The following is a 72,089-nucleotide window of genomic DNA, read 5'->3' as shown; positions in this document are numbered from 1 at the left end:
GGAACGATGGGTGTTCCAGATTAAAGAGGCGTGACAACCAAATGCAATACACTGTCTAAGAATGGATGCTGGCCTGGGAAAATAAAATAGCTATAAAAGATGTTACAGGCTTCCCAGCTGGTGCTAGTGGTAAAGAACCCGCCTGCCAATGCAGGGGACTTAACAGATGCAGATTCAATCCCTGGGTGGGAAAGATCCCCTGAAGGAGGGCATGACAATCCACTCCAGTATTCTTACCTGAAAAATCCCCATGGACAGAGAAGCCTGGTAGGCTACATTCCATAGGGTTGGACACGGCTGAAGTGATTGAGCATGCAAGTGACTGAGCATGCACACATGAAGGGACAATTAATGGAATTTGCCTATTGGATCATATATTATATAATAGTATTGTATCAGTGTTGACTTCTTGTTCTGCTCATTTTGTTGTGGTTATATAAGAGAAAATCATTTTTTCAGAAAATATTCTGAAATATTTAGGGGTCTCTTAACATATGATATCTCTAATTTACTCCCAAAGTTTCTGGAAAAAAATCATACCTACATACTATAGAAAAAGAGAGGGGGAGGGGTGGGGGAAGAGAGAGAGAAGGATAAAACAAATGGGCCAAATTATAAACAACTAGTAATGCTGTGTATAGGGTTTACAGGTGTTCCATGTATCATTCATTCAAACTTCTAAATTTGAAAATACATATCAAAATTTTAACTTACAAAATGTGCTTTTAATCTCAAACCAAGACCCTCTCTGGATGTCAATCAGGGGGCTGGTGAAACACTTCCAGTAATTACCATAGATTTTTTCTTTAAAGCATTTGAATTATTTTACAAGTCAAAATGAGAAACTCAAAAGACAGTTGCGGAAATGCATAGCACTAATTTCTTTTGGAAATATAATCTACCCTTTTTCTCTAAGTGCTCATAAGATACGCCTGAGTACTGGTCATTTTGTCAGAAGTGATGGTTTGCAATGAGTCCTTTTGCAAAACAGAACATTTTATGATTCCAATTTTGTAAATGGAAATAAAATGTATGCAAAGAATAAAGACTGAAAGAAACAACCATGAACCTACTCAAAATAATTTGAAATGACTTGGCCTCATTTTCTTAATCTTGATGTTCATTTTTCAAGCATTCCATACAGGATGCCTGAATAACAGCAGGGTTTTTTTTAAGGAGAAGACAGTGGGTATTTTGCTTTTGTAAAAATACTTATAAATTAGAAATCGCACGTGGCTCTTGTCTCTTCAGTTTCTTCATTTATCAGTTTTCTAAATCATCTTTTTCCACTCTCTATTTCTCTGCATTAAACTGTCCACCAGTGGTTATTGAGCACCATCTAGGTGTTATGTAAAAATAAAAGAAGATGGGGACATGGGTCTCTGTGCAGAGACCAGTAGTTGCCTGTTCAACATTCATTTCTTTCTCAAAAACAGAGTACACCTTCATTATTCGGTGAATCACTGTACTCAGCTATAAAATATTTCCCAGGATTCCTTGCATATGTGGTGCCCAATGAGATATAAACAGAAGTTTCCTGTTTTCCCTTTTCCCTTCATCTTCTCCTCCACCTTGCCTGGAACACAGATAGGATGGGTGGACTTCCAGATGCCATTTTATAAACAAAAGGACAAGGCTCACACCCTTAGGATGGCAGAAAGTCAGTCATGTCTGACTCTTTGTGGCTATGGGGCTGCATCCCACCAGGCTCCTCTGTCCATGGAATTCTCCAGGCAAGAATACTGGAGTGGGTAGCCATTCCCTCCTCCAGGGGATCTTCCAGACCAAGGGATCGAACTCCAGTCTCCTGCATTGCAGGCTGATTCTTTACTGTCTGAGCCAAGGAAGCCCCAGGGAACAGCTAAAAGAAGCTAGGACCATGATGCTCCATTAGGGTCCACGTCATCAGTCCCAGCCGAATTCCCTTTAAGTAAGAGAAAAATCAACATATATCTTATTGAAGCCATCATTACTCTGAATCTCTGCAACTAGCAGTTGGATACAAGTTTTAAATTATATAACCCCGATTTTAAGAGGCAATTGATGAGAGAAAACTAGCACACATAAAACACTTAGAAAATACATGAAGCAGCATGGTATTAAGACACAACATAGGTGGTAAGAGTGAGAGCTTTAGAATCTGTCTGTCATCCCTGCAGTTCTAGCCTCAGCTGGGCATTTTAGGATGTGTGACTCTGGGCAAATTATCCAATCTCTCTGAATCTTGGTTTCCTCTTTTACAAAATGAGAATGACAATAACTACCTTGTGTAGTTGTGATGATAATGGGATAATGGGACTGGCACTTAATAGGTGCTCAATAAAAGATGATAGTAATTTATAAACTATACAAACTCACAGTAGAATGAAATATATATAGGTTGAAATTGTCAAGAAAACCTTAGAGAATAAGTTGGATTTTGGTGGCAGTGAAGGAACTGAAATGTTCATGATGGATAAAGGGAAAGTTACTCCACACAAGTCAAGGAAAGGCATGACAAAGACATAAGATTGCTGAATATAGCATACTTGAGAGTTACAAGGAAATCAGTATACCTGGTACTGTTGCATTAAGGAAAGTAGAGCAGCATTGATAGGGTAAGATCAGGATAGCACAGATGGGGTGGGATACCAGGTTGAAAGCCAAAGGAAAGATGTGACTTGCTATGAAAGGGCACAGGAGAATCCGTAAGTTTCCTACAAAAAGAATGATTCGAACAGACACAATAAAAGCTCATCACACTAAGGTGTTCAGTTCTCCTGAGTGATTTTCTTTTAGAACAAGTGACAAGGAAATGAGTCTGAGTGCCAAATGGAAGGTAAGTATCTAGCCCAAAAAGTGGCCATTAATTTAATGGAAAAACTGCCTAATAGCAAACATCAGTCTAGTTGTTAGAAAGGTGCTATGGGGTAGCTTGAGTCCACGCAAGCTTTCTTCCTGTGGTTTTTGTATAAAACGAAAACTTTTTATAAGACTTTTGGTATTTGGCAAAGGCATTTTTCACTAAAATACTTAATCAAGCCAATCAGACAAAATATGTTTCTCTGTACAAACCATAAGATACCAGCAGACATTCACCCATTTTGCTTCTAACGATGCCTTTTTCACTATCTCATTTTGAAAAGTCCACTTAGGAATGCCATTTGTTTCCAACAAATTTCAGGACTTTCTCAAAGTAAAAGTTAAGAGATTCATTAACCAGTCCTTCCACCCTTTGGCTTTCACAGAATCACCACATTATATAATATAAAGTTAAAATATTACTGGTTTTCCTATATGTTAAGATGTAAACTAAACCAGCTGACAGACTTCTTGTAGGCCAGTACTTCCCAGATGAAACCCACCCACTAGTTCCAATTCGAAATTCTTCTCTTCTTTCTCGTAAGTTGAAATAGAGTATGTAATAAGAACTAAAAACAAATGGGTATAAAGCTTGGCTGAGAAATCACATCTCTGAGATGTCATGGAAAAGGCATGAACTTGGAGTGAAATAACTTGACACTGAGTCCTGACTCAACAAGTAAGAAGATTGGAAAAGTTTCGCAATTTAGATTTCCTGAACTTCAGTTGGGTCTCCTGTAAAATAAGGATTATAACCCCTTCCTACTTCAAGAAGCCCTTCCTTGGGAGGACTGCATAAAATAATTATGTAAAAGTGATCTGTAAGGCTTAAAGAGTTGTATCAATAAAAATGTGATATTTTCAATAGATACTTAAGAGTGTCTATTCACTATGTTCCTATATTCAGGGAGCACCCCGATCATACCCTTTCAAACGGTGGATCCAAGCAGTCATATATGAAATAAATGTAACAATGATAGTTTAAAAACAAGAGCTACAGTTTAGAATGATGAAAAAGTTCTAGGGATGGATAGTGGTAATATGTATGTACATACAAACATGTGTATGTACTCAAGAATTCCCTGGTGGTCCAGTGGTTGGACTCCATGCTTTCACTGCCTGGATCCTAGTTTGACCTTTGGTTGGGGAATTAAGGTCCCACAAGCCAAGTGGCACTGCCAAAAAAAATGTGTATGTACTTTTGTCTCCTTGTAGGTTTATTCTAGGCATTTTATTCTTTTTGCTACAGTGGTGAATGAGATTGTTTCTTTAATTTCTCTTTCTTATTTTTCATTGTTAGTGTATAGGAATGCAAGGGATTTCTGTGTGTTGATTTTGTATTCTACAACTTCACTAAATTAATTGATTAGCTCTAGTAATTTTCTGATAGTATCTTTAAGGTTTTTCATGTATAGTATCATGTCAGCTATAAATAGAGCTCTATTACTTCTTTTCCAATCTGGATTCCTCTTACTTCTTAAAAAAAAATGTGTATGTACTTAATGCCACTGAATTTGGTACATTTAAAATGTAAGATTGTATGTTTAAAATGTAAAATTGTAAATTTTATGTGATGTATATTTTTCTACAAAACAAATTTTTAAAAAAAACAACTAAGAGCTAACACATATTGAGGACTTAGGACCTTTCTTAAATCCTTGACAAGAATTATTTTATTTCATTCTCATAATAACATCATGCAGTAAGTGGCAGAGCTAGCCATATTTTACAGAAAAGCAAAGAGAGACACAGAAAAGCTAAAAAACTAACACACATCTACATGGCTAGTAAGTGGTAGAGCTCTATTTGAATCTGGACAGACTCCAGAGCCCTGCCACCACTACCAAGCCTTTTTTCCTCCACCAATCAGAGGAGAGCTCGGGTCACAAAGTCTGAGGCCGGTGGCTTAGCACACTCTTGCTTGGGAATCTGACATAAGAGATACTGAAATTCTGATCAGATAGTGGTTGGCTCTGGACTCTTTTGATAAAAACCTGAGGTCTCTGGCTCCAAGGCATGTCAAAGGCTCACATGAACCAGCTATAAGGGAACAGGAAACCAGGAGTAGGCAAAAAGAATGACAATCTAAAGAAAACAAGAGCCCAGGGAGGGGAGATGGGGTGTGCTGGACACCCCTTTCCAGTTCCTGTGTGTGTCTTGTGCTTTGTATCTTTGTGATTGCTCTGTATGCTTATCAACACACCTCTTTTATTTAGGCTGCTCCAATGAGTTGTATAATTTGCAATCTAATGAGCTCTAATTATTCTAATAGAGTATTTCAAGAGGGAAGAGAAGCTGCATATGCAAAAAAATCTATAGCATAGCTCTTTATAATAATTAAACATTGCAAAAAACAAAGCCACCCAATAACTAGGAAATAATAAATTATACTATGTCCATTCAGTGAAATATTATATAATCATGAAAATGCATAAACAGAAAAACTGCATCTAAGCAGAATAATCACAATAGGGAAAATATGTGAGGATGAGATGGTTAGATAGCATCACCGACTCAATGGACATGAACCTGAGCAAACTCTGAGATAGTGAAGACAGGGAAGCCTGGCATTTTGCAGTCCATGGGGTTGCAAAGAGTCAGATACAACTTTGGCGACTGAATAACAAGAACAAAATATGTGAAAAGCTTTGAATGCAGGAAAGAATGGTATGTGTGTGTGAGTGTGTATGTGTGTTCTATATTATTCAAAAATTGCATTGAATTTTTTAGAAAAGCTTGAGGGCTCTTAAAAATCTACTTTCTTAAAATATTTAATAGAGGACTTCCCTGGTGATAGAGTGAATAAAATCCACCTGCCAATGCAGGGGACACAGGCTCGACCCCTGGTCTGGGAGATTCCACATGCCATAGAGCAACATGCCACAGAACTAGACCTGTGTGCTGCAACTATTGAGCCTGTGCTCTAGAGCCCTTGAGCTGCAGCTACTGAGGCCCGTGTGCGTAGGGCCTGTGCTTCACAACAGGAGAAGCCACCGCAATGAGAAGTCCAGGCACCACAACTAGAGGAGTTCCCCCTTGCCACAGCTAGAGAAAGCCTGTGGGCAGCAATGAAGATACAGCACAACCAAAAATAAAAAATAAATGATTTTAAAATTTGATGGCTTCACTGGTGGCTCAAACGGTAAAGACTCTGCCTGCAATGCAGGAGACCCAGGTTCTATCCCTGGGTCAGAAGTTCCCCTGGAGAAGGAAATGGCTACCCACTCCACTGTTCTTGCCTGGAGAATTCCATGGACAGAGGAGCTTGGTAGGCTACAGTCCACGGGGTCGCTAAGAGTAGGACACGACTGAGCAACTATCACACACCAGGTATCAGAAGTAGAAATAATTTTAGGCATTTAGCACAACTCTCCATTTCTTCAGAATCCGAGCGCCTTTAGTGGTGAGGAGTCGTCTGCTCTCCAGCTCCGTGGTTGCTCGCCTTCTGCCTGAACACATCTGGGGACAGAGGTGCCAAAGTCTCTCCTCTCTCTGGTTGGCTTATCACAGAGTTCCCTTTAGGTTATGTCTGCAGTCTCTTCCCCTTAGTGCTAGCTGTCTCCGTTGGGGTCAAACCTGCCGCTTCTTTTTCACCGTCTGGCCTGTCTGCTGCCACTGCAGTAGACAGTTCCTCTCAGAGTACAGTCAGCTCTCAACGCAGACTCTGCGCCCTCCCCTTTCACTGGCAAACACTCGGATTTCACCTTGGAGCGCTGCGGACCACACAAGTTTCTCTCCAGGTAGAAAACTGTTGTCCCAGGAGAAAAAGCACACACATGAACAAAAAACTGGAGAGAAAAGAGCCCTGGAGGAAAGTGGAGGCCAACTACAAACAGAAAAACCCAGCCAACAGGTCATGGGAAAATAGCCAAAGTGGAGACCTACTTCCAGTTCCCCAGTGACCTTCTTCCCTTGATTTCTAGAACATGTGATGATATACCCAAAGCTGTGTCATATCTCATCATATCAGAGGCCCATGGAGTTAAAATAAATGGGAAAAAAACCTTTCAAGCTAGTCCGAAAAAATAGGTCATTTGAACATATTGACTAACCCCCCCCGCCCCCGCCCGCCCATTTAAATCTCCTAGGTGGAGTGTCTCTGTGAAGACTGCTGGTAAGATTCTGCCTAATAGAGGTATAACCCTATCGCTTCTCGGCCTTTTGGCTATGATCAAGTGTAGAGGTATAACCCTTTGTTCCAGCCAACATAGAGTCAGTATGTTTTTGATAGAAAAAATTAACTTTTAAATACTTCAAAGACAAAGAGAAAGGGAAAACAGGAGCAGCTCTAGAAAATATAAGAGATTCAAAAACCTTGGGGGAGAGACGGATTGGGGTTAGAAGATGCAAACCATTATGTATAAGATGAGGGCTTCCCAGGTGGCTCAGTGGTAAAGAATCTGCCTGCCAATGCAGGAGATGCAGATTCAATCCCTGGGTCGGGAAGATCCTCTGGAGGAAGAAATGACAAGCCACTCCAGTATTCCTGCCTGGGAAAATTCCATGGACAGAGGAGTCTGGTGGGCTACAGTCTATGAGGTCACAAAGAGCCGGACACAACTGAGCAGACAGACATATATATAACTGAATTGCTTTCTGTACAGCAGAAATTAATACAACACTGTAAATCAACTATACTTCAATTTTTAAAAAGAGATTCAAAAGGCTTAAACAAATGAGACAGGCAAAAAAAAAAAAAAAAAGGACAACGTACCTAAACACTTGGTCTGATAAGACCCTCACTCATGAACACATTATACACAAGTGCACCCATCCATGCACACAAATCTCTGCTCTCTTTGGAATGTCCATGTAAATGTAAATCTGAGTTTATGTAAAAGTGAAGACCTCCCTGGGATCTAAATAAACCTCAGGAAGCAGACTATGTTTCCTATTTTAGCCAAAGTTACTCCTATATGTGCCTGAGCCCTCCAAAAACAGTGGTAATTAGAGGGTATTCAGAAGTTGGAAAGTAAGAAGAAAGTGATCTACACACAATAAGGAAATGCCTGTCACTCTCATATCTTTCTCTGAGACCAGGTGGCTGAGGATCCTCCCGGCCTTCAAGGATATGGTTTAAAGAAAGACTTAGTTCAAGAACTGCAATCCTCACTCACAAGAATCAGATAAAAGCTACTTGCAGGTTGTTATAGGACTCTGAATCATTACTTATTTGAATTCCAGGTGCTCTGATGAAAGGTCATTTTAAAAGCATGCCTACATCAACTTTTAAGAGGTTTCTGTCTGGGCATCCTCGGTCATCCTGGTATTTCAATCCTGGGTTTAACAGGCGATGGGGACTGAAAGCTTTACCAACCACTACAGTCAGGCACAGCCACGCACATGAAGCCATTCATCAAGGCCACCTTCTCTTCAGATATCCCACTTTCAGGATCACAGAATTTACCATACTAAATGTTAAGGCCAGCAACAGCCCATTTCCCTTCCCCAAAGAGGGGCATGCAAGAACTCACAGAAACAGTCTGGACACACAGGCCCTGCTCATCTGGGAAAATAATTATAGTCACTGTCTTTGGCTCCAGTTCCCACCCTTGGAACATGCATGATAATCTAACTCCTAAATCGAACTAGATTCTGCTCCAGTTTAGCTGGCCAAGTCTTCATCCCTTCCAAGCTGCCTCAGTGCAACTGGTGCAGCCCCCTGTATGGAGCGCTAAGTACAGCTGTGGCTCAGGAGGAATGAGAACACCACAGGAGGAAAGGAGGGAGGGAGGGCAGCAGCAGAAACTAGACAACATCAGAAACACATTTTAGAACGCTGGGCTCTGGGGGGAGAGGGGAAATAAATTAACAAAATGTCCCAGTAATTTCATGGCAGAGCTAGAAGAGAGCACTTACAGCTATCCCAGGACGCTCCCACAGAAAGCCTTCCCTGGATGCACAGGCGTTCACACACTGACAGAGCCTCAGGTGGCAGGTCTGGCTCGAACATGTGGTCACAACGTCACAGCATGAGAAGAACACAACAGAATGCCCAAGAGGCATCTAGGCGGCAGAGAGAAAAACAAAAGGCTGAACTCCCCTCCACAGATCCCCTTAAAAGACAAAGTGTATCTATTACAAAGTCACATTTTCCATTTTTTTACTTTATAAAGTCAGCAATGCTGGAGGGTAGGAATGAGTGCAAAAGTGTTGGAGCGTGAGGGTCAGGGATGTCCCCTCAGTGAGCAGAGGAGGGAAGGACTGGCTAGAGAACTCCCACCCATTTTAAACACACACATGTCCAGTTTGGGGCTGTGGTTGCTAGGTCACTTGCAGTCTTATTCTACATTGGAATAATGTCTTTCCGAAACCACACAGAGACTGCAGGAGCCCACAGAGCTCCTCCACAACCATGAACTATTTCCCTAGCAAAGCCAGGATGAGATTCTGCCAGCAACAGGATGCCAAACCCTTCCGTAACAAAATACTTCACTTGCCACCATTTTTATCTGCATCATCCTCACCAAACAGGACTAATTCCTTCTTTGAAAAAGTTACTGTGGCCTGTCAGATTCCAGGGAGTTACCATGCTGCTGTAAAATCTCCAGGACTGCTCTGAACAGGCAAAGGCATCAACCTGATTGATACTCTGTTCAGAGCCTTGAGAGTGGGTGGGATGGCCCAGGATCCTCCTGGTTTACCAGAAAGTGGAGCTGGGCCGCCAGGGATGTTCTCAGATCCAACAGCCTTCCTCTTGCTGAAGCTCTGACTTTTGCCCCGTTCTGATGTTTCCTCCTCATCATGTTTCCATGTGCTGTTTTCTTCTTTCTGATCGTGATCCCCACTGTCATCATCTTCCAAAGCCTTGAACTTGTTCACTTTCTTGTAGCTGTTGTTACCATGGCCTCACAGAGTGAGTCCATCACTTTGACATGGGAGTGATACTCAAGGTCACATCATGCGTGTGTGAACTGTGTAGCAGGGCCCTGTGCTTATTCAATGTTCTATTGTTGTCATCTTGAAATTCCTAGTAATTTTCTTAGTAAGGGAGTCCACTCTTGTAACCAGTCCTGAAAATATTTCAAAGAGCTTCATGTGAAACCTCTCCAGTCATCTGGCCATTCTCTCTTAATTTTGTTATTTTTGGCTGTGCTGGGTCTTCCCTGCTATGTGAGGGTTTTCTGTAGTTGCAGTGCGCGGGGGCTACTCTTCTTGCAGGGTGCGGGCTCCTCACTGCAGTGGCTTCTCCCATTGCAGAGCACAGGCTCGAGGCATGTGGGTTCAGTAGTTGTGGCACACGGGCTTAGGTGCCCCTGCAGTAGGTGCAGTCTTCCCAGACCAGGGACTGAACCCATGTTCCCTGCATTAGCATAGTGGATTTTTAACCACTGGACCACCAGAGAAGTCTGGGCGTTCTTTTAAGAGAACTCGATTTGGGGTCTTTCAGCCATCCTGGTTGTTCTTCTCAGGCTTTTGTCCCCAGAACACACCATAGACCCTGAAAGTGAAAGTCCCTCAGCTGTGTCTGACTCTTTGTGACCCCATGGACTGTAGACCACTGTGACCCTCCAGGGTCCTCTGTCCATGGAATTCTCCAGGCAAGAATACTGGAGTGGGTTGCCATTCTCTTCTCCAGGGGATGGTCCCAACCCAGGGATCGAACTAAGGTCTCCTGCATCGCAGGCAGATTCTTTACCATCTGAGCCACCAGGGAAGACCGACCACAGACTCTGCATATAACTCAGTCAGTGAGGAATATAGGGATACCTCAAAGACCGTTGTTATAAACAAGATCGTATGTCTATTTGCAGTAATAGCAGTTACTGTTTACTATGTGACTGGCATTATATTAAGGACATTACATGTATTATGTAACCCTCATACCAACTTTCTAGTTAAGAGACAGATTTATCCCTAGTTTGCAGACAAGAAAGCTGTGGCTTAGAGAGGTGACATAACTTGCCAAAGACCATACAGTTATAGGAGGCAGAGAACTCAAGCCCAGGTCTGACAGACCCTTCTGTAGCAACTCTACTAGGGCTTCTCCCGAGTTATTGGAGACACTCATTACTTGGGAGGCGAGAGGCAGCACACATGGAGCTAGTAACTAATTCTGATCATATTTTGATCTATGGTGATTCAGCTGGGAACGTCTCTTTGGATGCTGGCCAAGCTATTCCCACATGGCCATTTCCTTTTCCAAGTTCATGGTTTTCATTAGGTTCTTTCCACTAAGCTTAGCCTCTATATCAGTTTCCAACTGCTGCTGTAACAAATTATCACAAATTCAGTGGGCTTAAAACAATACAAATATATTGAATTGGCCAAAAAAGTTATTTCTGGTTATTTTAATTTTTTCATAAGATGGTAAGTTATCCTAGAGCTCTGGAGGTCAGAAGCCTTCAGGGCCTCTAGGGCTAAGATGAAGGTATTGGCAGAGATGCGTTCATTCTGGGGCCTCAAGGGGAGACTCCTTCCTCGCTTCTCCCATCTTCGGGGGGCTGCCTGAGTTCCTTGGCTTGTGGCCATGCTACTCCAGTCCCTGCTTCTGTTGTCCTGTCTTCTGCTCTGATTGTGACTGTTCTGCCTCCCTCTTATAAGAGTCCTGTGATTACACTGGTCACCTGGATAATCCACAATAATCTCCTGACTTTTAAGTCAGCAGGTGAGTAACCTTAACCCCATTTGCAACTTTTAATTCTCTTTTGCCATGTAACATAACATATTCACAGTTTCCAGAAATCCAGACATGGACATTTTTGAGGGTCCATCAGTATGTCTACCACAGACTCCCAACACACACATACACCGACCTAGTTCCTCCTGTGAACTGGATTGCAAGGTCTTCCTCTTCCTTTGAATCCTGCCCACCTTCCTAGGCATTCTGGTTCTTCTGTGTTCAGTCAATAAACATTTACCAAGCACCTATTATAGACAAGGCACTTTGCTGGGGGCAGGGGAAATTAAGAAAAAAGATATTTTTTCTGCCTGAAAGGTGCTCACATTTTAGAGAAGATGACTGAAAAATCATGAAACAAAATGTGGCAATTACAGGGATAAAAAAGAAGCATAGGTGTGAAGGGGCACTCAGGACTTGGGGTCTGGGGTGGGGAGGGATATGCAAAGATATATCTTATGACTCCTATTCTTATCAAGATTCACAAAATGAAAAAACAGTAGGTAGGATTCATCACGAAAAATGAGGATATGTAATCTGGTCTCAGGCATCATGTCAGTGCCCAGTGATTCCAGGCAGGGCTGGGTTGTCCAGAAGCCGTGAAGCACAGGAGCACACACATCTCCCTCTGTGTTCCTGAAGGCCTCGCTTCAGCCTGGGGTCAGTGGCGGCCAGCAGGAATTACTCACTACCAAGGTAAAGAGGACCTCTTCCCAGTGGAACAAGCTTCTTACAGTCTTCAAGTGGGATGGGCTTGTCCCAGGGTGGCTGATGCTCTCATTTCCCCAGGCTCTGCCTGATCTAAGCAAAGGTCTTATTTTGAAAGTTGAAATGGGGAAGGAAAAAAAGTTAAATATACAGAGATGTAGTTTAGCTCCCCTCTGCATCTCAAATGTGGAGTCAAAAAGAGCAAGAACGTGTAAGCTTTCAAGGATTTATGTTAGTTTAGATACCCAGGACCCTGGATGTGCCTGGACTGACCTTTGTTCTTACTTAATGGCCACTTTGTAACTGTTATCATAAGAAACTGGAAGTTATCATGGGAGTCTGTAATTCCTGCCCACAGACATTTCACAGGAACCAGCTGGCTTTGTTTCCAGCTCTATACTGAACTCTGCTGTCCCCTTTCAGAAACACAAACAAGTGTGGTGTGTGTTTTCATTTTCCTGTTTAACCTGCATAGTCATGGCAAACCAGAGCCTCTAATTTTTCCACAAAATAACATACACACAGGGAAATTTCCTTGCTAGTGGCACGTAGCCAAAATGCTATTTAGATGAAACTGAATTCATGTAAACTCAAGAGACTTTGTGAAATTGCTAGTATTTGTACCAGGCTTCACAGTTGGCCAGAGGTGTTCTTGGCCTTCTGTTCTTATAAATTTTGCTCCTTATAAACCCTGTGAAACCCTGTCCCCGATGGGGGCCCGTTAAGCCTAAGGACCTTTCAAATCCAGAGTCCCTTCTGAGCAGATGACTAAACAGGGTCTTTGTATGTCTTACTCTGTTGAATAAAATACATTTGCCCATCATCTACAAAGGACTAAACTAGGGATCAGCTGTACCCTCTGCTGAGTCCCACACCTGAGAATGTAGCCATGGACCTCACCCTAAATGCCTCCAATGACGAGGGCATCACCTACTTTGCTTGTTTCTGACGGGTGGCAGACAGAGACATTGACAGATTCCCCTAGGATGTCCACAAGAGGGCCTTGAGAAGACACTTTCAAGGGGTTTGGTGTGGGCCCATTTCAGGTTCTTTATATTGGAAATGGCCAACCAGCCATTTAGATCTTCTGAATCACATGAATGACAGGGGGTCACACAGAAAAGGTGGTCCTTCTGCACAAGACCTGCTCTTTATCCCCATCATGGAAGGACTGAGTCACCCTGGGCTAAAAAAGAGGCTGTCTTGCATTTTTATAATTAGCCTACATTAATGAGGGGAATATGGATGCACCTCCTCTTTGAAACTTTAAAAAGTCAAACTAAAATAAAGCTATAATTATTACACTCACTCTAACAGTGAGGACATGGAGCCTCAGAAAGATCAAGCCATCCACAAGGTCTCCTGGCTAGGAAGTGGCACACTACTGTAACTTTAGCTACAGATTTTAATTAAACACAGACACACAATCTAAGTGAATTTTCAAAAAATTAATTAAACTTAAGTTTGAAAAATTCTTAATGTATGGACTTCAGGTGATAAATAAAAACAAAAATCTGTATCATGATTTGGATGAATCACCAGGGGATTATACTGTGTAGAAAAAAGCCAATTCCAAAAAGTTACATATAATATTAATCTAATCATAGAGGGTATCCAAAATGACAACATTTTAGAAGGGAAGCTAGGTTAGAGATAGGACAGGGTGTGGGCTGGCGGTCAGCAGGCTTTGACTCTGAGCTGGGTGGTGTGGAGACCTGTCTCTGCCCACTGGTCAAGGGCAGAGTGAGCTTCAGGGCAGATGATCTTCACTGAGCCAATCCACAAAAAAGCTCTGGCTTTCAGGGCAATTTCTGTACACCCTAAAGACACCAAGTGAGGCTGTACGTTTTTCAAATGGTGAGTATGACATTAAGATTAATATACAGGTACCTGCTTGAGGAAAAAGAACATTTGTGGCAGCTTAGGGCTGCAGACTCAACTGGATTCCCAAGTGACAGCAAAGACTGATGATCACCTGCAAAGCATCACATCTGTTCCGTGGGAAGTCGCCCAAGACGGCTTGGGAAGTGAAGCCTGAGAAAAAGCAGTCCCTGCTTGGTCTAGTCAAGTCTGGTCTGAGCTGGTGACTGTTCACAGTTAATGGGTCAATGGCAAGGGCAGAGATGGACAAGACAGAGCGAGAGAGTAGTGAAAAGAGAAGGAGCAACAGAGTGCAAGGGCAAGGTTTGCAGCTTGATCAGACAGTGTTCGGCCTCTCCCCGAGAGACTGTGAAGCTCTGAGCCAGGCTCCGAGTCTCTCTGAATTTCTGATTCTTATTTGTAAAACAGAACAATGAGCCCCTACCCAGCCAGGGTAATGGGTTACCAGGTTAATGGGAAGAACAAGTGGAATAATGTAAGTAAAAAGTATTTTATGAACACTTAGATTCTCTGCAAAGGCAAAGATCAGTAATGCGATCTGGCAAGATTCTTACTAGGGGCCCCTAAATTTCTGGACCTATGATTTGGCAAGTAAATTAATTCAATCCGAAGGCTGCTGGGTCCATAGGCCTGAAGTGAGCATCACTAAGTGATCAGGTCTTGACAGCAGTGGCTGCACTAACTATGGATTTCTGTATGCGGTAACACCATTGGAAGAGGAAGCATGACAGGCCACATCTAAGCTGAACTCTAATAACTTCAGCTGGCTCCTCACTTTGCTGCTAGGGCTGATCCTTGGCCCAAAGACAGGATCAGCCTATGTCTTGGCTGATGACTTAGATTTCAACCTTTAATAATGAGTGAAAGCTCATCTGATTTGTAAGGTTTTTCCCCTCAATTCCCACTTAAGTAATCTGGTAAGTCAGTAAGTGTCGAAATGCTGAACAGGTGAGGGGAGATCATCAGAGAAGATGGGCAGTCTAGTGAGAGACCCTCTGGGAGGGAGGCAGTTAGGGTTCACCTGAAAATCTTCTCTGAGAAGTGGCAGAGTGTGGCAGATAGTATGTTGGCTCTGAGCTCAGGGAGCTGTATGAATAACCAAGCTTTATCCTGAGTCTCAGTTTCCTCCCCAGTCAAATGGTAACAACAAGCTCTTCCCTGGTGGTCCAAAGGTTAAGAATCGCTTTGCAATGCAAAGGTGCGGATTCAATCTCTTCTGAGGGACCTAAGATCCCACATGTCAGAGCAACTAAGCCCAAGCATGCCACAATTGCATGCTGCAACAAAGACACAATGCAGTTAAATTAAAAAATAAGTATTTTTTTTTAAAAAAAATAGTAATAACAACAGTGCTGTCCTCACAGAATTGTCCTAAGGACTATAGGCTAAAAGAAATAAACAGATCTGGAACAGCTGGCAGAGAGTAGTAACACAATAATTTAGATCCTTTCCTTCTTCAAAAGACAGGAAAAAGATACTGCAAGCCCTTTAAAATATCTTCCTGTGCATGTTTTTCAGAGAGAAAGAAACTAGGAACCTTGGCTACCTAAGCCTACTCTCTTTGTAGCTCCTGGAAATGCATCTTATCAAGTTTGGGATTTGTTTCGGACAAACAGATTCCTATTCATGCTCTGCTAATTAATGGAGCTAATGTGATCACAAGCTATGTGAGCCTAAGGATGTTAATCTCCCCTAATCTCTGTCAAGCGCAACACAGGGTTTCATAATACCTATGACTATGGTTGTTTTGAAAGTTAAATAGGAAGTATCTGTAAAGTGACTAGCACCATGTCTTCTTGTTGCTGTTCAGTCAGTAAGTTGTGTCCGGCTCTTCTGTGACCCCATGGACTATATAACTCACCAGGCTTCTCTGTCTGTGGGATTTTCCAGGTAAGAATATTAGAGTGGCCTGTCATTTCCTTCTCCGTGGGATATTCCTGACCCAGGGATGGAACCCGAGTCTCCTTGATGGCAGGCGGATTCTCCACCACTGAGCCCTGCTGCTGCTGCCGCTGCTGCTAAGTCAGTTCGGTCATGTCCGACTCTGTGTGACCCCATAGATGGCAGCCCAGCAGGCTCCCCCGTCCCTGGGATTTTCCAGGCAAGTGTACTGGAGTGGGTTACCATTGCCTTCTCTACTGAGCCACTAGGGAAGCCCAGAACAGTGTCTTATGCACAGTCAAATGCAATGAATAGTTGTTCTTATTATAACTGTCTTAGGTGTGGCAGAAGTATCAGAGAAATGGAGGAGAGTGTCCACAGACATCACAATTACTTTTCATAATCACCAATAAAATTCTTAGTCCCATCTGTGTGATACTTTCTTCCCACTTGAGTTCAACAATAGTTCATACTCAAAGACTTCAGGGGTTTTGAATGAGTCAACTGGGTGATACAGCTGCCAAAAAGCAACAGCCGTCATCCCAACACCACACCTAGAGCATGGGAGGACACGAACCAGTTGGATCTGAACAAAGCTAGATAGCATGCCAAAGGGAGCAAGCACAATTGGGAAATGACTGGAAGGATGCTCTGAAGAAGCTCTGAGGAACTGGGACAAGAGAAACCTAAGGAGTACAAATAAACTATGTTCTGAATGGCTGATATGTGAAACGATGATTTCATTTATTCTGTTATTCCCTGGAAAGCAGAATGTAGACCAATGGGGAGAAGTTACCTGGAGGTTCATTTCAGCTCAGTACAAAGAATTTGCTGACAATGCAGCCATCCAATGACAATACACCTGTCCATCAGTGGAACAGGTTGTCCTGTGAAGGAGGACAACCTCCTTCTGTCCTCCACTCTGTTATAAAACTAGGGGGCACAATAGTGTAGAAGAAAAAGATGTCTTATTTACCGTAATAGTAGCTACAGTTACTACTGCAGATGAAAGGCCTAATATATGTATTTAACAAATACACACAGCTTATCTACTCTAAAGAGGGTACTGGAAGGGCCAATCCAACCTCCTCTTCTGTGTGTTACAATTTTCATCCCATCAATGTAGCAGAGATAGGAAGCTACTACCACTAACATTTAAAAGCTGATTTTGAAGTAAAAAGGAATAACTGCTTCCAATTTAAGCACATCATTTAATATCACAAACCCCTGTTTGTGATGACAGTGATATTTACCTATAGGGACTGTTCATTCAACAAATATTTGAGCACTATATACTATATATATAGTATGTAATAGGCCTGGTTCTACTTGCTGGGGACTTCTATCATTGAGCTAAAGAGACACATCACCCTCATGGAGATTACATTCTAGTGGGGGAGAAGTAGCAATAAATACAGTTAAGAAAGTTGAAGTACGCTAGTGAACAGACTATGTAAAAGCACATATGAAAATAAACCAGGAATTCCCTGGTGGTCCAGTGGTCAGGACTCCATGCTTCCACTGGGGCCTGGGTTTGATCTCTGGTTGGGGTATTAAGATCCTGCAAACCTTGCAGCCCACAAAAATGTTATTTAAAAAAAAATGTTAATCAACTGTGCACCAATATAAAATAGAGATTTTAAAAAACATTTTTTATTTTAAAGTTTAAAAAACAGAAAAGAAAGCAGACAGGGATAGGGAGAAGGAGGTGGTTTCTGTGAAAGGATTAAGTAAGAGAATGAGGGTAAAAATTACTGCATGGACAGGTGATGTAGAAAGTCTTTAATCAATGTTAGCTTATTATACATGGCTTCTGAATTCTCCGGACTTATTACACATGCATCATTCCACTCCTGAGTTATTGAATAGGTAATGTGTATTCAAAATCAAAACCAAAAGGTCCCAATAGTGTTTACAGGTAGAAGAAAGGAATCAATGAAAATATTATGACTTTGGGGTTCTAGCACTGCCTCACTTGTACAAGGAAGCTGATAGGAATCTGCAGGAAATATAAGGATGCAGAAACTGAGGCTTGAACAAGTTGCCTCAGGTAAGTGACCACATTTTTCTAAGCCTTAGTTCCCCTACCCACCCCACCCCCACTCCATTTGACCAGGGCTGTTGGAACAGTTAGCATGTAAACACTAACTGAATACATATGTAAAACATAATACATATGTAAAATACTGGGCACACAGCAGGTACAGTTAGCTTACATTATTACCACTGTCCAAACTCATTTGAATTTTCAGAGATTTTCAATGTGTTCCCAATGAAAAAAACAAAGCATGTTCCTCAGGAGGGAACATTCCACAATCATGTGTTGCGAAGAGTTGGACGAAGGTCACTTGTTATGAGAATAAACCAGGAAAACATAAGGAAGCGTTCAACTGATGAAATGCTCAGTACAGGGCTCAGCCTCGCTAACTCCTTGGCTGCAGCCTTCAGGATTCCAGAAGATGCAAACAAAGACACACTGATTCACTCAAAACAGTTCTTCGTACAAATCTGAGGATATAGCCAAAAAGCAGTCCAGCAGGATTTATGAAGTGTGCTCCCTCCACAGAGCCTGCAAGTTGAGGAGATCCACAAGCTCCCTTTAATCAGCCCTGTTTTCCCAGAGACCTCTGCAGCACCGTCCTTCTGCTGTTACCACTCTGATGGAGAGTCTTGGGAAATAAGAATTTAATTTGTTCTGTGCTGAACTTTTTCTCATGGGGCAATTTTTACAAGGAACGAGCTCTCTCTGCTTTCCCAGAGGTGGAAAGCATCCCCATCAGTCCCACTTCCTCAAGTTCTGAAATAAATGAAAGCTTTGGGGTATTTATTGATATCAGGGCCTTTTCTGCTAGTCACCCCAAGACAAGGGCAGCTGTTTCTAGAATCGGAGTCCCTCATTAACTGTAGAAAGCACAGTAACCTCCCTCTCTGCTGTTAGGGGGCTTGTGTCCAGCAATCTGCCCCTTCCAGAGGTAACTATGACCACCCGTCACTTCAAAAGGACTACAGATGCCTCAAGGGACAAAGGTTGTTGGCTCTGCTGGGTCTAAGTCAGTGCTTCTCAGACTATCCATGGTGGAGAACCACATTTGACCTTATTTCTAATCCATCATGGATCAATACTTCCATAAAATACAAACTAAACAGACATTTCTCCAAAGAAGACATACAGATGGCTAACAAACACATGAAAAGATGCTCAACATCACTCATTATCAGAGAAATGCAAATCAAAACCACAACGAGGTACCATTACACGCCAGTCAGGATGGCTGCTATCCAAAAGTCTACAAGCAATAAATGCTGGAGAGGGTGTGGAGAAGAGGGAACCCTCTTACACTGTTGGTGGGAATGCAAACTAGTACAGCCGCTATGGAAAACAGTGTGGAGATTCCTTAAAAAACTGGAAATAGAACTGCCATATGACCCAGCAATACCACTGCTGGGCATACACACTGAGGAAACTAGATCTGAAAGAGACATGTACACCCCAATGTTCATTGCAGCACTGTTTATAATTACCAGGACATGGAAGCAACCTAGATGTCCATCAGCAGACGAATGGATAAGGAAGCTATGGTACATATACACCATGGAATATTACTCAGCCATTAGAAAGAATTCATTTGAATCAGTTCTAATGAGATGGATGAAACTGGAGCCCATTATACAGAGTGAAGTAGCCAGAAAGATAAAGCCCAATACAGTATACTAACACATATATATGTAATTTAGAAAGATGGTAACGATAACCCAATATGCAAAACAGAAAAAGAGACACAGATGTACAGAACAGACTTTGGGACTCTGTGGGAGAAGGCGAGGGTGGGATGTTCTAAGAGAATAGCATTGAAACAAGTATACTATCAGGGTGAAACAGACCACCAGCCCAGGTTGGATGCATGAGACAAGTGCTCAGGGCTGGTACACTAGGAAGACCTAGAGGGATGGGATGGGGAGGGAGGCGGGAGGGGGGATCGGGATGGGGAATACATGTAAATCCACGGCTGATTCATGTCAATGTGTGGCAAAAACCACTACAATATTGTAAAGTAATTAGCCTCCAACTAATAAAAATAAATGAAAAAAAAATTACAATGAAAATGAATTGCTAGAAAATTGTTTATTAAAGACATAAAATGCAAGCCAATGCTTTTATTACTAGAGTTATCAGACCTAAAGTTACTCTGTCAAATTGCTATAAAAATTTTAAATGTTAACTCACAATTTCTGTATCTGGTCTAGTCACTGTTCAACCATGAACATTTAACTTGAAGCAAAACACAATACCAACCAACCCCTTTTCCCTATGAAATAAGATGATGTATTTAGCACAGTGGTTGGCACACAGTAATTGCTCACTGAATATTAGCTATTACTGTTGCTATCCTCTCTAGGTTGGTGAGAAGAAGGGGAAACATCAATCAAGAGACTGAGCTACACATCTGAGTTCCTCGTCTTTTCCTACTGACTCTGGACATGTGTCTTAAACCACTCTGGGCTTTAGTTTCCAAAATTTGCAATACATAGTGAGATGATCTAGAATCTAACACCTTGACCAACAATTTATGAACTGAACTGAAACCCAGGTAGAAAAAAAAATTGGGGTCCCAGTACACACTCATAAAGGCTTCCCAGGTGGCTCAGTGGTAAAGAATCTGCCTGCCAATGCAGGAGACTCAGGCTCGATCCCTGGTCTGAGAAGATACCACAGAGAAGGAAACAGCAACTCACTCCAATATCCTTGCCTGGAAACTCCATAGATAGAGGAGCCTGGTGGGTTACTGTCCATGGGGTCGCAAAGAGTCAGACATGACTTAGTGACGGAACAACACCCCCCCACACTCACAAACATAAACTGAAGCAGGCAACTGCAAGGTTTCATGAAGTAATATTACTTTACCACAAGCTATGCACTGTTTTTTTCTATTTTGTTTTATATTTATTGATTTTAAAGAATTTTTAAAGATTATTTTAAAAGTCTTGAATTTGTTACAACATTGCTTGTTATGTGCTTTTTGGCCTCTGGAGACATGTGGAATCTTAGCTCTCTGACCAGTGATCAAACTTGTATCCACGGCACTGAAAGGCCAAGTATTAACCACTGAACAACTAGGGAAGTCTCTTGTTTTATTTTTTAAATGCTGATCAACACACATTTAATTGATTTCAAACCCACAGTGTGAAAAATGGTGGAACAAATGAGCTCCTGGGTCCCTATCCTCGACAGTACACTGATGGGGCTAACAACTAGGAAGTAGGTCTCTGTCAGTCTATGACTTGGTCTCTAGGTAGGATGGGTATGATTAAAGGCAGGTGCATCTGCAAGTTTTTATTTTTGTTTTTTAAGCCAGCTGGTTCTGCACTGAGATATTCTTAGTCAATCTATCATGCACAAAGAAGAATGGTCCAAGATGTGGACTCATACCACTGGGTAATTTCTTAACATACTGGTAACAGTGTTAACTTCCATTTACCCTCATGCACAGCGCCTTCAGGCAAATGTGCTAGGAGGTGGGTTACCAGGAAATGTCCTTACTGTATTCTGCTTTTTGGAGAAGAGAGTGGGTGCCAACAGGCTGTTGGAAGTGTTAGGACTGAACTAATATTTCTAACTCCTTCAACACGGTAGAAGGAGCAGTGAGGATGTTTATTAGGGAAAGAAATATCAACATGCAAACTTCTATCTAAAGGGGTACTTTATAGCCCTTTCATTCTTTTAATGAATAATTTTAACTTTTTGACTTTCAAATCAGTGAATAAAACATGAAACTTTAATGTCCAGTATCTTCCACTTTTGTGCTCTGAAAACCTCCCCCTTCCTCGTGAGTAGTAAGGGCCTCAAATTAACCTCTTACCAAGTTGAGCCACCAAGCATTTCATTTTGATGACGATTTTAATTCCAAATTCAGTACAAAGCTCTGAATTTTCTTCAGCTAAGGGGAGGCCTAAAGCTCCAGTGTGTGGGGTGGAGGAGTCAGGTGATCTCTCCCTCATCCCCCTACCTTCCCAGGCCCCTGCCTCACCTCTTCTTGAGCTTCCTTTCTTGGTTGGTTCCTTTCATGACTACTGACAGTGAACCTGAGAGCAGGTTCTGCTCAAATGACATCTTTCCAATAAGCTCTGCATCAAATGGGGCTCAGAAGTTTCAAAAATGGTTCCCAAACGGACCACCCCACCTTGGTGGCCAGAGGCTTATCCTTTGGGATACCATCCACAGCCTGGCTCACTCCTGGGATCCACTCATAGGATGTGGGGGCGGAGGGCACTAGCCAGAAGACTTGAGTCCCAAGCTGCCTTTCTTTTGGTCGCACTGGATTTTCATTGCAGTGTGAGGGCCTTCTCTAGTTGCACCATGCAGGCTTCTCCAGTTATGGTGCTCAGGGTCAGTTGCCCCACAGATGTGGGATCCTAGTTCCCTGACAAGGGACTGAAACCCACATCCCTTGCATTGAAAGGCAGATTCTTAACCAATGGATCACCAGAGAAGTCTTCCAAGGCACAACAGACTCACGTGCCTTGACCATGGAGTCCAAGAAATTCACATCCCTGTCCCACCCAGTTTGCGTCTCTCCTTTCCTCCTCCTCTCCCCACTCCTCTTAGCTTTGCAGAGTCTGGGTGTGGGGAGCTCTTTCTGGCACAGCCCGTGGCTCACCAACCTTCAGACAAAAGATGAGCTCCAAGGGCAACTCTGCTCTCTGAACGACATTCTCTCCCACTCTTGGTCCTCTTTTTACAGGGATGGGTGTGAGCGATCAGGGCCATCTGAAAGCTGCTTCTGTCGAATGGCACCTTTTGAAAAAGTTTTACAGAAAAACGCTTGTCACAGAGCTGCAGTTCTCTGTTCACAGAAAAGTGGGGATTTTAAACACCTTTTTAGCTGTGGACTATTCTCACTCACTCTCAGAAAACAGGAAGGACTCCACTTGGCAAATCATACGATGTTAGGTTTCTACTGAGTCACATGGCAGGTTCTGGGCCAGGCACTGTGAACACAGCAATAGATGCAGCTATAGTCCCTCCCCTCAAGGAACTCACAATCTAATGACATGTTACACACACACACACATACCCCACACGTGCATTTATGTAGTTCAGCTGTAACAAGTACATTGAAAGAAACACACAGTGCCATGGGACTGGACACAGATGGGACCGTCAGGAAAGGGTTCTCTGAGGAATTAACAGAGACCCATCACCTCATGGGAAATAGATGGGGAGACAGTGGAAACAGTGTCAGACTTTATTTTTTGGGGCTCCAAAATCACTGCAGATGGTGACTGCAGCCATGAAATTAAAAGACGCTTACTACTTGGAAGGAAAGTTATGATCAACCTAGACAGCATATTAAAAAGCAGAGACATTACTTTGCCAACAAAGATCCATCTGGTCAAGGCTATGGTTTTTCCAGTGGTCATGTATGGATGTGAGAGTTGGACTGTGAAGAAAGCTGAGCGCCGAAAAATTGATGCTTTTGAACTGTGGTGTTGGAGAAGACTCTTGAGGGCCCCTTGGACTGCAAGGAGAGCCAACCAGTCCATCCTGAAGGAGATAAGTCCTGGGTGTTCACTGGAAGGATTGATGCTGAAGCTGAAACTCCAATACTTTGGCCACCTCATGCGAAGAGTTGACTCACTGGAAAAGACCCTGATGCTGGGAGGGGTTGGGGGCAGGAGGAGAAGGGGACGACAGAGGATGAGGTGGCTGAATGGCATCACCAACTCAACGGGCATGGGTTTGGGTAAACTCCAGGAGTTCGTGATGGACAGGGAGGCCTGGCGTGCTGCAATTCATGGGGTCGCAAAGAGTCGGACATGACTGAGCAACTGAACTGAACTGAACTAAAGGACAAAGATAACCAGGTGAAGTGAATGGTAAGGGTGCTTCAGGCAGAAGGAAATGTACCAGAGGTGAAAAGAAGCTTGATTCTCTGGACAGAGGAAGGGCCAGTCAACTGGGTACAAGACACGGGACCAGAGAGGTGGGTGGAAATCAATTTATATATAAGGAATTCAAGCTGAGAATGTTCCAGGCACACACTCTCATACTTGGCATTCCCTTCTAATAGGAATCTTCAGTAACAGAGCATGCTAAGGCCAACAGTCTTGATTTCAACAGCATTGAGGAAGCCACTGAAGGAATTTAAAACATCATGTCATGATCAAGTTTTCATTTTGAAGAGGCAATTATAGGTACACAGCCAAGAAGGTAATAGAGGCAGACATAGTGGATGGGGGAAGGTGCTGTGACATATGCTGGCTTCCTTTTCAAAGGCTCATTTACTAATCTACACTCGAGCAAAGCAGGTAGGATTAATATCTATTAACTTAGATTCTCAGTTTTTTTGTTCTAGATTCATACCCCTACTCTACCACTTACTAGCTTTGTGTACTGAAGATCTTCTGTGAGCTTCCTCAGGTTCTTCAAATATGAAACGTGGAGAACTCTTTTACTTTGAAGATTTGAATTTGGATGAAACTGGAGCCTTGGTATATGCACATTCAACACATACTGACTCATCTCAAGCAAATAATCCTGACAACTTTAAAAAAAAGGAAGTCCTCTTCTAGCCTATTAGACCTAATTACTTACACAAAGTTCTAGATATATAAACCATGCAAGACTGCTTAACATGCATTTACTAAAATGTGGCAAATTTTATAGTATTAATTTTACAGGAACCAGTGAATGATAAAAAAATGGGGAAGATTTATGTCCAGACATAATTCTATACATTATGTAGTAGACATTTTAATTAGATGCCCATGATGCCCTCCCCATATAAAGGGTGTTTATATTCCCAATGACATAACTTCCCAGAAATCTAGTCTATCAATCTAACTTTGAGAACGTCTGCCTTCCCAAAGGCTCTAAACCTCTGTACTAAAAACACTGCAGTAGCTGGAAAGCTGTCAGCAATGCAACCCCGCATCTCAGTCTGTGCCGCTGACAGACCCTGAGGGCAGACCACAGGTGGTTACGGCATCCCTTTCCGTGGAACGCTGGGGCTGGGGGCTTCCCTGATAGCCCAGTTGGTGAAGAATCTGCCTGCAATGCAGGAGACCCTGGTTCAACTCCTGGGTCAGGAAGATCCACTGGAGAAGGGACAGGCTACCCACTCCAGTTTTCTTGGGCTTCCTTTGTGGCTCAACTGGTAAAAGAATCTGCCTGTAATGTGAGAGATGGGTTTGATCCCTGGGTTGGGAAGATCCTCTGGAGAAGTGAAAGGCTACCCACTCCAGTATTCTGACCTGGAGAATTCCACGGACTATACAGTCAATGGGGTTGCAAAGAGTCGGACACGACTGAGTGACTTTCACTTTCTTTTCTGTGGAACCCAGTTGCGGCCTCTAAAGTCTTCCCAGCAAAGTGTTCCAAGCGGTGACCACCACTGACCCTAAGATATTCCTGGTCCAAAGATACTCAAAGTGGGGGAAAAAAGCAAGCAATGGGAATCTAAGTAATATGTCTGGAATTTCATTTACAAACAGACTGGCAGAAAATGAAAATGAATTTCTCACCACATTGGAACTGTCCTCCATAGCTTCCCACTTTTCAGCATCACTATCCATCTCCTCATAATCTCATGAGAAATAAAAATACAGTAATAGTCCAAATGCATAAAACAAGGTGTCATCAGCTTACTTTACTCCATTTCAATTATGTGAATTGTTTAAACATATATTACATTAGGGGCATTCATTACAATACAAACCCCCTTCAACCAATTTAAGTATAAGGAACTCCAGTGGAGAATGTTCCAGGTACACACTCCCGTACTTGGCGTTTTCTCCCAACAGAAATCTTCACACCATGTTTTGAATATGGAAGAAGAAAACAAAGTGGTTTTTGATGTCTCTATTACTCTTGTTCATGCTGAATGAAAAACCTGTGTAGTAAAAGACTCTTAACAGGTAATGGTGAAAATCAACCCTTTGGTGAGGATTAACTGTAAATATGAATGCAGTGTTATAAGGAAGCAATTTTTAGGGGGGAAAAAACTCTGCATGAAGTATAACACAAGAATCTTGCTGCCTCAATAAACGATTTGGAAGAAGTCAGTTTAATAATAGTACAGACAAATGTGTGGCACCTTTATAGTTGGTTGGTTATTCAGAGAAGCTCAGAATGTAATATATGAGGCACAGCAAAATATCTGAAATTGGCATGGCAGAGGTAAGAGCTAACTTTCTGCTCCAACTTTGGATGATATAATCACGGGCTGGGATCTACATGGGATCTGGTGGAGGCCATTCTTACCATCAAAATCGGATTTCCAGAGCATGAATCCAAGTGAGAGCTTTGTGAGAATGTGGATACAGTCCACAAATGATGCCTTTTACTGAGGGCTAATAACACATACAATCACTTAGAGTAGGGTTTTACTGTCTACTTTTAGTCTGATTTTACTTCTCTTATTTTCAAATTTAAACACAAAATTACAGATAGGAAAAATCTTTCATGATGGAAAGCAAGCTATAGAATGCTCCTTTTAATCAGGGTAGGAAGGGCTGAGTGAGAAGTCCAGTTAGGATGTTTATTAAAACTCTATTTTAAAATATTAACTATATTCTTTTCAGACACTACTTCTACATTTTGAGAATAAGAAATAATAATGCCTAAATGTTGCTTTGGTCATCAAAAGTAATCACGTACACACACACACACACACACACACACACAAAATGCATACAATACAAACTATAAACACACATATAAAATTTCATCTTTACCATGACTCCAAAGCAGCAGACAACTGAGGCAACTGGAGTGTGGGAAGGTCCAGTGAGTGCCACTGCTGGGTGTATACCTTGAGGAAACCAGAGGTTTTTGTTTTTATTTTACAACATTGTATTGGTTTTGCCATACATTGACTTGAATCCGCCATGCGTGTACATGTGTTCCCCATCCTGACCCCCTCTCCCACCTCCCTCCCCATCCCATCCCTCTGGGTCATCCCAGGTGCACCAGCCCTGAGTATCCTGTCTCATGCATCAAACCTGGACTGGCAATTCGTGTCACATATGATAATTTACATGTTTCAATGCCATTCTCCCATATCATCCCGCCCTCACCCTCTCCCACAGAGTCCAAAAGACTGTTCAATACACCTGTGACTCTTTTGCTGTCTCGCATACAGAGTTATTGTTACCATCTTTCTAAATCCCATATATATGCATTAGTATACTGTATTGGTGTTTTTCTTTCTGGCTTACTTCACTCTGTATAATAGGCTCCAGTTTCATCCACCTCATTAGAACTGATTCAAATGCATTCTTTTTAATGGCTGAGTAATATTCCATTGTGTGTATGTGCCACAGCTTTCTTATCAATTCGTCTGCCGATGGACATCCAGGTTGCTTCCATGTCCTGGCAATTGTAAACAGTGCTGCGATGAACATTGGGGTGCACGTGTCTCTTTCAATTCTGGAGGAAACCAGACTTTAGAGAGACCCATGTACCCCAGTGTTCACTGCAGCACTACTTACAATAGCCAGGACATGGAAGCAACCTGGACGTCCGCTGGCAGATGAGTGGATACGTTGTGGTACATACACACAATGCAACATTACTCAAGTTATAAAAAGGAACGCATCTGAGTCAGTTCTACTGCGGTAGATGAACCTGAAGCCTATTATACAGAGTGAAGTAGGTCAGAAAGAGAAAGATAAATACTGTCTATTAATGTATATATATGGAATTTAGAAAGACGGTACTGATGACCCTACAGGCAGGGCAATAAAGGAGAGACAGATGTAGAGAACAGACTTTTGGACTTAGTGGGAGAAGGCAAGGGTGGGATGAGAGAATAGCACTGAAACATGTACATTAACATATGTAAAATACATGACTAGTCCAAGTTCGATGCATGAAGCAGGGTACCCAAAGCTGGTGGTCTGGGACAACCCAGAGGGATGGAGTGGGGAGGGAACTGGAAGGGATTAATGATGGCGGGGAGGTGACACATGTATACCTATGACCAATTCATGTTGATGTATGGCAAAAAGCATCACAATATTATAATTATCCTACTGTAATTAATTTTTTAAAAGTGATCTGGAAGTAGACAGAGACAATGGGTGTATGAATTTATGAATATACTAAAAACCACTTCACTATACACTTTAAAATGGTAGATTTTATGGCATATGAATTTTATTTCAATAAATATATTTTAAAAGTAAAAAAGAGAAAAAAGAAAAGGTCTGGTGAGTTGCCCAATTTCACCAGAAAAGACATAAAAGCCAGCAAGGGATGCACCCTCATCTGCCTGCTTGCTGAGGCCTTTTTCTCACTCTGCTTTTAGCACTCTGTTATTACACTTCCTTTTCTTTCTATTTTACAAAATTTTAAAGCTATGCTATGTCAGAAACTCTGGAAATATGTCTAACAGTCTACAGATTAGAGAACTTTAAATGCATAGACATGGGAATTACATTTTAATTGCTTATTTGAAACAGCAATTATCTTCACACTGAAGACTGTCTAAAGAAAGCAATCAACTCAGTCCTGTCATTGGCTGCAACAGTGGTATTACCTTTTTTTTTTTTGTGGTGGTAAAACAGATATAAAATTTACCATTTTAGCCATTTTTAAGTGTACAGTTCTGTAGTATTAAGTGCATTCACATTGTGCAACCACCAGCATTCATCTCAGGATTTCATTTTCCCCAATAACTCCGTTAAACATAAATTTCCCATTTGCCCCTTCCTCCAGCCCTAGGCAACCATCATTTCTCTGGCTTTATGAATCTGACTGCTCTTGGAATCTCACAAAAGAGTCATACCCTATTTGTCCTCTTGGGTCTGGCTCATTTCATGTAGCTACCATCAAGGTTCACCCATGTTTTAAGTGTCAGAACCTCCTTCCTTAATAACACTGAATAATATTCTGTTGTACATACATACATTTTACTTATCCACATGTTCGTCAACAAACACTTGGGTTGCTTCTACCTTTTGGCTATTGTGAATGATGCTACTGTGAACATAGGTGCAAAAACATGATTCCGTCCACTCGGGTGCATAACTGGAAGCAGAAATGCTGCATCACTTGGTATTTCTATGTGTAATTCCAGTATTCCCATTCTCACACACCTAAACTGAGGAATACAATGAAAACACCAACCAAACACACTTTGTATGTGTTTTAAATAAAGCAGCAGAAAACCAAAATCAGATTTCACTTGCATCACTTCTCACCTAACCTGTTGGGAACACCCTACATCTATGAACTGCCCCTAAATAGCAAGGACTTCTTGGGTAGGCCCTCTGTAGTTCACATCTCAGGCTAAGCTCAGGCTTTCCTGTTGACAGGAAATAGGACCCAGTAAGGTACAGTCTGTAGAAATGCAGGAATGATTCCAAACTACACCCAACACTCAGCTCTGTAGCACCCCACGGGTGTGGAGCCTGGGGTCAAGGTCCGCTAAGTATAAAATCTGAATTTTTCTAAAACCAGTAATGGGAAAACAGGAAGATCAAGGAAGGTGGTGAAATCCCCACTAAGGCCAATGATTGCACAACACATCACTCCCTGAAGCATTTTTTTCCACCTGCTATAACACTAAAAATTAGGAGTGCTTTGTTACTTGAGAATTCACCAATCCCAGAACTTTCCTTTCTTAGAAGTTCTTCCAGGGTTTCTGTCAGAAATTCCTTTTCTGTTTAAGGGAGCAGGACACTCCAAGGAATTTCAGAACTGGTAGTATTATAACACACCATCGGGCAGAACTGTCCCTCCCTGTAACTAATCAAAACCAGTCAGTGTGGTTTGAAGACACCCTGAGTGTATGCAGACATGTGGAGGTCGTGGGTCATACGGTGGTCAATGCTACATGGAAAGCAACTCAGGGTGAAGCAGGTGTGGCTCAAGGGGTTCCTCCAAGAACAGCCCCTTTGGGTGGGGAAGAGGAGGGTCAGAGGACTGTGTGGACCAGCAAAGGAGCACGGTGACCAGGAATGTCTGACCATAGGATGGGCAGGAAATGGAAGCTCTTTGGCCAGGAGGCAACACTTAACCTCTCTACTCACTCCCAGTCACCTTTCTTCTGGACTCTGTCCCACTGAAGGACTTGATAATAAAACAGGCTTAAGACATCAACTTGGCTATGTTGCATATTGGGTAGTTTCTGTACATTAAAGGGTCACATATATAGTTTTTCCTTCCCTGGCTCTTCTCGACCTGCGGTGGCAGGTCTTAACCTCAGCAGACTCTATTCTCTTTGCCCACTGCTTTGGTTTCTATACTAGTCAGTTATCCATGGAGAGGGAAGGTTAACAGGTACAGATGTGCGCCTAGGAAGATATTAAGAGGTTTCTGTTTAGCACACTGAGGCTAAACTGCACGAAATTACCTGAGCCTTGCAACAGACTATGAAGTTGTAACACATAATCAGGTCGTGTACTCTGATCCTTGTCTGCTGCTGTTGCACGTGTAAAGCCTCCTTGGGAGTCTTCAGGGAGGAGGGATGTGGGAAAATCTGGGTTCTCCAATAACCCCACCTCTAACCCCAGAAGTACTCAAGGATCCAGGCTGAAGATGTGTGCTGTTAAATTTCCTAGCCTTTTGTGCACACCTGATGCTGGGCTGATATGTAGACCTTCACAGCTCTGAAACTGACATATTTTAGATGACATTGCAGAGTACTCCTTAATTATTTGATGTAAGTAAAATTATTTACATTTTATTTTCATGTAAAGATGACAGCAGGGGCTTCCCAGGTGGCTCTGTGGTAAACAATCCGCCTGCCAATGCAAGAGTTTGGCAGGAGACAGGAGTTTGATCCCTGGGTCAGGAAGATTCCTCTGGAGTAGGAAATGGCAACTCCAGTACTTTTGCCTGGAAAATTCCATGGTCAGAGGAGCCTGGCGGGCTACAGTCCAAAGGGTCGCAGAAAGTCAGGCGTGACTGAGCACACATGCCCTCGCAAAGGTGAGAGCAGCAATAACACGGGCATTCAATAGCATTTTTTGAATTAGACTAGATCTTAAAAATTCGTTGAAGACAAAGATGGAATTTTATTCATGCTATAATGTGAATACCGTTCAACATGTAGGACTTTTTTCTCCCTGTTTAAGCTGAATTTCATTTTGAACATCCAATACTGACAGCATCAAGCTATTTTAATTAGGTAACTTTTTATGTTTATAAAAGTGGCACAGATGTCTCGGAATAGCACTCCAGAGATACTAATCCACACTCAGCACTTACCTAGCATCAGTCTCTCAAACGTGCCACAAATCTTATATTATGTCCAGTCAGTACAACACGACAGACTACCACCCAACTCCTCCTTGGCCTCGTCTCACAAAACAAGGCCAAGACAGACGGAATAACAGTCCCTGGGCTCTAGGGAAGGAGCCGTGCGGGAACAGGGTGGGCGGGTTCCTGGGTCCCGCCACTGTTTGACTCGCCACCTCTCGACTTCGGTCTTCCTTCCAGGCGCGACGCGGCTCTTCTGACGGGAGGCAAGATGGCTGCCATCCTTCAGTTATCACAGTACTGTACCTTTAGAACGGACAGCATCAGCACTGTGATAACTGAGCCAGGGCAGCCTGTCAGTCACCGCGCCGCCGGCGTCCTTTCCGGCAGACTCCCTCAGACGGCTCCCCAGGGACTGAAGCACTGAAAGATCCCCTTCTGGAAGGTGGCGAAGCAGAAGGAAAAACAGGGTCACAGCCCAGTAACTGGTGAGGCTGAAACAGTAAAAGGGCCGGCTGAATTATAGTAAGACGAATGATGAACAGGTGCTTTATACATATTAATGATGAACAACCACGAATACATCAAACAAGCTTTCTGGCTCTATTTGACAATGTTGCCTCTACTGAGCAGGTATTCACTGATTCCATCTTCCTGACCTCAATCATTCATGCAGTAAATATTTACTGAAGGTCTACTGTGTTCCAAGACATCTTCTGGATGTCCAGGAATTGAAGGTAAATAAGAAACAGTCCCTACGCTCAAAGTGCTCATAATCAAACATGGCAATAATACTTCACATCTACCTAACATGCAATAATTTTCTATGTGCATTCTGCTTTGGTTTTCACAAGAACCCTATGGGATTGTCAATGAATCACTCATTAACTGATCACAAAAGGATTCTGGAATAGGTTAGACATCATTAGACCATTTTATAGAAAGAGAATAAAAACCTAAGAGAGGTTAGGGACTTCCCTAGCAGTCAAGTAGTTAAGAATCAGTGCTTTCATTGCAGGGCGCACAGGTTCGATGCTCTGTCAGGAAACTTAAGACCTCACATGCTGTGCAGGAAAGCCGGAAAAAAAAATAAACCCCGAAAACTGAAGAGAGGTTAGGTGATTTACCTGATCACACCACTGGTTACACTGAACCTGAGTTCAAATCCATGTCAAACGATGAAACCTACTGCTCTTTTCTCTGCCCTAACCCAGCCAGTCAACCCCATCAAGTGGTTGTTCAGTTTATACAATTTATGCAAACAGAAAGATTCTGGAAACATCTGCTTTCAGGTTAAAATTTTTAATCTTCTCAGTGTCTCAGGTCATGAAGCAGGAGCTTGTGGGAGTTTTATGATTTAAGAAGAAATACACATTAGTCCAAAAAAAAAAAAAGACATTGTTCTTGCTTTGAGTGCTAAGAATGTACTCAAACTGATGACACTAATGATGACTACATATTTATATCACACCTACGGGGTGTTTCTCACTATAGTTAATGTCAATTCTACAGTTATGGTGAGAAAGATTGTTAACAACCTTTGGCATGCCTTCTGAAAAAACCAACATATACACATCACTTGCTTTGAAACTACCTGTTACCTTTAAGATGTACCCTGAAGTCATCTTCAGGGATGATGTACTTTTTTTAATGAAAAGTATAAAAAGATTCTGAAACTGGAATTCAAGCTTCAGAATAGTCAACTTATTAAAGCCATGATTCACTCATTTTTTTTTTTTTTCTATGTCAGTCATTAAGTTCTCAAGTTATTTCACTTTGACTGGAACTTGACAGATATTTGAAAAATAATTTTGTTTTCAATTAGGCATTTGCTCAGTTTCAAAGACTCCATTATATGCAAATTAGATATCAGCACTGTACTTCAAATAAGTCAAAGAGATGAATCAACTCTAGATCAGCAGAGGTCAGAAAATAGTAGAGTACAGTGAGCCAGCTCAACTGTTAACTTTATACACTATGAAACTGACTATATATTCAGAAAAGGAATATCCAATGAAATAATCCACCTGTATACAAATTAAAACACCTCTCTAAAGTGCAGAAATATCTAAAAGTTATAGAAGTCATTGCCTAGGTCTTAGCCAACTGACGCAATACAGAGTTGAAACAGGAGAGGGCAACGAAGATTAAAAAAAACCTGGATTCCCTTAACCTAAGGTTACTGGAAATAGCTGCACATTTTCACCCAAATTATAAACATCTGTTATGTGAACAAAGATATTGTGATTATTTGAGAATAAAATTTTAGATAGCTGATACATCAAAGAAGATAAAAAGATTACCAGCTAACATTTCCCAGCCACAGTTCTGGTTCTGTCAGCTTTGGAAAACAAGAATACGTCCTCTGAGATACTGGAGGGTAGGTAAAGATGGGAACAAATAACTCTGATATACTTAGTAGTTACTGGACCATTCTTTGCAAACACTGAGTGGTAGGGCAATTGAACGTCTAAATATGAAGTCAAGTATGAACTTAGAAGTCTATAATGTACTGCAAAGCTGAAATTCACTCTATTAGCCATGACCAAAAATCAGACAACTAAAGATTTCTGGTACAAAAAGTAAAGAGTATTTCCTTTATTTCCTTCTTTTTCCTCTCATTTCTTTTTTACCTAAATTGGGTGGAAGGGGCAGGGATACAGCAGGGAGCCAAGTGACCAAATAATAATAAAAAGCAAACTGCCATTATACTGTGAATCATTAATATTTTCTCAGAATAATTCTAAAGCGGTTTCAAGGAAGCAAAAGTATAGGTTTTCAAAATTATATTTTATAAATACTAATAAACACTTAAAATGTTTTATTTCTCTTGGAAGTTATTTCTTCTACATGTGCATTTAAAAAAACTAAATCTACCAAAATCATTTGTCAGTAGATACTTCTTTTAAAAAAACTGAATTAATTTTAAAACAAGTGACGGCAGGTGCTCATGTTATAGTACAAAAGTACACTGCACAGTAAGAGGGAGAAAGAGTAAAATGCTTTCCCCCAAAAATCAACCTGGTTTTAAAACTCAAGTTCTTCTATGATGAAAAGGATACAACTGAGAACAATTTCTTCATGATGCATGCACCATTATCATATAGAAAGTACTACTGACAAACTAGTATACTAAAAATGTGGTTTTAGACCTTGTGGAACACAAAAAATTTGCTGTTTCATATCAACGGAATGAAAAGGAAAGTACAATGGTTTTGAACAATTAAGTATCTGATTATATATTAAATAAGTGACGGTACCATGAAATGAGCTGCTAGCATGCAAAATATTTGACAATACTTAAAAACTAAAATAGTTCAAATAGGTTGTTTAATTTAAATCCACCTGTCTTTTACTGAAGTGTGATTTTTTTTCCTTCCCCAACTTGAAAACTACCATCCAACTTGGTGACATTACAAAATGTGCAAATTTGACCAAACTGTCAAGATGTAAAAATGTACCGTCAACAGAAGATGCCAAATGTCAACTACTGCTTTGTCAGGAGCACAGAGGACGTATATTTGCATTTCACGGCAAAGTTTTGCTGTTAGTGTTTAAAAACTTAACTGGTGTCAAGATTAGTAGGAAACCTGGAATGAGGAGGTTACACATTTTCTTCTTTCTTTAGGAGAAATAAATCAGCTAAAACGTCAAGGAAAAGCCAAGGACAACTGCCTGGTGCCAAGTCAGCCCCAATTCTCACAGAGAAGCATTAACTGAGACTAATTACAGAGGGGGTGACATTGTTTTACCCATTCCACGCACTGGACTCCAAATAGTCATGCTCCATAACCTCAGCAAAAGCTAACACAGAAGGTCTATATTCGGTAATGTTGAGACAGAAAGAGGAACAAAATGATGGGGACTTTAGCCCCCAAAGCTCCCAGGAGACTAAGAATCTATAAGCAGCTGGACCATCCTGCTTAATATTTGATAGAATATAGTATTCTATTCCATGGGCCTTTCCCCTTTACACACGAACTCAGCATACACACTTGTAGTCCAACTGTCAACTTAATTCACTTTTGGATTTTGCTTGAGATTTAATTTTTGCCCCAGATTTTGGATTTCACAGTCTGCTCACAAGTCAGCTTTACTTCATTTCACCTTTGTTATCATATTCTTTCAGAATAACCAGTTAGAAATATACCAGCTAATTTCAAAATGATCCACCCCTAGCTAACCACCTCAAAAAACTCTGGTCATCTTCTATTAATCTGTGATTTCCTCAGCACTGCCATTTAGAAATGCTGGGTCTTACTTCTCAAATTCCCATAATTGACAGCTGAAGGGGGGCCATACCAAAGGCATGCACTGACCTCCATTTCTAGAGCCTTGGGCTGGTGCAGAAACATAAGCACACTCCTCTCTTCTGCAGAGTCCACCACTCAGAGCTTCTATTCCTACATCTGGAAAAGGAACACATTTCTACTTGTAACAGATGGAAAAGGAACACGTTTCTACTTGTAACACAGAGGTACTGCCCTCATTATGACGTGCTGGATCTTAAACTGTGATTTACTTTGGTTCTGTTTACATCTTATTTCCTCAAGTCTACAGTCTTGTTCCTGAAGTCAGAGACTGTTCTCTTCATGTCCCTTCACAAAATTAATCACAGTCCTTCCCACAAAGTGCAAGCTCAACAAATACTTGACTGATTCACAGACAAACTCCTTCATTTCTCAGGGATTCTCTAAATAAATTATCAACAAAAGTATACATTGAATTCCTCGGTCTATATGTCAACAGGCAAAGTACTTGATAGTTTGTCATCTGTAAAATGAGGGGATAGTACTAAATGCCCAAGTCCCTTCTAGTGTCTTTACTGAACCTCAACAGATAAAACCAAACTCCAAAGATATCAACATTCCATTCAGGTCAACATTATACTTTTTTTGAGGAAAGGGGTCAGCAACTCCCACCAGTGGAGCTATGATGTGGGGGCAGAAAGTGAAAGAGAAAGAGAAAATTTTAAAGAGAAAATTCTCTAAAGAAAGAGAAAGAGAAAATTTTAAAAACTGTGTGGCATCACTAAGATGTCACCAGGTGTCACAACTGTAGCACCAAGCGCCACACACTCTTCTCTGGTATAGTTTGGTATTCCCAGAAAGCTTTTACAAAAGCAGTTCCGGCCAGATATGTGGGTCTCTAAATTTTCTCATGATACCCCTAGCTAGCCCTTCCAATACCCTGGACATTTTTACTGACCTTCCTAAGCGGGGCATTCCTCCAGCAGAGAAATCTGCAGGGCCGTCACTATTATACTGTACTTGTACTGTATAATACTCTATTGTACTGTAATAGTAACTCTTGTGGGTCCCCAAATCCACATGGAAAATAGCAGGGCAAAGTAAATGGTTGACAAATATGAAATAACTGTATTTCCTGCAGTCACCTCCTTGGAAATTAAACCCAAGAAAAAAAGGAGTGATATTATAAGACCAGTGCTATCCCAGATAAGCAAAAAGCAAGTCATGTGTGCAATCTTAGATACTCCAGTAGTCACATTTAAAAAAAAAAAAAAACTAAATTATAAACAGGTTAAATGACATTAACAACATATTCTCTTAACACAATACACCCAAAATATTTTCATTGGACCATGTAATCAATATAAACATTAATGAGACATTTTACTTTTTTGTACTAAGTCTTTGAAATCCAGGGCATATTTACACTTAACACATCTCAATTCAAACAATAAAATTTCATCAGAAATAATCTGTAGATTTCATAAAATTCACAGCTTAAAAAGTAGACACATACACCCAACTTCCAAACATAATGAACTTTTCCAAAAACTGAACACCAATTTTTAATTTAAAAATCAGTTCCTTATCATCCTAGCCAAATTCCAGGCGCTTGACAGCCACACGTAGCTAGTGGCTACTGCACTGATACAGGTACAGGAGAGCCTGTCTGGATTTTTAAAAATCAGAACCCTTCACCCAGCAAGTCATTCTACAGCACTCACAGGTTACTCAAATGACACCAGGTATTTTCTGCCCTCCTAATCTTTAAGTTGTTAATACTTCAGTGATGATCACTTATTAAGAAACCCTTTCTAAAGAATGAACAACTCTTTCAGCTCTGAGAATTCAGGGAAAAATAAAAATGGAAACATCATGATTCAAAGATACCAAGTTAACTTTCAAGGTAAAGGTGGAAAATCCTGCCATGTTATTTCTTTGTCCAGGATATTAGTCACCCTGTAAAAGTTACAGGCCTTGTTTATAGTAAGCCTCTCAACTTCCATACTTACCCCAGCTGTCACTGCATCCTCAGATTCCTTGTCTTCAAGTGTTCCCTCCTACCCCCCACCAACCTCCTCTCTCTCCAGCAAAATCCCTAAAACACATTCTAGAAGTGAAGTGAAGTCGCTCAGTCGTGTCCGACTCTCTGCGACCTCACGGACTGTAGCCTACCAGGCTCGTTAGTCCATGGGATTTTCCGGGCAAGAATACTGGAGTGGGTTGCCATTTCCTTCCCCACATTCTAGAAGCCCCTCTTTAATTCATTCCAAAAAGTACTTGTTACTGTTGACATGGTGAAACACATGAATAATTCAATAAACGAATCTCAAACTATTCAATTAATCATTCATCGGCTTAGGTACTCAACTTATCTTGGGAAAAGCTTTTTTGAATACAAGTATTTTTTGAATACAAGTATTGCCTGACCCTTCCCCAAAGGAACCAATTACAAACACTGCAGCTTTCTCTCCGAGTGTCAAAGTTCAGTTTCTCCTGCAGCTGACTTAAAAGTTGATCTTCTAAAAGGAGCTGGATTCCTAAGGTAGTTCTATTTTGAGCCTTCTTCCTGTTCTGAAGCTAAAGTTGGAAGGGCTTAGGTGGTGATGTCATGGAAGGGAGACTGCTGGCTTTCATTGAAGGGTCTCCTCCAGCAACTCTGGGGGATGCTCATAAAGGGGACCTTAGGGAGAATGTGCACCTCTCGTCGCTTTCTCCCCCTCCTTTCTGAGTCCCAGCTATTCATTAGCCAGCAAGAACACAAGTTCAAATAAGCGTGCAAACATATTTACATATTTTAATTGTTAAGCATCTCAAAAATGGAAAGACTGAGAATGAAAATGTCTCACACCAGGGAAAACGGGTGACATCTCTTTTTCCACACCCCCATCCCCACCTAAATATCTATTGCAGGACTAGAGGCAAAAATGGGGAGCAGCTGATAAGAATAGAGATTATAAATGCAGGCGGCTTGAAGAGGAAACTGCTGTTGGGGATACTCAGGACAGAAAGAAGACCCCTGGGTCCCTTCTCTTCCACTCTTTCCTCCTCCCTTTTGGAATGGTTAGATTTAGGGCAGGGTGTGCCTTCTGCTTGGGAGGCGTATTTGGCTCCTGAGAACCAAGAGGGGCCAGGGTGGGGCCCAGAGAAAGAGAGCCAGAAACTGGTTACTCAGGCCAGATTCTGGACTAAGCTCTTAGCGAGAGAATAGAGGGGGCAGATTCCATCGTAAGACCCCCTGGAGAACGAAGAACGCACACTAAACCCAAGGAGATCACTTCTTTCTGTCTAAACCCTGCCGTTAGTTGCTGGTTGTGAGCTGCAGGTCCAGAGGCAAGAAAAAAATCCCAATACATCTGTAGACAACTTGCAGGGGTGGGTGGGGGGAATGGATGTGGCCAGCGCAATCGGCAGGTGAAAGCAGCACTTTCTGGCCAATTCTGGGACGGGAGGGCTGGTGAACAGCTTTGGGAAAGCTGGTCGGTTTCTCAGCTCACCTCTCCTCCAAAGCGAGGAATTAGCACAGGTGTGGTCCTTCTCCAAGAAGGTGGCAGCTGGCCTGCGGGTAGCTGAGTGAGGGAGAAGAGTCTTCGGAAGGGGGTAAGGCAGAGGTGACGCCCTGGGGTCAGCTACGGCCGGGAGCACGCGATCTTCGCCAACTCCCCTCCCCCTTCTTGAAAAGCGACCGAGACCGGCGTAAATTACAGCCACGCACCCCTCCTTCCCCAATAATGCTTCTAATAAAAGGAACAGCCTCTCATGCCTACACACACAAAAAACAACTGCAAGCTCCGGCTGATGGAAATAAACAGGTGAGCCCCGAGAGGAACCGGGAAAAGATCAGGGATGCGAGCACGAACGTGCGGAGAAATCAAGGCTTCCCCGCCCTCCCCGCACACCCCTCCCCTCTCGCCCCGGAGAATCTGCGTGGCAGGTTGTAAGCTAAAAATGCCACTCAGACAGACACCCCCCCTCCATCTCCCGGCCCCGCGCCCATTCTCCCTCCTACCCCGGGGTCCGGCGTCCCGGCCTCGTGGTAGCGACCGGTGCCCGCGCCGCGCGGGGCTCACCCTCGCCCCGGACCGCCGCCGCGGGGACTCCGGTCTTCCTCTCTCCTCCCTCCCTCCTCCTCCTCCTCCGCCTCCTCCTCGCAGACTCCTCCCGCCGGATCCTTCATGTAAACAACATCCAGGCTCTATTTACAGTCGCCGCCGGACAGCAAGGGACCCACGCCAGCTGCCTGGAAGCAGGCGGGGGTGGGGGAAAAGCGAGTGCGCAACATTTACACACACCCGCCCCGCCCCTCCGCGCCACTGCCCCGCCAGGGGGCCGGAGCGGGACACCAGGGGTCTCCCCGCGTCCTCGTTCAACCTGCGCGGCTCCTGACACCCCAGCGAGGGCCAGAGGGAAACCGCGGAAATGCCGATGGGCGAGGTCGCCCCCCCAGCCCCGCAGGGAAAGAAAAAAAAACAACAACAAAAACATCCCAACCACAACAAAACCAGCCCAGCAACACCCTCCAAGTGCGTGCGGGGTCCCAGGCCGCCCCGAGCCTCCGCCCTGGCGCCCCGCCGCCTACCCCGAGGTGGCGAGCTGCGTGCAGTCCCCCGCGGAGGCTGCAGGGCGGGCGCCGGGCAGCGGCGCGCCCTCAGTCCCAGCCGCCGCCGCCGCCTGGCCCGCCCCCCGCGCGGCCGCCGAGCCGGCCGAGCCCCGCGGCGGCGTGTGCGTGTGAGGGTGCGCGCGTCGCGGTGGGCCTCGCCGGAACCGCTCTCCTCGCCTCCCGGCTTCCCGTGCCCTCGGGCGGGCGGGCGGGCTCCGGCGCTACGAGACCCGGCCAGGAGCGGCCGGGCCAGCGCTCCACCGCGCCGCAGGGGCGCGCACACGGACGTAGACACTCGGCGCACTGAGCCCCGCGCGGCCGCACGTCTCCCGCCGGCGCCCGGCTCGGCGCGCGCCCCGCCGCCCCCGCGCCCGGCACGCCGCCCCCACACCCACCTGCGCCCCCGGGGGGGGGTCCTGGACCCCCCCCCCTTTCCTTTGTTCTTCCCGCTATTTGCATGAGGATTATCTAATGACGCAGCAAGGATACAACGTGCTCGCCACAACGTGACCGTCGCCATTTTTCTGTTTTTATTCTATCTCTGCCATGTGATAGATGAGGGGGGGTGGGGGTTGGAAAAGAGAGAGAGACTGGATTTAAAAAAAAAAAAAAAAAACTTCCGGGTCTCTTGACCGGGAAGGGAGAAAAACAAAAGGGAGACGAGACACAACTCCACGGGAAGGATGTGTGTGTTTGTGTATGTGTTTGCATGTGCGCGCGATTGAGCGCCCTTCCTTCTGCTCGGAGAAGGGAGGCTCCCAGGGCGGACCCGGAGCATCCTCCTACCTAGGGAGCCCTCTGCCACCAGTTGGTCCAGATCGAACCCCTCTAGCCGTGGCGGTCGCGGGTTGCGGTCCCACACCCGCAGCCAACGCTCTGCGAAGCTGTCAGCTTGGTCCATTCTGGCCGCCTCCACTTGCTGGTCCACCCCAGAGCTCGTGCTCTCGCTCCCAAGCGGGTGTACCTTTCTGGGTTAGGTGCAAAGAAGTCGCACTAACATGAGGGGAGAAACGATCAAATTTAAAGGCTACCGTATTTCCCAAGTTTTAAAATAGTTTGCTTCCCTGCTGTTGTGCATGACAACCGCGTGGCAACACTAGGCAGAATCTAATTATCAGTTCGAATCTTTCCTTCCTCTCTTTTCTTTACCCTCTTTTCTCTCCCATCCCGAAGCGGAACACACCCTTGTGTGGTGTTCCGAGGGGTTTGTCAGGAGGGGACCGACCTTTCCTCGTGGATTGACTTATTTAGAAAGACAATCTTAATAAATGGTCGTTCAGGGTCAGGGAGCATTGTTTAAGAAGACGGTTGCATGGAGCAAGGTGGATTCGCGTTACACTCATGTCATTCACAGAGGGCGTGATAGTTCATTCTCTCCCAAGTCTCGTGTTCACGGGCTGCTGAAAAAAAGTATTTTGGAACTCTGCCACATTTTTCAGTGAGATATAGAATTTTGTGCTTTTGTTTACTATTGTATTTCCTTTGGGCACTTTCACTTTTGTTTCTCTGGAGTTTCGTTTCTGGTTTCTTGTACTATTCGCAATTCAGAGCAGAAATGGACTAGAGTGGACAGGGTTCCTTACTTCTCAGGCAAAGACACTGAGGCTCTGAGTAGTGAGGGGAGTTGCTCCAGGTCACACATTTAATTCGAATAATTGAGCCCTGCTCACCTGATGTATCTGTTAGAGGGGTGGCGATGGAGAGTGGGGGAGGGGGAGTTAACTTAGCGACGACGTAGAGCAGCAGTTCTGCTTTGTGAAATTCGTATCCTAGATATTAAAGATGGAGAACACTTACCAGATCATTCACGTCTTAGGACTGCTGTGAACTGATTGCTTCTTCAAAACCCCTTTTCTTGTGCCTTGACTCCTGTTTATCTGTTCATTCAGGTTCTGCTTCACCTTTTCATGGGAGAGTTTGCTATCTCACTGAACAACCCTACATGATTGCTATGAATTCACTTTGTTAGAATCACAGAGATGACCTCTCCTTTGCCCACCCACTGTGTCCTTTTTATATTTATTTCATGATTCCTTTCACATTTACTGTACAGGACAGCTGATGCACTTCTCTGAGCAAGAGGGTCAGGGCCATGCTCCTATTATATCTCCCATGTTTAGCACCCTGTCTGGCAATGATTGAGCATATAAAGGTCTGAAAAGGATTTTTTCCATAATTCCATCCTGACCATTTCTAGGAAATTCCTTCCGTGTTTTTGGTGAAAGCAGAACTCTGGAGGTGCTTTTTGAGGCTTACACCTCCACGGACCATTTTTGGGCAGACTTCTAATTTACAGAGCCAAGCAAATCATTTGCTATCTAAATTTTTACATTTAGTTATTTTAAAAACTTAATTTTATTTATTTATTTGGCTGTGCTGGTTCTCTGCTGCGGGAGCTCTCCTCTAGGTGTGGTGAACGGGGACTTCTCGCTAGTTGTGATGTGCTGGCTTCCCATTGCAGAGCCATGGGGCTCTATGGCCCTGGGACTGCAGTAGGTGCTGCCGGTGGGCTCAGTAGCTGTGGCTCCCAGGCTCCAGAGCAGGGCTTAATAGTTGAGGTACACCGGCTGAGGTGCTCCGAGGCATTTGGGATCTTCTCAGATCAGGGATTGTACCTGTATTGGGAGGCATGTTCATTACCACTGAGTCACCAGGGAAGCCCTCAATTAAAAAAAAAAAAATCAACTCTTATCTCCCCTCTTTTTAATGTATTTGGTTTCTCATCTTCAGATTCTGTCCAATTAATATAACTAATTATGCCAACACTTTTGAGTTTTACTTTCATAGAGTGCAAATGTTGGTAAAGTTCAAACTGATTTTACCCTGCTCAGCCTGGAATTAAATTATCAGAGGCAGCATTCTTTATGAGACTCTGATTCTTCCTGGAACCCACTGAACTAAGTGAAAAGGCTGGGTTGAGCACGCTGAAGAGGGCTGCTGGAAAGATGTTAGCACCTAGATAAAAAGTGCATATTTGCAACTTTAAAGGATTGGAGAATAGTTAGTGTATGTAGTTATTTTCACAGCTTGCTGAAAGGTCCAGACTGTCACAAGTGAGCTCAGACGAATCTAGACTAATGAGGTTCCATTGCATATCTGAATATGAACACGTATTCATTTGGACAGGATAGAGAAGTTGGTATTACTGATTGTAACATCTAAAGTTCGTATGTTTCAATGGGTGCTTCTGTATTTAGAATGGATAACCAACAAAGGCCTACTGTATAGCCCATGAAACTCTGCTCGATGTTATGTAGTAGCCTCAGTGGGAGGAGAGTTTGGGGGAGAATGGATACAGGTATATGGATGGCTGAATCCCTTTGCTGTTGGCCTGAAACTATCACAACATTGTTAATCACCTGTGTGTGCCTGTGTGGTCAGTTGTGATCAACTCTTTGTGGCGCCATGGACTGTATCTGCCAGGCTGCTCTGTCCATGGGATTTTCCATGCAAGAACACTGGAGTGGGTTGCCATTTCCTCTTCCAGGAGATCTCCCCCACCTGGAGATTTAATCTGCGTCTCTTGGGTCTCCTGCATTAGCAGGTGGATTCTTTACCAACTGGGTTGCCTGGGAATCCCTTAATTGGCTATACCCCAATACAAAATAAAAAATTTAAAAAAATAATAAAGTTTATATGTTTCATCCCAGATAATATGTGTGCTAATAATTTTAAGGGCAACAGTATCAACTTCTAGCAAGGTGAAGGTAAAGCCTAATTACATATAAAGTCACATGCTCACTTAAATACAAAGCTAAACAGAGGAAAGAGAAGCACAGCTCAAGAACATAAGAAATACCTCTATGTCTCTTGTCTTTCATATCCATATCCTCACATCATTATATTCTTTATCAATCTTAAATCCTCTGGGATACTACATAGCTGCTTATTAAAGAGAGCTCTTATAAGCACTCCAACAATGTTCTTTCATTTCTCTAAATACACACTTGAAAAATGGCAATTCTTGGTGTGTGAGATGAACTTTGGAATCGGGTACTAATCTCAGCTCTGCCAGTCTATTAGCTGTGTCATCCTGGGTAAATTATTCATCAGTTCTGATTCTCTATTTGTTTACATATAAAATGACAATTACAACACCTACCTCAAAGAGGAGTTTTAAGATTGAAACTTAATCAAAATGTAATAAAATATATGCAAAGACCTCACATGGCACTTAAAACAGAATTTTTAATGACAAGTATCTGTAATAATTTTGTTATAGTATTTGTATTTACCCAATGCACTTTTTAGAATTATTCCATCCCATTTGGCTTCTTGCTCTTGGCCCTTCAACAAACCTGCTATTGATGAAAGTTCTGTGACGATGAAGGTAAATAAGTCCTGCTTTCAGGTTCACACTTCAGCCTTGGAAAAGGTCCATATGCCAGTAACTATCCTGATACTGGAGAACTGAAGACAAATACTTGGTTCATACCACTTTATGATGATCAACCTGAGAAATATTTAATTAAGATCCAATTTATTAATACCCAGGCAATGACAATACTTGTGGAAGCAGTTAGGAAGATGCCAAAAAACAAAAACCCAAAACAAAAACTTCTCAAAAGAAAACTCCACACATCTTCACATAAATGAGGAAGATTACATTTAAAACTCCATCTAATCAGTATCATTCTGCAGATTTTGAAAAGCTTTCTGCTCCAGTAGAAAAGGCAGGCTTCTTTTGCATTCATGTGAAAACTATGCCAGGTTGTACCTTTGAAGAAATGTTAGACAAATGTAGTTAATAGGAAGCACTTCTAGTTGTTAATTAATTAGATCACTCTAATCAAGAACTATTTTCTGAGAAACTTATTCCCAGCCTTGGGTCAGATGCTAAAGAAACAAATATGGTGAAGATAGACTTTGCCCTTTAGAAAGTCATTCAACAAGTGTTTATTGATTACCTATGGGATAATCAATGGTGAGCAAGACATGAGCTAACTAGTGGGATATATATACATATCTTTCCAGCCTCCTCAAGAAGGATGTGACAGATACAGGGTTTGAGAAAAATAAAATGTATATTCCCTGCCCCACTTCCAAAGTTTTTTTTATTCCTTGAAACAAAGAGCAGCTCCGGAAAGAATACATTGGTCTCTGTAGTCCATGAAAAACTGGAAATCTCGCTAGCATTAAGGAGAATTGTGAAGTGAGCAAAGTTATTTTCAATTCTCAAATCCAGGCTATTTAAACAGTTTTCTGGTCTCTCAGTTCCTATCTTTCTGAACTATTTTATTATTCAAAGGACTACTGTAGTGGTGATTCTAAAATATGAATCCAATTATATTATTGGATTATTATATTATTATAATTATTATTATTATTATATTATTATAATATCCAATTATATTATTCCCATGCTTAAATTTTTTCTTGGCCTCCTATTATCCGCACACAGAATTCTTTAAGATCTTGTTCTGTCAAGCCTTCTAGCCTCATCCTCTCTAAGACCCACATGTAGGGGTACCAGATTTAGCAAATAAAAATACCGTCTGCCCGGTTAAATTTAAATTTCAGATAAACAACAATTTTCGGTATAAATGTGCCTCCAATATTACAAAAGACACACTTACATTAAAATATTCATTGTCTATCTGAAATCCAGATTTCAGTGAGACATCCTGTGTTTTATTTGGCAGGCGGCGCTACTCATGCCAACCAGATGAATTAGCTTGCCAACCCCACTGGCCTCTTCATGCCTTCATCAGTTCTTGAGATCTTCTCCATCCTGCCCCTTATCCACATGATATTCTTCTGCTGCTTCTTCAAAAGCCAGTTATAGGCTCTGGAACTCTGCAAGTGTGAGCTTAGAATCCAGTGTGCTGTGGATGGGCCTGGCCACCTGTGTGCCTTGTTTAATATCTGGGCTTCTGCCCCAGTTCCTCTTCATCTTTTCCATTCTCCCTCCTGAAACTGGAGTTCTGCCCTGAACCCCAGTTTACTTGGCTAGGACCCACACATGGTTTTTCAACCTTGCCAATTTTCTCCCTGGGACTGTGGGGCTAGATCCTTTCTCCCAGCTGCTGGCTGGACTCCTGACTAAACTAGATGGATCACTGAAACCTGTCTCAGATGCTGTCACCTTCCTGTCTTGCCTACTACAAAGGCTGAACAAGAGCCTCAAATAAGATGAAGTTTGTGAAAGTGGTTTGTAAATTATGAAGTCTCTAGGATGGTAATTTAGATTGGAGACGACTTGCAAGCTCTTTACCTGGTCCTACATAGGAAAACTTCTCTCTAAAGTGCTCTGGATTTCCCTTGTGTCTGCTCATGCCTGGTGATATATAACGCTGAAAATGATGTGGAAATTTTCCATATGTCTTCTAATTTTGATTAGTGCATTCAACCACTCTGGCTATTATATTATAAATGAATCTAGAGCAGTGGCTTTAATTTTTAAAATTTTAATTTTATAATCCAAGATGCACTTCTTCATAACAGAAGCCAAAGTCTCATGAACTATGTCATACTTGGAGTGTGTGTACTGAACTCTGGTATTTTCTGCTCTATTTCATCTTTTTAAAAATTGGTTGTGTGAGTGTTGTCAGTCGTTTTAGTCATGTCCAACTCTTTGTGAACCCATGGACTGTGGCCTACCAGGCTCCTCTGTCCATGGGATTTTCCCAGCAAGAATACTGGAGTGGACTGCTATGCCTTCCTCCAGGGGATCTTCCTGACCCAGGGATGGAACCCATGTCTCCTGCGTCTCCTGGCTTCACAGGTGGGTTCTTTACCGCTGAGCCACCAGGGAAGCCAAAAATTGGTTAATCCACCATATTAATTTCATAACCCACTAATAGGTTGTGACTTGCATTTTGCTAAGCACTGATCTGCACAAGTCACTGAGGTTTCCTGTATTATCCAACTGACCAGGACAGCTGTCAAATGTCTACCTCATTTCGTGCAGTCTCCAATAGGAACACCTTGCCCACAAAAGGAGTTGAGGTGACCTCACTGAGGTAAGTCAGAGTTGCCCCTTTTCATAAGATCAGTAAGCAAAGTACTGCAGCTGGATTTTTTAACCTTCCTGGGGTTAATATACAAAATTTCTGGCAAGGCCAATTATAAAATTATTTGTTATTATTTGCAAAATTATTGCAAATGGAAACTACATTCATTTTCAAATAAAAGGATTTTGTTCGGGGGTGGGTGGGTGGGTGAAATTCTTTCTCCAACTAAAAAACAAAAATGTATTTCTGGTTGGGTAAAAGAGATTGTTACGTGTCTGAGATTCCACACTGATTTTTACAGTTAAATGTAAATGAGCGCTCTCTCCCTCTCTGCTATGATTTTAACTCTACTTTTGCTAAATGGTGAGCAGGTTAATCTGATGTTCAGAAACTGCACAACAGTAGATTCTAGAGAAAATAAATACAATGTAAAGAAAGGAAGTATTGTTCAAATGGGGTAGAAGGAGACAGTTTACCTAAGGAATTCTTATGATACAGAAAGTCAACCCAGTTGCTAGAATTTAGGACTTTGTCCCACCTTCCCACCCTCTTCTTTTACTCAGCGTACCTCTTTCATGCTTCTTTACAGTAGGGTTTTATTTTTGTCTGTCTTGTTGGCCTTGAAAACACCAGATCAGTGGTGGCACAAAAGCTGGATTGGAGAGATTTTAAGAGAGAACAGGAGAAGAGGAATTAGAGGCAGCTAGTATAGACAACTGTTTGGCCACAAAAGCTAGTCGCTAAATCGTGTCCAATTCTTGCAACCCCATAAATTATAGCCTGCCAGACTCCTCTGTATGTGGGATTCTCCAGGCAAGAAAACAAGTGGGTTGCCATTTCCTTCTTCATACGAAAGCTTTCAGAGAAGTAATTTGGTAATCAAACAAGAGAAATCAGGTCAAGGGGTGGTTTTTGCTTGCTTGTCTTCAAAGTGCTTGAAACAATTCATACACTGATGGAAATGATCCAGTAGAGGAAAAGTTCATGATGTAGGTTGGTGGAAGGATTTGCTGGCCTGGTGTTCTTGCATCCACTAGGGGAGGGGGAGAATGTGTAAGTGAAAGCTTTTATATAGGATCTCTGAGTGCTATGAGGGCAGGGTCTAACCTGGTACACCTTTATGGACATGTGGATTCTGACTCTTCAGTTTTCTTAAGAAAGAAGCACAGTCATGAGCTGAGAGTGAAGACAGGGGGAAAGAGAGGCTAGGGTGTAAAACATTCTAGTTAACAGAACGTGAACGTATGGCTGTAGAATGCAGGAGAGTGAACGGATCAGGGAGACAGTGGATATTAGCTGGGAAACAGTAAGGGCTTCTTACGTGACAAGCTTTGGAGGAGGCAATGGCAACCCACTCCAGTATTCTTGCCTGGAGAATCCCATGGACAGAGGAGCCTGGTGGGTGATAGTCCATAGGGTCACACAGAGTCAGACATGACTAAAGCAACTTAGCACACACAAGTGACAAGCTTGAAGTGAGACCAGTGTGGGTGGAAAGTTGAATTTGAACAAGGTTGTGATTTTCCCAATGAGTGTGACAGAATTAAGGTGATTGAGGGAGTTTGGGGAATTTTAGGCTTAGTGAAAAGGGAATGGAGGACCTCAAATGGTAATGGACAATAAGAAAAAATGGTGCCTAGGATGCTCCTCCCTCTGGTCTTTGCACGACTGGCTCCCTCTTGTGGTTCAGCCACTCTCTGATGTCACCTTTTAACTCTCTTCTGAGTACTTAAAGAATTTTCTTTTTACGCATAACTTGGAAACACTGCAAATTAGGTTCCCGACCACCTTAATAACCAGAATATCACCAAAAGGGAGTATCAGCATAAAGCGGGTGACATGAATTTTTTGGTTTCCCAGTACATATAAAAAATGTTAATACTATACTATAATCTAGGACTTCCCTCATAGCTCAGTCAGTAAATAATCTGCCTGCAATGCCAGGAGACATGAGTTCAATTCCTGGGCCAGGAAGATCCCCTGGAGAAGGAAATGGCAACCCACTCCAGTATTCTTGCTTGGAGAATCCCATGGACCCAGGAGCCTGGCAGGCTACAGTCCATAAGGGTTGCAAGAGTCGGACACGACTTAGCGACGAAACCACCACCACCATACTGTAATCTATTAAGTGTGCAGTGGCATTTTTGTCTTAAAAAATGTGCAGACCTTAATTTAAAAATACTTTAGTTCTAAAAAGAGAAAAGCTAATCATCATCTGAACCTTCAATGAGTTTTTTTTCTTGTGGAGAGTCTTGCCTCGATGTTGATGGTTGCTGAATGTTGAGATGGCTGTGGCAATTTCTTAAAGCAACAATGAAGTTTGCCAAATTGATTGGCTCTTTCCTTCACAAAATATTTTTCTGTAGCATGCCATGCTGTTTGATAGCATTTTACTCATAGTAGAACTTCTTTCAAACTTGGAGTCAGTTCTCTCAAACTCTTCCACTGCTTCATCAACTAAGTTTATGTAATATCCTAAATCCTTTGTTGTCATTTAAACAGTCTTCTCAGCATCTTCACCAGGAGTAGATTCCATCCCAAGAAATCACCCTCAGGCTTCCCTGGTAGCTCAGTGGTAAAAAGAAAAAAATCCACTTGCTAATGCACATAACACGGATTTGATCCCTGATTCCAGGAAGATCCCACATGCCTTGGAGCAACTAAGCCCATGTACTACAACTATTGAGTCTGTGCTCTAGAGCCTGGGAGCTGCAACTACTGAGCCCATGTGTCACAACTACTGAAACCTTCACGTCCTGGAGCCCAGGCTCTGCAACAAGAGAAGCCACTGCAGTGAGGAACCCGAGCACCACAACTAGAGAAAACCCTTGGGCAGCAATGAAGACCCAGCACAGCCAAAAATAAAATAAATAACGAATTAAAATTGTTTTAAAAAGAAATCTCTTTCTTCCCTCATTCATAAGAAACAACTCTTCATCCACTAAAATTTTAAATTGATGTTACAGCAATTTAGTCACATCGTCAGGCTCCATTTCTAATTCTGCTTCTCTTGCAGTTTTCATCACATCTGCAATTACTTCCTCCACGGAAGTCTTGAACTCCTCAAAGTCATCCATGAGGGCTGGAATCAACTTCTTCTAAACTCCTGTTAATGCTGATATTTTGACCTTTTCTCATGAATCACAAATATTCTTAATGGCATCTAGAATACTGAATTCTTTCCAGAAGGTTTTCAATTGACTTTGCCCAGATCCATCAGAGGAATACTATTTATGGCATCTATAGCCTTATGAAATGCATTTCTTAATAAAACTTGGAAGCGGAATTACTGTACTCCTTGAGCCATAGACTGTAGGGTGGATGTTAGTAGGCATGAAAACATTTATCTCATTGAATGTTTCCATCAGAGCTCTGGGTGACCAGGTGCATTGTTAATAAATATTAATATTCTGAAAGGAATCTTTTTTTTTTTCTGAGCCATAGGTCTTAAGAGTAGGTCTCAACCCTGGGCTTAAAATATTCAGTAAATCATTTTGTCAGCAGGTGTGCTATCATCCAGGTTTTGTTGTTCCATTGATAGAGCCCAGGAAGAGTAGATTTAGCATGGCTCTTAAGGACCCTCAGATTTTCAGAATGGTAAATGAACATTGGCTTCAACTTAAAGTCACCAGCTACATCAGCCCCTAATAACAAGTGTCTTTGAAACTTTGAAGCCAAACATTGACTTCTCCTCACTAACCGTGTAAGTCCTGGGTGGTATCTTTTCCCTAGAGAAGGCTGTTTTGTCTACATTAAAAATCTATTGTTTAGTGTGGTGGTGGTTAGGTCACTAAGTTGTGTCTGACTCTTGTGACCCCATGGACTATAGTTTGCCAGGCTCCTCTGTGGGATTCTCCAGGCAAGAATACTGGAGTGGATTGTCATTTCCTTCTCCAGGGGATCTTCCCGAACCAGGAATTGAACCCAGGTTTCTTGCATTACAGGCAGATTCTTTACCAACTGAACTACAAAGGAAACCCAGATTGTTTAGTGTATCTACTTTCATTAATTATTTTAGCTGGATCTTCTACATAACTTGCTGCAGCTTCTGAGCCTCAGCACTTCCTGCTTCCCTTTGCACTTTTATGTTATGGAGATGGCTTTTTTCCTTCAACTTCATGGACCAACCTCTGCTAACTTTAAACATTCCTTCTGCAGCTTCCTCACCTCTCTCAGCCTTCATAGAATCAAACGGAGTTGGGGCTTTGCTCTGGATTAGGCTTTGACTTAAAGGGATGTTGACCACTGAAACTTTCTCCATATCAGCAATAAGGATGTTTTGCTTTCTTATGATTTCTGTGTTTGTTGGAGTGGCACTTTTAACTTCCTTCAAGTACCTTTCCTTTGCATTCACAACTTGGCCAACTGTTTGGTGCAAGACGCCTAGTTTTTAGCCATTCTCAGATTTCAACATGCCTTCCTCATTAAACTTAATCATTGCTAGCTTTTGGTCTAAAGTGAGAAATGTATGACTCTTCCTTATCACCGTAGGGTTATTAATTGGCCTAATTTCAATATTGTTGTGTCCCAGGGAATAGGGAGTCCTAAGATGAGAAAGAGAAATAGAGGAAAAGCTGGTCAGTGGAGTCTCAGAGCACATACGTTTATTAAGTTTGCCATCCTATATAGGCACAGTTCATGGTGCCCCAAGACAATTACAACAGTAACATCGAAGATCGCTGATCACAGGTCACCATAACAGATATAGTAATAATGAAAAAACTTGAAATATTGCAAGAATTACTAAAATGTGACACAGAGAGAAGAAATGAGAAAATGCTGTTGGAAAAAATGGTGCTGATAGACTTGCTTGACACAGAGTTGCCACAAATCTTTAATTGTAAAAAATGCAGTATTGGAACTTCCCTGGTGGTCCAGTGGTTAAGATGCATACTTCCACTGCAGAGGGCACAGGTTTTATCCCTGGTCAGAGACTAGATCCTACACGCTGCAATTAAGATTGATAATCCCACGAGCAACAACTAAGATCTGGCACAGTCAAACAAATTTAAAAAAAGAAAAAGAAAATCAACATACAATTAAAAAAATACAGGGCATGCAAAGTGCAGTAAAATGAGATAATCTTGTACTTTCTTTTATCAGTCATCTACATATGTAACTATATAGTATCTATCTCTGTATCTCTTACCTATCTATAGCTCTACCTTGCTTTCTGTCATCTATTTATCTATCTCTGTATCTATTCATCCATCTATCTATCTGTCTATCAGTTGAAGAATGATCTGTTTCATACAACTAGAATATAAGCCCCCAAATAGTAAGTACTTTGCCCATAATGTTGATTATCTTATTGCCACAGCACTTATCTGGCACAAAAAAGACCAAAAAGTATATACTAGAAGAACAATGAATAACTAGAATATGATTTTAAGGTCTTTGCCATCCCAGTCACGCTTTTCTGCTTGTGTTCCTGTTTTTTGGTTTTCTCTTTCTAACTTCTACCAAGCCAAAGAAGATCCCCGCCCGCCATAAGATTAGTACTGCTTGCTAGACTATATACTTCTGGTCTCCTATGAGGCCTTCTGAGGGTGTAAACAGGAGAGCGCAAGGCAAATTTTACCAGAGTTATGCAGAGCCATGCAGGTGTTGCAGTGGTGAGCCCAAAAGTGTGTCTTAAAGACACAATAGCTTTCTGTTTTGTTTTGTTTAAAACAGGCTTATTTAGTTTAATTTAGATGCTGTAAAATTCACCCATTCTATAGTAAATCTTGTTGAGTTTTAGTGAGTTCATACAATTATTTGGCCATTGCCACAGTTCAATTTTAGAACACTTTCATCACCAGAAAAAATTCCCTTGTTCCTATTTGCAATCCATCTCCCTCCCACCCTCAGTCTTAGGCAATCACTGATCTTTTTGTTTCTATAGTTTTGCATTTTCTAAAATTTTCATATAAATGGAATCATACAATATGTAGTCTTTTGGGTCTGCCTCCTTGCATTTAGCATAATGCTTTTATTGTGTGTAGTACACTACCCTATAGATATACAACATCTTACTTACTGACTGGCCATTTGGTAAACACTGTTTCCAGTTTGAGGGCTGTTGTGAATAATACTCTTTTGTGACCCCATGTACTGTAGCCCTCCAGGTTCCTCTGTCCATGGCATTTCCCAGGCAAGAATACTGGAGGAGGTTGCCATTTCCTTCTCCAGGAGGTCTTCCTGACTAAGGTATCAAACCTGTGTTTCCTGTGTCTCGTGCATTGGCAGGTGGATCATTTACCCCTGAGCCACCAGGCTATAAATTGTTTTCCTGGTGATTCAGTGGTAAAGAATCCTCCTGCTAATGCACGAGATACAGGTTTGATCCCTTGTCCAGAAAGATCCCATGTGCCGTGGAGCAAATAAGTCTGTGTGCCACAGTTACTGAACCTGTGCTCTAGAGCCCTTGAGCCACAACTTCTGAGTTTCATGCTGCAACTACTGAAGCTTGCATGCCTAAAGCCCATGCTCCACAACAAGAGAAACCACTGCAATGAGAAGCCTGCACAATGCAACTAGAGAATAGCCCACACAGCAACGAAGACCCAGCACAGCCATAAATAAATAAATAAAAATCTCGTGGCTCAGCTGGTAAAGAATCCACCTGCAATGCGAGAGTGAAGTGAAGTCGCTCAGTCGTGTCCGACTCTTTGCGACCCCGTGGACTGGTAGCCTACCAGGCTCCTCTGTCCATGGGATTCTCCAAGCAAGAATACTGGAGTGGGTTGCCATTTCCTTCTCCAGAGGATCTTCCCGACCCAGGGATCGAACCCAGGTCTCCCGCATTGCAGGCAGATGCTTTAACCTCTGAGCCACCAGGGAAGCCAATGTGGGAGACCTGGGTTTAATCCCTGGGTTGGGAAGATCCTCTGGAGAAGGGAAAGGCTACCAGTATTCTGGCCTGGAGAATTCCATGGAATGTACAGTCCATGGGGGTCACAAAGAGTCGGACACGACTGAGCAACTTTCACACACAAATCTTAAAATACTGCTATAAATATTTGCATACAGGTGTTTTTGTGGACATACATTTTCATTTCTCTGGGGTAGATACTTAGAAATTGAATTGTTAGGTCAAATGATTAGCACAAGTTTAACTTTTTAAAAGTGCGAAATAGTTTTCCAAAGTGGATGTCTTAGTTTATAATCCCATTAGCAGTGTGTGTGTTTCTTCGAATCTTCACCAATATTTGGTCAGACTTTTTAATTTTAGTCATCCCAGTAGGTATGTAGTGTCATATCCTTTTGGTTTTAATTTGCATTTTTCTAAAAAGAGAGAGAGATTTAATAAGAATGTATTTAAGATTCCAAATGAACCAGCACCAATTACATGAAAGCTTAAAACAAAGTTATAAAGCAGTTTAATTTTTATTTTCTATTATTATAAAGTGATCAAAGATTTGAAGAGAATATACAAAGATGTTAAACAGTATTTTATAAAAGTCCACAAAGTACAATAAGAGAAATGTTTCAAATCATTTTTTTTTTCCTGTTTTGGACATGTCAGAAAGTGTATCTTCAGGTTCTAGATCTTCTAATTCAGCGTTTCATCTTCCTAAGAGAATCTTAGTAGAAGAATAGAAAGAGAAGAGCAAGAAATTTAGTGGCGCTTGGTAAATCCTTAAACTTTTTAAAAGATATAATCTTGAAACATATGAAGCTAGAGAAAAAGTAAAATAAGCAATTTTAAATATAATCTTCCTTCTTTGCAGGGACTGAATTATAAATGGAATCAAACAATATGTACTCATTTGTGTCCTGCTCAGTATAGTTTTGAGATTCATCAATGTTAATATGAGTATCAATTTCTTGTTATTCTGATTCTTATTGTGCTTTTAAAAACAAAAACAAAAAAATCACAATTTCTTTATCCATTCTCCTATTGGCAACATTTTGTTTCCAGGTTTAATTATTATGAATAAAGATGCCATAAATGTTACTATAATGATTTTTCGTGTACGTATATTTTCATTTCTCTTGGGTAGATGCTTGAAAGGGGAATTCCTGGACACAGAGTGGGTATATTCTTTACAGTAAACTCCCAAACAGTTTACCAAAGTGGTTGTACCATTTTATCCCCAACTAGCAACGTACACAAGTTCTAGGGGCTCCATCTCACTGCTAACACTTGGTATTTGTCATTGCCTTAACATGTAGCCATTCTAGTGGATGAGAAATGGTATCTCATGGTTTAAATTTGCATTTCTCTAATGAATAATGAGGTGTTCATACAAATTTACATGGTATTAACATGAACACTGATAAAACCTGTTTTGTTTGTACGCAGTTCAGTTCAGTCATCAGTCGTGTCCGACTCTTTGCGACCTCATGAGCTGCAGCACGCCAGGCCTCCCTGTCCATCACCAACTCCTGGAGTCCACCCAAACCCATGTCCATCAAGTTGGTGATGCCATCCAGCCATCTCATCCTCTGTCGTCCCCTTCTCCTCCTGCCCCCAATCCTTCCCAGCATTAGGGTCTTTTCCAATGAGTCAACTCTTCACATGAGGTGGCCAAAGTATTGGAGTTTCAGCTTCAACATCAGTCCTTCCAATGAACACCCAGGACTGATCTCCTTTAGGATGGACTGGTTGGATCTCCTTGCAGTCTAAGGGACTCTCAAGAGTCTTCTCCAACACCACAGTTCAAAAGCATCAATTCTTCAGCGCTCAGCTTTCTTCACTGTCCAATTCTCACATCCATACATAACTACTGGAAAAACCATAGCCTTGACTAGACGGACCTTTGTTGGCAAAGTAATGTCTCTGCTTTTAACTAGTGATTCATATATTTTCTTTTTTGAACTGTTTGTTTTGAAATCAAGTCTTCATTTTTAAAAACTGGATTTTCTTTTTGTTATTGATTTGGAGGAGTTCTTTAGTTGACTTCTGTTTGAGCTACGCTATACCTGCTTCTGTTATTCTTATACAGTCAGTAAGAATTTGTAACTTATAACTGCCCAGTGTTAGTATCGCTATGGAGAATGAGGGGAGAGAGAATACTGGTATGCAGGGGTGCAGAGGGGCAGAGAGAGAGCTTTCTCTGGAGGCTTGAGAGTACACTGGATGGTCAAGAGGAGCCAAGCTGGTAGCGGGCAGGCTGAGTGAGTCATGGAAAGAGACCTACAGCCACTCTCTTGGAAGGAGTTCCCTAAAATGGGGACTCCTTCATTTTGGGGAGGTGCTGGACTTTCATGTAGCTCCAAGAACAGGGACTCAGATTAAACATGTATGTATATGTATGTGTACATATCTGTGTATGTATCTCTATTATACATGTATATGTATTATATATATAAAATAGCCAGAATAAATATACATATATATATCGCCAGAGGCTGGTGTACTTGGATACTTATGTGTTAAAGACACAATTCAAGCCCTTAAAAAGATTTTTTTTTTTTTTGCTTTATTGAAGTATAGATGATTTACAATGGTATGTTAATTTCTGCTGTACAAAGTGATTCAGCTATTCATACATATATATAGTATATGTACTATTTTTCCTATTTTCTATTATGGTTTATTACAAGATATTGACTATAGTTCTTTGTGCTATACAGTAGGAACTTGTTTTTTATCAGGCCTTTTTATAAATGACCTAGAAAACTAATATGTGACCCAACTTCTGCCTCTGTGAACTCCCCAAGGAGGGCAACAAATTCTTTCCAGAGTTTTTTAGAATAGAGAAAATTTAACTGTGATGCTATAGAACATTGGCACCTCTGTTGTGTTCTCAGGTCTCCTCTCAAAAGTTGCTTGCTTAGGTTACAGGTACAATTAGCAAACTATGTCTTTCATGTATGGGTAGATATAAAGCTAGTGGACGTGATGGAATTCCAGTTGAGCTATTTCAAATCCTAAAAGATGATGCTGTGAAAGTGCTACACTCAATGCCAGCAAATTTGGAGAACTCAACAGTGGCCACAGGACTGGAAAAGGTCAGTTTTCGTTCCAATCCCAAAGAAAGGCAATGCCAAAGAATGCTCAAACTACTGCACAATTACACTCATCTCACACACTAGCAAAGTAACGCTCAAAATTCTCCAAGCCAGGCTTCAACAGTACATGAACCGTGAACTTCCAGATGTTCAAGCTGGTTTTAGAAAAAGCAGAGGAACTAGAGGTAAATTGCCAACATCCATTGGATCATCCAAAAAGCAAGAGAGTTCCAAAAAACATCTATTACTGCTTTATTGACTATGCCAAAGCCTTTGACTGTGTAGATCACAACAAACTGTGGAAAATTCTTCAAGAGATGGGACTACCAGACCCCCTCACCTGCCTCTTGAGAAATCTGTATGCAGGTCAGGAAGCAACAGTTAGAACTGGACATGGAACAATAGACTGGTTCCAGATCAGGAAAGGAGTACGTCAAGGCTGTATATTGTCACCCTGTTTATTTAACTTATATGCAGAGTACATCATGAAAAATGCTGGACTGGATGAAGCACAAGCCGGAATCAAGATTGCTGGGAGAAATACCAATAACCTCAGATATGCAGATGACACCACACTTATGGCAAAAAGTGAAGAACTAAAGAGCCTCTTGATGAAAGTGAAAGAGGAGAGTGAAAAAGTTGACTTAAAACTCAACATTCAGAAAAGTAAGATCATGGCATCTGGTCCCATCTCTTCATGGCAAATAGATGGGGAAATAATGGAGACAGTGAGAGACTTTATTTTGGGGGGCTCCAAAATCACTGCAGATGGTGACTGCAGCCATGAAATTAAAAGACACTTGCTCCTTGGAAGAAAAGTTATGACCAAACTAAACAGCATATTAAGAAGCAGAGACATTATTTTGCCAACAAAGGTCCATCTAGTCAAAGCTTTGGTTTTTCCAGTAGTAATGTCTGGATGTAAGAGTTGGACTATAAAGAAATCTGAGCGCCGAAGAATTGATGCTTTTGAACTGTGGTGTTGGAGAAGACTCTTGAGAGTCCCTTGGACTGCAAGGAGATCCAACCAGTCCATCATAGAGGAAATCTGTCCTGAATATTCATTGCAAGGACTGATGCTCAAGCTGAAACTCCAATACTTTGGCCACCTTAAGCGAAGAACTGACTCGTTTGAAAAGACCCTGATGCTGGAAATGATTGAAGGTGGGAGGAGAAGGGGACAGGGGATGAGAGGGTTGGATGACATCACCAGCTCAATGGACATGAGTTTGAGTAAGCTCCAGGAATAGGTGATGGACAGGAAAGCTTGGCGTACTGCAGTCCATGGGGTCGCAAAGAGTCAGACACGACTGAGTGACTGAACTGAACTGAACTTAGAGACTTATTATTATTACCGGCTTTAATGTGACTGTGGCTTAAGTCTTATTATTTTTGGACTTCAGTCTTTACTGTCATTATTAGATCTGCTGATCATCAGTCATTTCAGAGCCAAGACCAATAAAACACCAGAAACTGAAATACAAAGGACTGTATGATCAACTCTGTTATTCAGGGATTCAGTAATCCAAGCCCCCAATTTAGAATTTATTAGAATTTCCCCATTGTATATGCATTCGAGTTTAACTCTGTTGTGTCAGTAGCAAAAGATTTGGCAAAGCAAAACGATAAGGTTGCAGGAGGAATGTTCACTCAACTAAAGTAAACAGTAGGATGAGAACATTGGGAACTCATTAGAGGTTTCTATGTACTTGAACAATTAGAAGCATGCATGTATTACACAAAGATACCACAATCTATTTTGTCAATTTAGTTTCCTCTCTGTCTCCTTCATTAGACAGTGCTTGGTTGAGCAGGAACAATGCTCGAGCACAGAGTAGATACTTAGCAGGTATCAGCAGGTTCTTCCATGTAGCATGGATGGCTCATGTGTTATTCAGATTCATGGATCCCTATATGTGTTTATGTGTGTGTGTGTGTGTGTGTGTGTGTGTGTGTGTGTGTGTAAAACTGTCTCTGTAGGGTTCATTGATCTGTAGTCAGGAGTGCAAGAGGTTTGTTAGAGATAACATTTGTAAAAGATAACAGAGGGGAAGAAGCAGAACTGTGCAGAAAAAACCTCAGAGCCTGATCTGAAAGTGTGTCGGATGACCGGCTGGGAAGCTGTAGAACCAAGACTGTCCCTCAGAAGAAGTCCCCATGGGGCAAAAACTACCAGGCTCAGTCTCCCACCATGCTGAAGTTGTTGGTCAGGGTCTGCTGAAAAGGAGCAGCATATCCTTAGCTCACAAGATTATCCTGAGGCAGATCCTGAAGATGCTAACTGGAGGCTGTCAGCTAACAGAACTCCAGGCAACAGAGGAGCATCTTTTTTCTTGAAGGGAGATCTGAGTGATACACCTCTGTGCTTGCCACAACTTACCAAGATCATGACTCCCCACCAACTATGCAAATTCAGATGTGAGGCAACTGACCCTGTCTACCACTTCTCAGAACATCTCCCCATTTCTCTTCTGACGAGGTGTGTAGGAGACAGGGAACTCCGTTTTGCAAGGGTGCCCCGTGTCCCCAGTGTTGAGTTTACATTATGATGGTCAGTCAACCAGTTGGAAGAATCTGTGAATTGCCACTGTGGTCCACCACCAGTAGGAAGTGCCAAACCCCAGCCAGGGCAGGGAAAGATTTGAATGGCATCAGCTGACCCCCCAAATCCCCTGGCTGACTGATCTGGTTTGCCCTGGTCATTTCAGTAATCTCAGAATACCAAGGCCTCACATTTTACACAAGTGAATTTTATGGCCACACCAAGATGGGATTTTATTGTATCTTTATTTTCAATTATAAAAGTCAAATGTGGCTTTTGTAGAAAATTTACACAACCTGTTCTAGGGACTAAAGCAAAAATCATTCATAAGATCACCTCCCAAAGGCAATTATTAGCAATTTTGTGTTTTCTCTTTCAGTCACAAACATAAAATATTCCCCATCCCCTTGTTTGTCAAATGTCATGTACATTTCACAAAGACAGACCATTCTTGCACATTTTTTACCACATCCTGAGGCTGGGCTGAGAAGTTCCCAGCACTAGAGACAGATGGCAGAGTGGCTTAGAGGAAAGAGTGTGGGCTGAAGGCGGTGGAGCAGTCAACTTCCAAAGCTGTATTTTACTTTGAGCACTCTTTGAGGGTAGAACGGAGGGTCCAGGGGCCTCATCACGAAAGGACTTCTTCCCTCTCTTTGGCTTGGAGTCAGGTTGGGCTTATGAATGTTTTACAGGTTTTGGAAAAACATGGGGCTAAGGCAAACTCACGCTTTAGGTCCATGCATGTGTATGACCGTCAGCCGTGCCATCACACAGAATGGCAGACTCACTCATCTAGCTAGCTTTTAATAAGTGCTTACTGTGTGATTGAACATGTCTCTTGCCCTCAAAGAGTATAAAGTCTAGTGATGGAGGCAGAAAAACTGACCTTAAAAATATATCCTGTTAACCTCTAATTAGTGAGAGGTACATGGTACCATGAGAAAATAAAGGAGGGAGAGTTTATCTGCACATAAATGTCAGGTCTCCATGACTGAGAGAAAGGGGCAGTCCAGGATGAGAAAAGACCATGTAAAGCACAAGAGTGAGAGGTGTTCTTGGGGAAGACAGTGATGCTTAGTGAGATAAAAAACTGCCTGCCAAAGGGATGGTGGTCTGCTCTATTAATTTCATTGAATTAATAAAGCAATGACTAGGAAGCATTCCATATTTTTTGCTCAACGAGGACCAGCAGTGGGACAGCCAGGGCACCAGGCATGTCATCCAGTTATATTGAGTGGCTGAAGGGCATGTCCTTGCTAGTTAGGGCATATCCCTGCTAGTTAGGGCCTGACAAAATGTGGTCCACTGGAGAAGGGAATAGCAAACCACTTCAGTATTCTTGCTTTGAGAACCCTACAGACAGTATGAAAAGACAAAAAGATATGACACTGAAAGATGAACCCCTCAGGTGGGTAGGTGCCCAATATTCTACTGGGGTAGAGTGGAGAAATAGCTACAGAAAGAATGAAGAGACTGAGCCAAAGATGGCATCACTGACTCATAGGACGTGAGTTTGAGCAAACTCAGGGAGAAAGTGACGGACAGAGAAGCCTGGGGTGCTGCAGTTCATGGGGTCGCAAAGAGTCGGACACAACTTAGCGACTGACCAACAATAAAAGCAAGAAACTTCACTGGTGGTCCAATGGCTAAGACTCAGGCTCCCAATGCAGGGGGCTCAGGTTCACTCCCTGGTTAGGCAGCTAGATCCCACATATCACAATTAAAGCTCCAGCATGGCACAACAAAGATTGAGGATCCCATGTACTACAGCTAAGACCTGGCACAGCCACATAAATAAATAAAAAAATTTAAAAAACACAACAATGACTGATTGCTTTTTAGGTATTGGGCTGGGGATACAAATTAAATAAGATGGAATTTTAAGTCAAATCTTATTGAAATGAGCCAGGAAACACTGATTGAGACCTAGCAGAATCTGTAATTTTGGGAGTTCCACTATGGCGGCTCTCAAAGTCCAACTCAAGCCAGTTACAATAGTTTCAGTAGTACCAAATTCTTGGTCTTCCTGTCCAAGAGAAGTTACATCTGAAATATAAAAATTAACCAAATAATTTAGCTTTTAATACCTTTTAAACAAACTCTTTCAAGAAGGTGTAGTTTTAAAACATCTAATGCACATATACTGTTGCAGGCTGAATTGTGTTCCTCTCCAAGTTCATACATGGAATCTTTAACCCTCAGTACCCCCAGAATGTGACTAGAATTGGAAATAGGGCCTTTAAAGAGGTGATTGGAAAAAAAAAAAAAAAAAGATGACTAAGTTAAAATAGGCTGTTAAAGTGGACCTTAATCTGATCTGACATATGGCCTTTTTTCAGTTTCCTTTTTGCTGTGCTGGTTCTTCACTGATGCTTGTGGTGGGTTTTGTCTAGTTGCGATGCTCAGGCTTCTCATTGCAGTGGCTTCTCTTGTTGCTGAGCACAGGCTCGGGCTTCAGTACCTGCAGCACGCGGGCTCAGTAGTTGTGGCTCTCAGGCTCTAGAGCTCAGGTTTGGGAGTCGCGGCACCCAGGCTTGGTTGTTCTGCAGCATGTAGGATCTTCCTGGACCAGGAATCAAACCCATGTCGCCTACATTGGCAGACGGATTCTTAACCACTGGACCACTAAGGAAGTCCCAACATGCGTCCTTTTAGTGTTGGAAATTTGGACACAAAAAGAAAGAATAGAAACATGACCACAAGAAGAAGGACCATGTGGAGATCACAGCTTGAAGGCAGTCATCTGTAGACCAAGGAGGAGGGGCTCAGGAGAAACCAACACCTTGATCTTGAATTTCCAGCTTCTGTTAAGTCACTTGGTCTTTGGCATCTTGTAGAGCAGCCCTGGAAAACTATATTAGTATATATGTGTGTATATCTATATATGATCTGGCAGATGTGTACCTGCATTTTAAAGTATACTTTTGCTTTTTTTGTGGTTAAGAGTACTTCATCCTGTACAAATCAGGAACCTTGCAGAATTTTTGAGCAGAGTAGTGACAAGATCAGATCTCTGTTCTAGAAAGAGAATTCTGATGTCGGACAGGAGACTGGAGGGAAGGTGCTGGAATCTAATGAGGAGGTGGTTGTTCTAAACCACACCATGAGAACCCTGAACACCGTAACTTGAAAACAGCCCCTGCTTGCTACAACTAGAGATAAGCCCTCACAGCAACAAAGATCCAACACAATAAAAAATAAATAAAAAACAAAATTATATTTTAAAAAAAGGCTGGTGATCTGCTTAGGGCTTTTTCTTTCTTTGGGTCTTGATTTACCCATCTGTAAAACAGAGAGGGGAAGAAAACTAATATTAAGAGTAACTCTGTCCTGTTAGGTACAAGACACTATGTACTCATATACTCATTATCCTATTCAATCCTCTGAATAAATCTGTGAAATGTTACTCCACATGTTTGATAGATGAGAAAAACTTAGTTTATCCAAGAAGGCAGGGTTTAAACTTGAGTCTAAAGTTTCATGGCCCATGATTTCTAAGGTGCCTTCCAAGACCAAAATGCTGTAATTCATGTGTCTGAAACATTTGTCTGAATCAACACTGATGACTTATCAAGCTGCACTAGTTAAGACAATAGATTTTCCAGTGATTACTAAGCGGCTCCGGAAGAACCACTCACCCTTCAGGGAAATGTGGTTTCTCGCTGGAAGAGAATGTAGCACATAAAGGGTGGCCAACAGTTTCTGCACAGCAGATGGCATTTTCTTAGGTTGAAATTATAGAAATCTTGAATTTGGCAAATGCTCTAGGCATTGTGAATAATGAATGCTCTGAATCTTCGATTGCTTTAGGAGTGGAACAAGCATGTTAGACCCCCAGCTAAAGGGGCATCTTTCTTCATCGCTAATTTTTTAAATATTTATTTTTTATTTATTTAGCTGCATCAGGTCTTAGGTGCAGCATGCGAGATCTTCAGTCTTTGTGTGACATGCAGAATCTTTAGCTGCAGCATGCAACTGTTCCCCGGCCAGGGATTGAATCTAAGCCCCCTGCATTGGGAGTGCAGAGTCTTAAGCTACTAGACCACCAGGGAAGTGCCAAAGGGGCATCTTTTGATGTTGCTGCTAAAAAGATCGCCTTCTATATTGACACAAAGCAAAGAAGAATAATCCAGGTCCCCCAATCCCAAGGCTAGTGTTCTTTCATTGTTCTCAAATAGTTTATGTGCTGGTTGGAAAAATATGTACAGTACATACCTGTTCATTCGTTCACTCAGTGACTCAAAAGCACTTTGGGGGCCCTTTTGATGTGTCAGCCCTAGAGATATAAAAGTAAGGTTTCTTATGAGTTCATTGCGTGCCTCCCAATTCATATGTTGAAGCCCTAATCCCTGCACCTCAGAATGTAACTGTATTTGGACATAGAATCTTTAAGGAGGTGATTATGTTAAAATGGGGTCCTTGGGGACACGTATGACTGTTGTCCTACAAAGAAAGAAATTAGGACACAGACACATAACAGACAGAGGGATGACCATGTGAAGATGCAAGGCAGTGGCCAACTGCAAACCAGGGAGAGAAGAAACCAACGTTGCTGACAGCTTCATCTTGGCCTCCAGACTGGTGAGAAAGTTAACTTCTGTTGTTTAAGCCCTCCCGTGCATGGTATTTTGTTACAGCTGCCCTGGTAGACTAATAGTCTTCCTGCTTTGAAGAACGTTCAAGAAAACAAAGAAAGCTTTAAGCCACAGAGGGGTGCCCAGGAGGCAGGGCGCCCAGAGGTGGGACTTCAGCTTCAGACTGCAGAGGATGGGGAGGGGGGCGGTGTCAGGAGACAGTGTCTAGACAAGCATCACTGCAGCAGAGTCCTCAAAGATTTGTAGGAGGTAACCAGGAGTCAATGTGAGCAGAAGCTGAGGGAACCGCTGGAGACAAGAAAGAACACGGCACCTGTAGGGAACAGCAGGTCCTTCAAGATGGAACGATGGGAGAATATGTGAGTGTGATTGTGTGGTTCTGACACAAGCACAGTAGGAGTTCAGAGACAGGAGGCATTATTAAGGACAACAAGGATGATATTTTTATAAGCACTTTACAGTCTGTAACATAATTTCTCAGACCTTCTTTCTCAGTGGCAACAGGAGAGTTGAACCATTTTATACTCCTGGCAAACGAGGGTTGAGAGACTGAATGGCTTGGCTGCAGCCTTACAGGAAATTAGCGGCAGAGTCGAGTCTAAAGTTCAGGGCCTTTTCCTCCCAAGTCCAGGTGGGATGGGGGTGTCAGAGGGCCAAGCTGAGCTGTTTGCTTGCCTCTGACTTTGCTCATAGGGCTGCACACAGAGCAGCCTGGGGAAAGAGACACCTAGGTTCAGTGGGTCCTACAGAATGGGAAGAAACTGGAGCGGAGCCCCACAACACTTAACATACCACCATCGGGGGCAGAGAAGAGATCGCTGGCCTGTGCTTATCTTCTCACTCATCCTGTCCCTCCTGAAAGGGTGTCTAAGGTCCAGTGGAGACAAGAGTAATGACATGCCCATCACCTCTCCCTGCCCTGCTTGGCTCTCAAGCAGAACATTTTGTAACTCCAGGAACCCCATCTAGAGATGGACATTGTGCAACATGGCAGGAGAATCCCCTTAGGGCTGATGTGATAGGTGAAAGGAGACTCAAGAAGTGCTAGGTGTTTTACAAATACAAGGGAATATTTTTATCTGTTTGGGATGGCTTGCATTTAGGCCCCTGAGAAAGGGAGAAGGAAAGGTTTTGAACACTCATTTCTCCCACACTCCTTGCCTGTTTCCCTGGAGCAATGCTGTAGGCATTCACCCCCAACCCCCACCTCCCCCATCTCTTGGCTTTAACTGCTTTCCTGGTTCTGGCCTGAATATCAACTGCCAGTGCCTGGGTTTCTTTGGCAGAGGGCGCTCTCCAGAGGGCTTCCCAGGTGGCTCAGTGGTAAACAATCTGCCTGCCAGAACAGGAGACTTGGGTTCAATCCCTGGGTCAGGAAGATCCCCTGGAGGAGGGCATGGCAACCCGCTCCAATATTCTTGGCTGGAGAATCCCATGGACAGAGGAGTCTAGTGGGCCACAGTCCATGGGGTTGCAAAGAGTCAGACACGACCGAGCATACAAGCACAGGTTTCTCCAGACTCTGGTGACCATCGTGCCCTCACCCGTGCAGACTGGGACTTCCAGGGAGTTCATGCCCCCTGGGAATAGCTCTCTACTGTCCTCTAATGGGATTTGGTGGATAAGCACCCCAGCTCCTTCCTCTCTTGTAGGGTAACTACACTGACTCCCAGAGTTCTCCAGCCAGATAAAGCACTGTTTGTCCATAGTGGTGACTTAATATCACAACAGTTGTGGGCGTCTGCTCCTTCCCTGTCTCACTTCCCATTCCTCTGCCAGTGTCTCCCAGAGTCACCTTTCAAACAGACCGCTTGCAGTCCCATCTGTGTCTCATGGTCTGCCTCTGAGGAAACCCAAATGAGGACAACCCTCCCTGTCAGACAAGTTTTTTGCTGCTTTGGACATTGTGAAAGGGGATGGAGAAGCAAAAAAGGCAGAGATACAGACGAATCGTTCATTTATTCAACGTTCTTCACTTAGCACATACTTATTAAGCCTTGATCTCATGCCAAGCACCGTGCTAGGGCCAGCTGGAAACCTCATCTCCTCAGGCTCTGAGGAACTGTCCTTTACTCACATTCTAGTCCACACACCCGGCCAGCCCTATCTGCATTGGAGGTGGGAGTGGTACCAGGAGAGGCTTCATGTGAAGGAGGCGGGAGCTCAAAAGTGGGAGGAGAACTTCTCCGGTGGTCCAGTGGCTAAGACTCTGCTCTCCCAAAGCAGGGGGCCCAGGTTCCGTTGCTGGTCAAAGAAATAGATCCTGCATGCCACAACTAATAAATGAAAACAAATACATATTTTTTTTTAAAAAGTGGGAGGAGGAGAAGACAGATATTCTGGGAGCCTGTGTTGTAAGGAAGAGGATGATATGAGTAAATGAAGACCAGTGGGTGGGAATTAAATTCACTTCCCCAGGGGGCAAAGGCTCTAGGTGAGTACGTATGTGTGGGCTTGGTGAGCACCCGATTCTTGGGGTCATGAACTGCCAGGGCCGGGAAGGGCCTTAGGGGTCACAAGTTGATCTTCTTCATTTTAACCCCCTGCAAACTGAGGACCAAAGAGGAGAAAAGAGTTTCCTCCATCCTTTATGCTGTGAGTGTTCTTTCTGTGGTGAGAAAAGGGCTAGATCAATGTTTCTTTTTTTCATTATAGCCCAGGAACCTTTTCAGGCATTTTTCCTAATCACCCCCTCCAATGAAATCTCAATACCACAGATATTTGGTTATCTGCTATATAGTATAGATCTGTTTATATGTTATATACATACAAAGAGCAACATTGTTTGGATCCCCAAGAACCAATATTTGCCCCCATGGGGGCGATATTGCCCTTGTTGAGAATGCATGAGCCAGAGAGACCAAATGTGGCCAGGTTACCTAGGTCTGGAATTCAAGCTGAGATACTGGATTTGGTGCAGTAAGCAATAGGGAGTCATAGTAGCTTCTTGAGCTGGGGAGATGGAGTGAGGAAAGAGGTGGAGAACTTACCCTATGTAATAGTATCCATCAGACACTTCGCCAGCACTGCAGATACTGTGAAGAAAAAGGCTAGGATTGACCTACACATACTACTGTTTATAAAATAAAGTTTCCAGATCTGAAAGAGACACGTGCACCCCAATGTTCATTGCAGCACTGTTTATAATTACCAGGACATGGAAGCAACCTAGATGCCCATCAGCAGATGAATGGATAAGGAAACTGTGGTACATATACACCATGGAATATTACTCAGCCGTTAAAAAGAATTCATTTGAATCAGTTCTAATGAGATGGATGAAACTGGAGCCCATTATACAGAGTGAAGTAAGCCAGAAAGATAAAGATCATTACAGCATACTAACACATATATATGGAATGTAGAAAGATGGTAATGATAACCCTATACGCAAAACAGAAAAAGAGACACAGATGTACAGAACAGACTTTTGGACTCTGTGGGAGAAGGCAAGGGTGGGATGTTTCGAGAGAATAACATGTATATTATCTATAGGGAAACAGATCACCAGCCCAGGTGGGATGCATGAGACAAGTGCTCAGGCCTGGTGCACTGGGAAGACCCAGAGGAATCGGGTGGAGAGGGAGGTGGGAGAGGGGATCGGGATGGGGAACACATGTAACTCCATGGCTGATTCATGTCAATGTGTGACAGAACCCACTGCAATGTTGTGGAGTATTTAGCCTCCAACTAATAAAAATAAATGAAAAAAAAAAAAAAAAAGAAAGAAAACCCCCCCAAAAAATAAAATAAAATAAAATAAAGTTTCCCTGGTGGCTCAGATGGTAAAGAATCTGCCTGCAATGTAGGATACCAGGGTTCAATCCCTGGCTTGGAAAGAGCCCCTGGAGAAGATAATGGCTACCTGCTTCAGTATTCTTGCCTGGAGAATTCCATGGACAGGGGAGCCTGGTGGGCTATAGTCCATAGGGTCACAGAGTTGGACACAAATGAACAACTAACTTCTAACGTCTATATATAAAATAGATGACTAATAAGGACCTACTGTATAGTGCAGGGAAATCTATTCAATACTCTGTAATGGCCAATATGGCAAAAGAATCTAAAAAAGAGTGGACACATGTATATGTATAATTGATTCACTTTGTTTTGCACCTTAAACTAGCACAACATTGTAAATCATCTATACCCCAATAAAAATTTAAAAAAGAGAGAAAAAGCCATCATGGCCCTCATATGCCCTCAAAAACTAGAGAAAGACAGTGTTAAATATAAACACAATAATTATTAGAATTGTAATAAATATTACAATCAGCTGTATTTTTGTTTTGTTTAACCAACATTGATATAGTCCTTGTTGTGTCCCAGAAACGATGCTAAGCACTATATTAATATTAGCTCACTTAGTCCTATGCAAGAGGTATAGTTATTATACCCATTTTACAAATGGGAAAACTGAAGCAGAGAACGTGCCTTGCCTCAAGACACAAGGCTTGTAAAGGTAGAGCTGAGATTCAAACCCAGTCTGGCTCCAGAGTCAATGTTATAAATGACTACACTATAATCTGAAAAATATGGTACATATGTGTAACTATAATTCAGGTCAAACCAGACATCTTCTGATGTCAATATAGATTGAAAGACCTCTAATGGAGCCAAAGGCTGAAAGATGGAGATGGGTGGACTAGAAGACATTTAATATCTGCTTGACTCTAAAGTTCATTACCCCAATAGAATTTGAAAAACAGGGTGAGAGTTAAGACTCTCTCAACTTGGCTTGTGTAACCAGAACAAGTCAGTTAACCTCTGGCTCCCTTCTCAGCAATGAGTAGAAGAGGCACACACCTCTGCACCATATGCAGAAGAAAGATAACACAGGGGCTGTAACTAAGTCACATACACGAGTCTTCAGTGAAGGACATATGTGCCCTTGGACTTAAAACTGGTGAGGCAATGAAGCCAAAAACATGCGCCTATGCTTTACCATTCAACCACCTCTAAAACTCTTCCTCCACTCTTTTGGCCATTTTAATGAGATTTTTAAATGAATAATTTTAGCTTACATAGGACTCGTATACCTCCCGTAGCCTGTAGTTTCTTCCTTAATTAAAAGAAACTGTTTTAGTCTTATCCTACTGCTCTAGAAGGGAGTCCAAGATACCAGTTTGAAGGACAATGAGCTAAGCCCAGAAGAAATCCCTCTCTAAACCTATCTTCTTGTTGCTGTCCTATTTTACTTATTGAACGCCTACTACATGCCAGGCATTGTGCTGAGGGCTGGAAATACAGAGGTCAACAATTCGTAGTCCTACTCTTTGGGCACTCACAAATGTGTAGGGGAGACAGATAAGAATAGAAGTCATTGCAATGTAAGGGATGTGTTAACATATATATACATATACCACATGCTCCACAATGATTTTTTAAATTTTATTTATTTGTTTTTCGTTTCTGCAGCTTGCCATATGGGATCTTAGCTCCCTGACCTGGGATTGAACCTGTGTCCCTGCAGTGAAAGCATGGAGTCTTTTTTTTGTTTAGCATGGAGTCTTAATCACGGACCACCAGGGAAGTTCCTCCATGATGTTTTTATCCCATAGATTTTGCTTTTGTTGTTCCCAGGGCTGGGAGGGTTTTCTGGGCATTTTGGCAGGCTTATTCCTGTGGGGATAGAGCATAGAGCAAGAGTCCCTAACCTAATAGAGAGACATCAGAGAAGGCTTCCTGGAGAAGAAAGCGTGTGTAGGTTGAGACTTACAGGACTGGCATTCAGATTGGATGCCATCATCTCTGATTAGTCTTCCTAACCTCATTGGCTGAGTGAGGTGTTCCTCTTTTGTACTCCTTAAACTCTGGCTTATTCCAGCAAACATATTTGTAACTGCTGAGTAGATAGCACTTATCAATATCTTGTGGGCTTCCTAGGTGACTCAGTGGTGAAGAATCTTCCTGCCAATGCGGGAGACTTGGGTTCAATCCCTGGGTCAGGAAGATCCCCCGGAGGAGGAAATGGTAACCCACTCCAGTATTCTTGCCTAGGAAATCCCATGGACAGAGGAACCTGGTGGGCTACAGTCCATGGAGTCATAAAGAGTCGGACACGACTGAGCCTGCACACAATGGGGCAATGGCAATATCTTGTAATTGCCTGTAGACTAGTTATCGTCTCTGTAGGATTGTGATCTCTCTGATAGAAAGGGAGATGTAGATTTACTTTTACCTCCATCAGTGAGGAGAGGTCTTGTCATGGTAAGCCCTTAGTAAATGTTTGCAGATTCCAAGATGCATGGAGGTGTGGATGGATGGATGACCAGTAGGTAGATGGGAGCATGGAGGAGGGAGTAAATAACAGTGCTTGTATAGAGGTAAGTGAATAAGTTGGATGGAAGGATCAGTAACATTTTCATAGAAGTGATGACTTTGAGTTCAGCCCTAAGAATAATCGAGTGCAGTGCTTTTCAAAATGTAGTGCCTTTATGAATCACCTGGGGACATTATTAGATGCAGTAACTAATTCAGCAGGTCTGGGGTGGGGGCACCTCATTCTGCATTCCTGACAAGTTCCAGGTGATATTGCTGCTCGCCCTCAGACTGAACTCAGTACCAAGGATGCTTGGGGAGTATGAGTTTGGGGATGGAAAGAAGACAGGAAGAGGGGAAGATGATCCAAGCAGGTGTGACTGTTGGGAACTATGCTGGCTCTGCTGTGGTGGAAGCAGGGACCCCAGTGCACAGGCTGGGGAGGATAGTGGGGGAAAAGGGATAGCATGGGACTGGTGGACACCCAGAACTGTTTTCAAGGGTATTGTTACCAAAAACTGGGTTCACCTCTTGGTGGGTGTTGACCCAATGGACACAGCTGAACCAAGAAGGAAGGGGGGAGGGCACAACTTTTAAAAGAGTGACATTGCCCAAGGACACAACATAAACTGGTCTACAACAGTGGAGAATGACAAATAGGTCCAAGATGGCAGACAAGTCAATTTCCACTAAACCTTAAGCCTCAGTATATACTCATTGCTCATTGGAACACATCAGTACACTAAAGAACACGCCCACAAGTGCCGTGACAGTTCCAAGGCTGACCATAAACGTCAAAAAGTGTGCAGAGGCCCAATTCCTGGCAATTGTTATCCCTTCCCCAAAATATCTGGAATACTCCTACCACTCATTAACCTATGAAATTGTTGTTCCTGTTCAGTCGCTTAGTTGTGTCCATCTCTCGTGACTCTATGGACTTCAGCACACCAGGCTTCCCTGTCCTTCACTGTCTCCCAGAGTTTGCTCAAATTCACTTCCATTGAGTCCTTAATGCTAACTATCTTTTCCTTTGCAGCCCCCTTCTCCTTTTGCCTTCAATCTTCCCCAGCATCAGAGATTACCCACCCCTATAGAAACTAACAACCCCATACCCTGGGGCCACTCTCACCTTCTGAGATGGCCCATACTCAGTCTGTGGAGTGTGTCTTTATCTGAATAATTCCACCTCTTACTTATCACCATGTCTTTCATGGAATTTCTTTTTTCGACAAGACCTCAAGAATCTGAAATTCATTAAGTCCTGAGACCAGGTATGATCTCAATTAAAAGACTGTGGGTTCAAGTTCCAGTCTGAGTTATAAGGTTTCACAACCAAGCCAAAGATTAGGAGCACGAAGGACCTATTATAACTTTCAGGGAGTAAGAGAAAACCAGGGATCTTCCCCTAGGTATTGTTGCCCCAACAGCAAAATGGAGGTTTAAGCATATTCATGAAGGGGTTTGCACAGAGGAGAATTCAGAATAGAAGTGGGGCAAAAGTCAACAGAATCCATGCTTTAGTTGGTTGAAGTCAGGAGGGTCAGCATCATTCCATCCTTCACCTGGGTGGTGGCCTTAGTTCCTGTTCCAAAATATATGTCCTTTAAGGATCCAGAACCCTGCCCCAAGGCCACACTATTGTTTCTTGACTGCTCCTCCCTTGTTGGAGCATTCCCTCGCTTCTCTTAGGATCGCTACTTACTGAGACCTATTCAAGGGTGAGCAATGGCCAGGCTTAGATCCAAAATGGCTTAAGCCAAAATGGGTTCTCTCTCTTTATAAAAGTTTTTTAAAATTATTTAATTCAGTT

General features: G+C 42.5%; 1 pseudogene; it reads right to left on the bottom strand.

The window, feature by feature from the left end:
- Window positions 1-49,158: 49,158 nt before the first annotated feature.
- Window positions 49,159-65,593, bottom strand: LOC133074554 (tigger transposable element-derived protein 1-like; annotated as a pseudogene).
- Between the last annotated feature and the right edge of the window lie 6,496 nt (window positions 65,594-72,089).

The sequence above is a fragment of the Dama dama genome, chromosome 20, assembly GCF_033118175.1.
Source record: "Dama dama isolate Ldn47 chromosome 20, ASM3311817v1, whole genome shotgun sequence".
In the NCBI taxonomy this organism is placed as follows: Eukaryota; Metazoa; Chordata; class Mammalia; order Artiodactyla; family Cervidae; genus Dama; species Dama dama.
The sequence above is the reverse complement of the archived record's forward strand: the minus strand, read 5'-3'. Positions and strand labels throughout refer to the sequence as shown.